Genomic DNA, 72,089 nt, shown 5'->3' on the forward strand with positions numbered 1-72,089 from the left:
TTGGATATAAATTCATCTTTAAGAAGAATTTGTTTCCATAATCAGTATTTGAAAAGCATAGACAAAATTATGTACAACACTAGAACCAACACAATCTTTTGAAGCCATTGCATCTTTTAAAGAAAAGTAGAAATTTCTATTAAAATCCAGTTTGATTTGATTCAGACAAACTTAAAATTATAGCAAGTATTTCACTGCTTTGCAGAATGCTACTTAACTTCAGCACTGCTTAATGTTTGGAAGAAAAATTGCAGAAAGCACAAGAAAATGTGCTTGCACTGAAGAAATATTGTTGCTATATGTGTGTAGGCACATGTGTGTGCATATACATAAATACAAAGTGAAATCAGTCTTATTTCCATGACAGTCTTCTATCTTCCAGTGACAATATGCATCTTATATATGTTGTCAGTTGGGCTTTGAAATACAACTGTTTAAAAGATCTGCTTTTCTTCATATTCAAAAACCTACCTCAGTAAGAAAGGACCAAATATTAAAAGCTTTTGATTCTACTGCATGGTCCTTTAGCAAACAGCCTTTCCACAGAGTAAATTTATGTCTAATATAATTCCAATTAAACTAATAGGCCATAGTTAAGACCAATTTAATTCTATTTTTTCTGTAGCTAAACTAGTATATTTTGTAGATAAACCGTATATCTTTTGAATTAAATATGTTTTCCACCAGTGAAATAAATCAACTTCACACAACAAAACACATCACAAAAGTCACAAATCAGAATACATTGCTTATTTCTGTTTCTGCAGGCTAATCCCTACAGTTCCTCAGAAGTCTTTGTACGGGTCCCTGAATAGGATCATGATTCTGAAAACAAACCATCCAACCAACCAAAAAAACCAGTCTGCAGAAGGTGCTTAAGACATCTTTACAGAACTTTTAGGCACAAATTCAGCAGAGCTTTCAATAGTGGTATATCAGAATAACAGGATTCTTCAATTAAAAAAAATTAAATTTGTGTGATCTATAATTAATATGTGCTTAAGAACAGTGTTTCTAGGGCAATATTTCACTATCTAGCTCAAGTAATGTAAAAGCAAATACAAAGACATAAAACAACTAGTGGATTTTATAAATCCTGCAGTTGTTCACATAGGTCTAAGATTTTTAAAAATATTTTTTCATTCTCACTTTTTAAATTATCCTGAATAAATGAAATATGCCTACAACACAATTAGAACATTGAATCCTAGTTTCAGTTCATGCCAGTATTAGAGAAGCCTGAATGTAGTATTTTCAAAGATGTTACCTCTAAGTCTTTCTAATTTTTTTAATTACCTTAAAATACTTTTCTAAGATTGAAACATTTTTCTCCCATCTGTCAAAATATTGTCAGCAGAATAAAGCTGGTAGTAATTTGTCAAAATATTTAATTGCAAAAATGATCTTAAAATCAAGCCCAACTCCTTCAGCTACTTAGAATAAGCTGTCAAAGACATAAAAAGTTTTCAGAGGAGTTTGAAGGATTTTGCTGTATTCGTGATAAAAGCGCTTAAGCAAAAGAGTAATGCAAGTTAGTAAAATATATAGACAGTGAAAACTGAGTTTCCATTTTTTGCCTAAAGCTACAGTTTACCATATATAACTTAGATAATGAAAACAACAATAGGTGCTCCAGGGAAACTATATATACCACTAGGCAGGCTTCCTCTCCTCATTTACATCTCCTTAGGAAAAAAAAATACTAACACCAAAAAAGCAATTAAAAAAGTAAACAACAACAACAAAACACAAAAAAAAAAACCCAACAAAACAAACAAAAAATCCCCAGAAAACAAAACAAATAAAAACACTTATCCATTAAGATTTTCAACAGCTATCTACCAGGAAAAAGCAAAAATCAGAAATACACTGTTTCATTACTCTGTTTTCATGCTTTTGATATACATATTTTACAAACATAAATCTCTTAAAGAATATTAAGGCCACAAAGTTAAGCACCTTGAAATTACAAAGCTTTGGATTAGGGTTGTCTTTGACATTTTAAGTTGGCTGCTGTTCTTATATGCAGAACGGCAAAAGTTTTAATTAAGTGTTCATATGCTACTTAGGATCCTTATACCAGGGATAAATGTTACTTATTTAACAAAAAGCTTTTATGACATTTTTCCCCCTATTCAGTGATTAAGGTTCCAAACACAGTTTATAGAACATTATCTACAGCCTCCTTTGAAAACAAAATTATTCACTTCTTCAATGAGCTCCCTAAAATGTTCAAGAAAATCACTTTGAAACCCATTTTACCTTTTCAATGTCCCTCCAGTACAAGAGAATCCTCTACACTACAGATGTTGAGTGCAGTCACCGGCTTCCTTTGCAGACCAGTTTTCTCCCACTCTGGCCTTTTGCACATAAGCTCCCCTCACCCCAGCCCCGGTTTCACCACACTGCTCCCCTGCACCAATCTCCTTGCCTAGCCAGCACCTCTACCAGTCCAACTCCCAGACCTAACACCCCTAATAATAATCTGTCCAGTACTGCTTCAGTTCCCTGTGGATGCTCTATTAGCGTGTCTAGTTAATACACTGTGTCTTTACCTGCCAGTCTTTCAACAAACATTTTAGTCAACCTCGACTTTGCTTCTCCAAATAGTGAGTCATTTCCGAGCTGGGAAATATTATCCATTACAAAAAAGAAAAACAAAAGCTCTAAAACTAGGACGTGTCTCATCACCATGATATTGCCTTATGAACTCTTGGTTGGATCTCACCCCCACCTCGGACCCTGCCCAGCTTGCGTAAGGCGGGCGCTCTGTGGGCCCTAGGGTCCTGCAGGAACTTTCCACTTCTGCACAGCACTGCAGAGTTGAGAGTTATTCCATGCAATTTAAAGGAGTCTCAAGAGCCTTTCCAAGCTGTAGAAACATCCTCAGCTTGTTTCATATATCTTAGAATTGTATGAAAGTCCTGTATCAGATCCTCTCAAAACACTTTCCCATCTGTATGCCTCATCTGAGTTCACCTCAGAACTAAATCAGAGCTTGAAAAAGTCCTTGAAGAACTGCTTTTTTGCTTTGTAAAAGACAAAGAAATCCTCAGCCATTCCTTTAAGTCCGGGCTTTGCAAAAGCTTCTGCTGTGTGTCAAGAGGGGCAGGGCAGGGTAGATGTAAATGTCATTCCCACTACCTTCACGCAAAGGGCTCCCAGCCATTTCATACAATATGAGATTTCCCATATAATCTTTTTCTTCTTTTTGAAAGCACAGGGTTTTTTTAACTTTCCCTGTATCTTCCTGCTATAGTTACATACTGAGATTCTCTAGCAAGCTCCTGTGAAAGCACCTGAAGGGTAAAGAAATATCTGCCAACAAAAAAGGCTGGACTCTCAGGTCTGGCTGTAAGAAACACTAGTGAGAAGAAATTCTCTCTTCAATGGCACTATCAAAAAAAGCTCCTAGGATGATAAAACTTATGCACTACCCTTCTTCGTAAATACATCTAATGATGTATGACTCCACATGTGCTGTTCCATAAAATCTGTGTGCGAGGGGTGTGTTGTATTTTATTTTATTTTTTAATTGGGGGGTGGGGGGGTGGCGAGGGAAGTATGTTACGACAGCCAAAACAAGGCTTAGGTTATTCACGTGAAATAGGTACTCCGAGAGCCCCAGAGTGAAAGCAGTACATGCCCAACAGTGTTTTCATTTGCAATAGCTGTAGAAAGACAGTATCTGTAGTATACACCATAAGGTCCATGGAAGCAGGATTTGACCTTGGAGCTATGGAAGTGATATTTCAGATGAGCCTTTTGCCAATATATCGCTATAGTAAACAATAAAAGAAATGACAGGAGTTTTGCTACTGAACTGTAACTTGTCTAGTACAGCAGGTTTTGAAAGACACGCTTAATAAAGCTAATCTGTTTTTGCAACCTCCAACAAATACTGTTTTTCTGTTAAACCGATTCATTCTTGCACAGTAATTTCTGAGAATCATATTTGAGGGAGAAAGAGAAATGGGAAATAAAACTGACTGAATCAAAAAGCTTAATTTCCCTGAAAGCGGTCAGATTTTTAAGCTCTTGCAAAAGCTGCTTATAGCATTATATTTCATTTAAATAAAATAAATTTTTAAAAAAATAGCTAAGGGGACTAAAACAACATACAGGCCAGAATGTTTGTGTCTCAGCTGTATTTTCAAGAAGATCTACTTATGTAGATATTTAAATATTCTCCAAAATGCCATATATTAAAATCTTCTCAAAACGGAGCCATATATCTGAACAGTGAACTGTCTAATTCAGCCTAAAATGCTGTTGGCCTTCCTTACTCCAAGGGCACACTGCTGGCTCCTGTTCAGCTTGTTCACCAGGACTCCCAGGTCCTTTTCTGCAAAGCTGCTCTCCAGCCAGTTGGCCGGCAACCAGTATTGGTACATGTGGTTATTCCTCCCCAAGTTGAATTTCAACAAAAAGAAATGCAAAGTCCTGTGTGAGATTCCTGTTGGTCTATTTCTCCAACCTATCGAGGTCCTTAATGAATCCTTTAAGCAGTACTGGCACCAGTTATCAACCCTTGGGGCACTCTACTAGTTACCGGCCTCCAGCTGGACCTTGGGCTGCAGATTACAACCCTTTGATCCTGGCAGCTCAGCCAGTTTTCAGTCCACCTCCCTGTTCACTTATCTATCCATACTTCCATCAGTTCATCCATGTTATAGGAGACAGTGCTGAAAGTCTTACTGAAACAGAGATAAACAACATCCACTACTCTCCACTCATCCATTTTGCAAGTCATTTCCTTTCAGAAGGCTAGTCAAGATGAAGGAGAGTCATGCTTGACCAACCTTCAATCCATGCTGACTACTCCCTTCTTTTCCTTCATATGTTTAGAAGTTATCTCCAGGATTATTTGCTCCATCACCTTCCCAGGGATCAAGTTGAAGATGACCAGTCTGCAGTTCTTTATATTCTCCTCCTTGCCCTTTGTGAAGACAGGAATGATGTTTGCTTTCTCCCAGTCCTCAGGAACCTCTCCCAAATACCACAACCTTTCAAGGATAACCAAGAATGGCCTTCACAATGACATTGGCCAGTCCCTTAACACTCATGGGTGCAGCCCTTCAGCTCCCATGGACTTGTAAGTGTCCAGTTTGTTCAGGTTTTCCTCGATCCTCCTCTACTGAGGGTCAGTCTTCAGTGCTCCAGACCTTCCTACTGGTCTCATGGGCCTGGGATTCCTGAACGTCAGTCTTATCAATAAAGACAGAGGTGAAGAAGGTATTGAGTATCTCAGACTCTTCCATGTTCCCTGTCACCAGATTCCCTGCGCCATTCACTAGCGGGCTCACATATTCCCTAGTCTTCCTTTTGCAGCTGATACACCTGCAGAAGCCCTTCTCATTGCTCTTGTTCATAACGTCCCTTGCCAGCTTCAACTCCAAGAGAGCTTTGGCTTTCCTAATCTGGTATCTCCCTATTCCTCCAGAGTCATCTGTCTCTGCCTCGACCTCTTGTTTGCTTCCTTTTTATGTCTGATTTTTGTTAGGAGCTCCTTGTTCATCCATGTAGGCCTCTCAGCACTCTTGCTTAACTGTCTAGACATCAGGATGGATGGTTGCTGAGGCTGGAGGAGATGATCCTTGAAAAATCAAACAGCTTTTCTTGTCCCCTGTTCTCTCCAGAACTGTATCTATTTTAATTGTGGTGTAGCTTGGTATCAGGGTTGTGCCTCTGTGCACACCCAGTGCACGTAAGTTGTTAATTCCCTGGGTGTCCCAGGAACTCCCCAGGTAGTTTTCTATGGAGGTGCAATAAAAGGACTTATTTGCAACTCTAGCTGCAAATACTTAAGTATTTGACTAATTGCTAAAGGAGCTTGCCATGTGGGAATTTTGGACAGTTCTAATGATTCCCTCAGGCAGGTCCTGCTGTGTCCTGACAAACTCATCTGCTTCAATGTGCTGATTAACATTTTGAATGGAGTCTCTGGCCATTCCAGAGACACACTCGGGCAGTTTCTGCAGCAGAATTAACCAAATTGTACAGATTAGACACTTGCAAATAGTAAACTGTTCCTCTGGATGCAGAAATGGTCACATACAACAGTCTTTGTAGTTAAGATTACTTAGAGATGATTTGTACATCGCTGAAGATATTGATATAGCCACTTGATATAGGAACTGTTATTGCTAGCATATGCTACAGGTGCAGTCAGTAAGCCAGACCAAAGAATTAACATGATCAAAATTTGCATGTATAACGACTGAATTGCATTCCTGCTTCTAAAGTAATATTTCTCCCCGCATTACGCACTTATACGACTACGCTATTATGATGATCTGAAAAATTAATATGACAAGATATGCGTACAAAATACTTTAAGCATACACTGAAAATGCATACACTTACAGTCAAATACTTCAAATCTCGTTTTGCATTTAAGGGACATAAGCAAATCATTGCCTTTATTAAAAAAAAAAAAACCCTCACAGATATCCACCATTTTGGCACTTGTGTTGAGACAGGAATAACAACTTGATAGGTATGTGACTACATGAAGAAAGTAACTAATTAGAAGAACACGGTAATCATTACACAAATGTGTACCTAAAACGTACATAGTTCTGCAAACAATGCCCTTTCTTTTATGAATGCATCTTTTCAGCCTTTTCCTTTCTCTACTCCCAACAATGCTGACACAAAAAAAAAGTTGTGTAACAAATAATTCTGTAAACATTCCACATGTATTTTTAAAAGACAGCAGAGCACATACAGAAATTTGAACACGGGTTGCCATAGGTGGTCATTTAGACTTTCCTGGTTGGTTTATTTCACTTTCAGTAAGTTTTAAGTTATTGAAAAGCCCTCCATACAAAGTTCAAGTCTCCATTTCTGACAAATAAATACCTCAGTAACAAATTAATTTACAAAACAACTGAGGAGAGTGTTATTGTAGCAGTCTATTTTTTTATAATGTTAGTATATTCATTGAAATAATTTAGTATCAATTTAACATTTATTTTACAAGTCTGAACTCAAAAGAAATTATAGGAAAAAAAACTATGTAAAAAAGTAAGACTATATTATGAAATACTGTAGTGAATAAAAATGACTGTTCACACACACTGAACCCAGAGACACATGAACTTGAAACAGTCAATGTAAAGAAAATCTTTATGTAAATTCCAGTTCCTTTACCTGCTTCCACCATCATCTGTATCTTGTACTATATAACCCCAATAAATCAAAAATAAGTGTGTTTGGCAGCACTGAGATGGTTCTTACAATATTTCAGCTTTTCTTCAGTTGTGCGAATTGTTTTATGAAACTGCAATTCTGAATGTTGAAATGGCATTTACAATAAATAGTTATGGGATCTGTATGCTAATTCGTTGTTGTTGGTTTGTTTCTTTGTTTTGGTTTGTTTGGTTTTTTTTGTTTTTTTTTTTTAAACAAATCACTGCAATAGCTGCATGGATCCACATTTAGAAAAATCTCTACCTACAGCATGAAAACAAAAATTTTCTCTGATAAAGTCTGACACTTAGACATTTATTACTCAAGATTTAATTAGCTAGTCCTTCAGATGTACTTTGAGGCCTGGACACCAATTAATGTATTTCATTGCTGTTGGCTCAGACTGAGTTAATCATTAAGGAAAATGCACGATTTTACTAAATGACAAATTATTTTGCCCAAGTAACCATCTTGGAAAATCCAGGAAATAGTTGCATTGTTCAGAATATTTTTGTAATATAAATACGAAGCAAGTAATATTATTTTAAATGCTTTGGCATTGTGCTCATTTACTTCTCCAAATCAGATAAGATTTTTTTTTTGTTGCTCACCGTCAAGTTTATGAACAAATGAGAGTCATTTACAATATCTATTCACATTAAAGGCAATTAGATTGGGGAAGAAAACATAAGTAGTTATGCCCAAAGTGGTATGGTAAAAATTATTAAGACAAACTGAAATGACAGAATGGCCCTATTCAGGAAAGAGCTTGAATAGGTCTGTGGTGTGAATGACTGAATTTGCAATACTGTTCTGGGATTTCAGAGCAGATAAAATGCAGTGCAGACAAGTATTTGTCAAACACAGATGTCACCTATTAGGATGTATGAATAACTGTAATCCAGTATTGCATTCCTTATCTACATTAATACATGAAGAGGAATGAGGGAGAAAGAGGGCAAACAAAAAATAAAAACCCTTCTCGGCAGGCTTCTAGTCATTAGGTCTAATTAAGACAGCTCTCATAAGGACTGATGGTATGCATCCCAAACATTTGCCATCTGACTCCGGTCACAGTAGTGCAAGAAGCATCTTTGAAGGAAAAAATGCAAAATATATCTATGTATGATTGGTATCAACCATCATTAAAAAAACTGAAAGATAGCACTCTTAGAATCATCATATAGGGAGCATGATCTAGAAACCTTTAAAAGTATTTCTTCATCACACACAAATATACAGCTATACCAAAAGTACAAATAAATCAACTTGGAATTTCCTGACTCAATAATAAAAAATCTGTTGCACGCAACACTGGAAAATACTTTTCTAACTGTTACAAATCAGAATTAATGTCTCATTAAAAAGGTATTTCTTATCATTAAAATATTTATGGAAAAAGTTTGTAGGCACTGCACTGGATATGTAAGAAAATATATTTAAGCTGATGCTTCAAAGAAAAGAAACAGAGCTCAGTCAGCGGGACACAAACCCAAACCCTGCCGGTGCCCAGGGCAAATGGCAAAGTTACACACCGGTTTAACACAGCGCGCAAGGCACGGGGCTGCCTGCAATGCTTTATTCATTCAGAACTGTTACTCACGATTCAGTGAAAACTGGGAACCATTACTCTAAATAGACCAAAGACTGAAGTGATAGTATTGTTCTAAGAGGACAGCATTTTATTTTTACTTCATTAACTTTGCTTTATTCCACTTTGCCAAGCCTTCAGTCTAACTTTGGTATTAAACACGTTCATCATTTACTACCCTTTACCTCACATTGCTATAAGCAAATCTGGCACCTGAATTCAGAAAGGGGTTGGGCAGAATCCCAAACCATTACAAATTAGTTTGTGCTTTTGTAGCTTCATAAGCCTCTAAAGCCATAACGCTGAAGGTTACTTTTAATTACAAAAGGCACCTTCAAGAATTTATTACATAAATCTTTATGACTCTTTATATGATCTACCCACCAACTGGGATTTATCCATCATCATCTCAGGCAAGTTATGGTGGTAATAGACAGGTCTCACCCACCAATGCCAGCCTGTAAGTCCCAGCTGAAGCAGTGCAGAAGACTTTTTTTTTTTTTTTTTAAAGACATTAGTTATTCCTCTTGTCAGCCCTGAAATTCAAGGCAAGAAATGGAAAAACTGCCAATTCTTGCTGCTAAAATTTATCTTCAGGGAAGCACTGTCTTTCCTGCAGCTATTGACTACTTGGAATGAGACATATTTAGGAAGTCCCTCAACAATTCCCAGATGAATGCATACTATCCCATTCTGTCCATCCCATTAACAAATGCTCCGCTTCATGGGAAGGCAGGTAAAGAAAGAACTGGGAACTATGGAATTCTTCCCACCAAACTATCCTGCTCCCACTGCAGTCTAGATGGAAGGCTACCCTCTAATTTGTGTTCCACTTGCCCAGAGGATTTTCCCTAACTAGAAGCATCACCTACAGTAATCAGTCACCTTTGCCTTTTGGGGACACAGTTGTTTATGCCCTGCTAACTACAAAGTGCTTTACAGAACACAGAAAATGAGTAATAAACAAAAGCTTAATTTTGTAACAAACAACTTGTTAGGCTCTGTTCGTGCCACCTGACTTCAAAGGGAGGGATTCTTTTTAATCAGCCAAGGAAGAAAAGAATTTGTATGCAAACAGAATTAAGCTATCGGTAAAGCATGCCAGTTGAATGTGGATTCATTAAACAGGGCTGTATCTGAGGCATAGGGAATAGAAGGAAAAAAAAAAAAAAAAATCTGTATCTTAAAATGCGATAGGGTCCATTTACACTCCTAGATGAGATTACTTTTCTCTACAATACATTACCCAAAGGCACTTCCAAAACTGAGGGAGTATATCACGTGGCACTAATCAGAACTTTTTTTCTAAGTAGGTCAAATGTTGAAACAAAATCTTGAAATCTTATGCACTGTTAAAAAAAAAAAAATCTCCTGAAAGCAGAACAGCCAAGGTGCTAATCGTTTTCTAAAATATAAAAACCTTCTGCATAAACATTAAATGTAGCACTTTAAAATGCACAGTCATACACCTGAGGCTGTTCTTTCACTGTCATTTTAATTCAGTTTTTAATAACCAACTGAATTTTAATTAGATGAACGACTTTATTTGCATATATAGTTGTTTAACTTCACAAAGATTGACTTGTTTAACATCTAATTTTTTCTGACATCAAAACATCCCCAGTTCCAAATGGTCAGGCATATTTAGACTCTAGGAATATGTTCTTTGTTTAGAAGAAAATAAATAAGGCAAGATGGGGTTTTCTTCCGTTTTTATTTACAATAGGCGTATTATATCTTTGAATAGCTGTGACTGAGAATGAGGCATCATGGGGAAAGACAGTGAAGGTACTAACAAAACTGAAGGTGAAATAGCTTTGCTGCCAATCTTTAGAAGAGACAATTCTGACTTCAGTTTCCAGGCAAACACCACTTACATACTGTCCTACATGTACTGTCCTGTACTGCACGTAACCTTGCAAATTCACAAACTAAAAATCTCTTGAGTATGTTTTCTAGCTGTTATTCTAAAGCCTAATTGAAGATTATCCATTATTACCTTCATGCCTTCTTTCAAAACTCAGAAACAAAGTACATAGATGTTCATGGATGGGTACAGAAGGGAGGAGCTGCCATGGACTTAAGTGGAAATACCATTAACCTCTCTGAAGGCATATGCAATAAAGCTCTGCCTGCCTCCCGGGCTAACTGAAAGCTGTTTAACTGCAACTAGGACAGCACTGAACCCGTGCTGCTAAGAAATAGGCTTTATTAGCTTGGGCATAGTACCAACACAGCTTTCTGTAATCTCAGGATGCAGACAGAATCGTCTTCCAGCTGTTTGCAGCATGGAAACCACAAACTCGCATCTGTCTAAAAAGGGCATACCGACTTGCTGATGCGACAGCTGTGTGCAGAATGAGGATTATGAACTTTGCTTAAGTATAACTGATCAGGGAATGATGACTGGAAGCAGCTGTATCAAATCTGAAAACAGATAAAATACGTGAAATATGACTTATTTTCATTAAAATGGGATGGAAAGAAGCGGGTAACTTGCTGGGGAGTACAGTACCGTACTTTGGTCTTGAAAATAGAACCAAAATAGCTTCCTGAGCCAGGTGAGATTTAGAAAGGCCCAAGGGGAAGTTGCAGCTTAGCAATGCACTATATCCAAACTGCTGCAAACTGTGCTTCAGCAAAAGCTTCACATAAATGAAAGATATTTTTTTAATTGTTCATGGGTTTGGAGGGGTTTTTTGGTCTATAATTTGGAGGTTTGGTCTCTAATGATGGAGGGGGTTTTGTTGGTTTATATGAGAATAAAGAAAAATTCTGGACAAGAAAATAGGTTGTCACGAGAAGCTGCTGTGTCTTATGCAAAACATAGTAAAATACTATACTTGCATGCATATAGCCAGCATCTCTGTTAATGTAATTCCTTGTAAATAAGCCAGTAGATAACCAAGATCCTCATATAATCACATAAAACCAGAGTGTCCAGGATGCTATCTTGCAGAAGGAACTGATTATCACAGTGAAGCCTGGAAGGGAGAGGGTTCTTCGACGACGAGAGGATCCTACCTACATACACAACACAACATTACTGTCCAAGTGCAGCTTTGGTTTGTTTATTTTCTTTGCATACATAACCTGTAGGCTATACATGACTATTGGCTATGTGACTCTTGGACACATAGTAATAACATAAAATGTCATTTTTAAGCCTAAGTCAACTTCTGGGACAATTCTGTATTTCCCCCCTCAAGTGAACTTATTGTGAGTTAATTCAAGGCACCAAACATGTTTTTGTAAAATAGTATATAGGCTTCCACACATTTGTTCTGGTCTACAAATATGTGTTCAAGCATGAAAAATAACCTAAGTTAATTAGCAAATAACTAACTTAAGAAAGAATAGTCCTCAGCAGACATACTCCAAGTTTTGTCATGCCTTCATGGAAAATAAAGTAGCTCTCCCAATTCAATCTCCACACTAACTACTCTTTGCAGACATGCATGACATTAAAGAAAGAAGATTTTGGTTATAAACCATAAATATTCACTAAGGAACTATTGCATGGCCTTTTCAGACAAATACATGTCTGAGAAAAGATTATATACTTTAGAATTTTTGCTAATTTATTATTAAACAGCATTCAACTGTATGTAACATTTCTAAATGCAACAGTTCAGAGTGAGTGAGTACATGAAAGCATAAATCTGGTTCACACAGTCTAAAATCTTCTTCGCAGTCTGGGAAAACACTACAACAGGGAAAAAAATGCATAAGAAAAATCTTTATCTGTCAGTCAAAAGATTCTCCTGGCATAACTTCAAAACTTTACTCCCACTTTGCTATACGTTTTGATATAAAAGTTCATCCTTTCAAATCATCATGTTAGACTAAGCTAGTAATCTTGCTAGAATATCTGCAAACAGAAATCTGTGAGAGAGTAAAAAATGGTTGTGATCTCCAAAACATGCTTATGACCTCAGATCTTAAAATTCACTATTTTGTTTATTCTTAAATACTGTGTTCATCTGCCTAAAATAGTTTGGTTATGGACCTCTCTTCTTCACTCCTCTCTCTATGAAGACAGATATGAAAGAAACTGGAATCATAATACCAAACATGGAATCAATAATGCTGTTCACAGTTATTCAACAAATTGTACTATTTACTTCCAGATTATTTATTCAGTGAATATTTTCTGCTGCATGAAAACAATGTATTAAGTCCTGCAATCTTTGTGTCTTATTTGTACAAAATGTGTAGAATTTGCAAATAGATCTAGAAAAAAAAAAAAACAAACTCCTGAGTAATACAACAATTTTTTAAATAAACAGCAGCAATAACAACCTTTTGCATGACAAAGATTTGACAATAAGAAATTAATGAAAATCTACAATTACCAGGATTATAAATTGCAGAATCAACAGCAGGATTGTTTTCATTTACGAAGCCAAAAGTAATTATAAATAATGAAATAAGAGAGCTCTAGGAACAGCCTTGGTTAAGGGTATCAAATTAGCAAGCTGAGCGTAATTTAACAAAATGTAACAGCACTAAAGAGCAGTCAGATTGATAATAATTGTCAGCATCTGCTATTTCACTGCAATAGTATATTGAATCCAATTGTAAATATAGGGGTTTTTACGCTTTCTCACCAAGTTGTACACTCTCCTGCTTCCTCTGCTTTCAAATATGAATGTGCAATGATCATATCCCATACAAGAATATTTGATGAAAAAATTACAATAAAATTAATTACCAATATTTATGACACAAGAGGTGCTATTCTAGACAGAAACTCAAATAGGACAAATGTTTTCCAGCCTCCATTAAACTATTCTCATTATTTGACAAGTTTAACTCTGTTCCTACAGAACTCCTGTATACTATTCAAACTGTTTCTGTTCCACTTCATCTTCCACCAACCCTGGGTGGAAAATAGGATCGAGAAAATCTTTCAGTCAATATGACTACTCCCTCACCATTCCTCCCTCTGACCTCCTCCCACCTACAGAAGTACTATGCGATCAGATTTTAGAAACATTATTTAAAATATCCCAGGTGCCCTCCCACTCAGAGGAGCGGTCATATACAGTATGTTGACTTGCATTACATTTAATGTATAAAAACCAGTAACTGAAGACTAATTTCAGTGCTATATATTTGCTCTTCGGAAGTTTGACTTTAAGACCTGACCTGCCTTTTTGTAACATTATTTATTTCGCCTTATGTTAAGGATACAGAAACAGTACTGTTTTAAACTGGAAAAAAAGAATATTTGAGAGTGTGTGTGTGTGTGTATGTGTGTGTGTTGGGTTCTGAGCAAAGTTCCGCAGACAGCAAGCAGAATATCTTTGAGCAACCTTTTCTGTACCAGTAACGCTGCACAGCGCCTAACAAGGAAACAGCGCAGAAAAAGGCACCCTGGAATTATTTTACATTTGTTTGCACACCCTTTCACTTACAACTAGCTGCAAGGGAAAAAAAAAATGAACTAGAGGAGGAAAACTGTCTAACAGCAAGCTGTGCTTGGAGACAGATCTCAAAAAGTAGGTTTCTTGGCTTGAAAGAATTTCCCACCTCCCAGTACTCGGAATGCAATGAAGTTCAGTAATTTCAGTGACAGTCAATTGAACAGTTAATGCGAACAGTAAGTCTACGCTTGTTAATGGCTATTAAAACCACAAATACTGGAATGGACAATGTAACAATTGCTTCGAGATTAAATACTGGATTGGGAACACTGATCTGAAACACTGGACAGTTTTGGGGTCCCAGAGGTTAGGCTCTGGTAACACAGATAATTAAATTTTAAGACTTCTAAGCCATGATAGCTGTTTCTAAGACCAAAAAGAGATGGCCTCAGGAACAGCACTAAGCATATCTGAGTGCTAGAGAGAAGAAGAAAAAGAATTGACAACCCAATACCTTAAAAATTTAACAAACAGGACCCTCACAGTATTTGGCTAAAATGTCATATTTTTAAAATGATCACTTTTTGCCTCCCATTTTGCAACAGATTTGGTACTAACATTGAAAAAAAAATTCCTCTGCACACAGAAGAGCTAAAAACTTATTTTTAGCCTCGTTTCCTAAGGAAATGAAACTTATCCGTTAGGCCCTCATCACAATAACTTTTAAATTCATAGAATGATTTCTGCCAGGTCTGACAGGGTGTAAAACATGTTAGGTTCCCAAAAATGGCAGCTGGGAAAGGAAGGAGAATTTAACTAGTGCTCCCACTACGGAGTTGCCTTCACTAGGCATCAGGGAGAACACCCGGGAGCTTCTCCCTGCCACCTCTGAGACCAGGCTGCTGTAGTTGTGTTGCTCAAGGGTCTAGGTGGAGGGGAGGAAAGGATAAGGCTGCTCTTGTTTCATTGGCTTATTTGCTTTAAGGAAAGCTGGGATGATCGTATATTTGCATAAGGGCAGTTCAGGTGCAAATGAAAGCACCATTGACCAAATCCCTCACTCCTTTCACAGGTCCACCAAAACTTTTAAGAACAGTGTAGATTTGCTGAGGATCCAGCATCAGACACTGCAATGCAGTGAAGACTGAAGTGGTGGAATTTGTCGGTGACGTGAATGAGGGAAAAATTTGAAGAATTCCAAAAAGATCTCCTGTAGCTGGAAAACTGCTAAGAGAATAATAATAATAAACTTCAGTGTAAAGAAGCAGAGTGTAATATTAAGGGTTAAGATATCTGCAAAACAAGCTTATTTTGTCACTTCAGTAAGAACAAATTACTTGCCAATTACCTTCATGTTGCTCAGATAGGGGATATGGATGGCCTCAAAAAGCAACACATTCTGCAGCTATTATTACTCTGCAACTTATTCGCTACTGTTAAGATTCCCCTGCCCCTTACAGGACTTACTGGATGTTTTCCTTGATGGCTCTCCAAAACCATCAGTGTTAAAGATAAGTTATGCAAAAGCCTTTTCATTACAGTACATCCATATTTTAGGGCAAGAGTGGCTGGCAGGCACAAGGCCTCTCCTAGCTGAACCTTCCACAGTCCACCATGTTTTCTTGTACCAGATTCAAGTGGAATTACTTCTACTGTTTTTCAGAATGAGCATATCAGTATAGTAATTTCAAAACCTTATTTTTATCAACTTCATGAAACTCCCAAAACATTTGGCATAATGTTTTTGTCTTTCAAAAAGTGAATATCAGAAATGTGAGCAGAAAACATAGAAGACACTTTGCAAATCCATGTTGTAGAAACTATGAAGTATCAATGTGAATAGAGAGCTCGCAATAAAATCATGTGAATTAAAGTTTTGAAATTGTGTCTTAAATGAAGATCCTAAAATGTATTATCAGCTTTTTAATTATGCCCTCCCTAGGAAAAACATCCATTACTGGGATTTTTTGTTTGTTTTGTGTTTGGGTTGGTTTTTTTGCTAGGAAAAGTATAATTAAAAAGCTGCTAATACATTTCAAGTAAAGCTGTTAAGCAAAGGAATATACTGACAACCCAAGTTAGTGCATCCCACTAAATGAACAATGCTATAAAACAGATTCTGAACTGATATACCCAAAAAACAGGGAAGGGCACATTTAGCCACATCACAGACACATTATAGATAAGACAAAAAGAAATAGCTGTTAACAGCTGAAACCCTTATCACAACTTTTGGCTGCATACTGGGAATCCAATCTAACTCCCATTCAGACCAGTAAAAATGGGCTAGAGTCCTCAGTTGTACTGCTGCCGAAACACCAGGCTTGAACTTCCTACAGACTTTAGGGTTGATTGATAGTTTTGTAAGCACAGCAAGTGTAAAACAAGCTTCTTTTAGCCTTAACTGTATGTCTCCACTGTAAGACTGCTTCACTTCAGGTAATCTAGTGTATTTAGAAGTGAAAATACTTAAAAGTATTTGCTTGTTTATTTAGCCTGTTCTTTAGGATTTCTAACTATAATAATTATTACTAATAGGACCTGCAACAGAAACCATGAAACACGAATTTTCCAATCACCAAGTAGTAACAGCAACCAGCATAGATGGCTTTAACTTGTGAAGCACAGCACAGCATAAGATACAGTACTTGAGAGAGACATGGAAGTTCATTTTTCAACTCATTCAAAAAACATCAAACACCTTTCATACCCTATGGGCTTGCATTGGTTTTTCAACTGTTGTTATTATTATTTTGGTAGGTAGCTTCTAACTTATCAAGGGAATATACCCTTCTGACCCTGCATGAAGTTTGCTGCTATGGCAGGAATGTGTCTAGATTTGTTTACTATAAACAACACAGGATCATATTTTTTATTATTATGAAAAACTAACATAAAGCATTCTATGCCACATAATACATCCTATTCAAATTTTAATCACTGAGGATCATTTCCAATTTAATTTTCAATTTAGAACTTAAATGAAAGGAACTTACCAGTGAGAGCGTACATGGTCTCGTTTATGTAACTCATGGTGGTTAGAAAGCTAGCAGGGCTGTTCTGATATTAAAAGCAACAATGAAGGGAAGTGGTTAGTCAACTAGCTGGTTCTGTTATTCCCTCCCACTTCTTACAGCAGTACCTAACTCTGTGGGCTCGTAGTTCAGCTTACCATCCCAGTTCTTCCTTTTGTTTGTTTAAAAAAAAAAAAAATTAAAACACCACCACACCAGTTTTGCAGAATTATTAGTATTTCAAACCAGATGTTCAATACCTAGAGCAATAATAAGATACTAGATACAACATCCAAGCAGTAATAACCTCTGCTTACTTGGAGAAAATAAATAAATTAATTTAAAAAAAAAAAACTAAAAAACTACCTAAGAGTTTTTCTCATTCCTGCTTTGAACTGAAGCAAATAAAATGCAAACCATTCTGCATTAGTGGGGATGGAAGAATAAATTAGCTGTATATATCATTAGTCAAGTTACCTAAAAGACTTGATGTAGCTGACTTTGGAGTCAACAGACAGCAATTTTTATGCAGGCATTTATGCATGCATACATGAATAGGGGGTGATATCTAACAAAATATTAGTATTTTATAATCACTTCATACAAGTGAAAGTGGCCAAGGGCAATGAGAGACAGAAAAGAACTAAAAATGACATAATTGTTTTTTAATTAATATGTTTAATTTTTGCCTTAAAGCCACATTTGTAAACGCATTTTCATACACGCACTGTATGCTTCTTCGTTTCAGGTAACAAGCTGGTTCTCTGGAATTTATTTCAAATTACAGTTTTACTGCCGAGCCACAATTTTTTTCTAATACACAACGTTGTTTAACACAAATGTAAAAGGAACTCTGAAAGAATTAACACAAATCTCAGTGTCCTGATTTAGTAAGCTCCTTTAAACACAAAGAATTTCCACTTTTAGCAACAGTATTTGGAAAAAAAACAAGACATCTCCCTTTGTTTTTCTGCATTAAAATAATATAAAACAGATTAAGACAAGTTGGTTAAAGCTAAGCCACAGAAATAGCCCAAGTTTATCTTTACATTTGTGGTCTCATGGTTTAGTCAATGCTTTCCTTTGGCATTTATAAAATGCATCAAAGATGTCTTGCCTAAACAATCCAGGGGTTTGGGTGTGTTGAGTACTTGAAATAAATCATGAACTACATCAATGCTCAAATTCTCTCCCTACCAAAAAAACCCTCACACCAAAAAACCAACACTTGAGTGAAGCAGAAGGCACCGCACTCTCTCTGTCCGTCCTCCGCAACACAGGCACTGCCCAAGCCAGCCGCCCACAAAAGCTCTCTTCCCTTCTTGGAAGAATGACCTTGCCACCACCCGGCAGAGACCCTGTCGTACTTCACTTCTCTCTCACATTTGTTTCTTCCTTTCTTCCACTCATAGGGATTGCCCATTAACACAATGGAGAAGCTACATTTTGTAAGAATTTTCAACGTATCCAACAGCAGTCTATCACGCGTACATCACAATCCTCTTTCACGGCAGGACAATTCTAATAGCATTCTTGTTGCGTCTTCCCACTAACTCAGCATTCAGCTGGATATTGCCAAGCCCCATTTGCTGTTGCTTGACAGGGCAAAAGACCTTACAATAGTACTATTAATTTCTTAAATATTTACTTAACTAAACAGCCTCTGTGGAATCATTTCCCCTCTCCTAGAAGGAAAAGGAGACAGGATCTGGAGAGAAAGAGACCCTCCAGAACCTGCTGAAAACTTAACTTGTGGAGGTTATGAAAAAGGACTTTGCTCAGTCAGAGTAAAAATGTGGACTAGGTGATGCGACCTGTTTTTGAAGCAATTTCCGCGTATAGTAAGCAAATATTTCATGTTCACAAACACATGACACTATAACTGCTGTGCGTTCCCCCTATCTCCCTATTAAAATACTGTCCCATAGTTTCATTTCCCTGATGGTTAAAACATTTATGGGCTTTCCAACATATATGTACTCATAGCTGGTCTGTCACCATTGCTTCTTAACACTAAAGCTGTCTAACACTGGCTTAAGGACAGCTTTTCCCTCCCTTGTAATGACTGCACTGGTGCAAAGAAATCTGAGCCTGACAGATGTGCAGCAGTTTTGACGACTTTCCACCACACACATTCAGGGAAACTGGGGGTGGGTAGGTGAGTGTGTCTTTAGCCATGTTGCACGTGACAAGACAATGTGTACTTTTAAGGCTTTTTAATTATTCCTTTTCACTTCTGAATGAATTACTACACTGGCTCATCCAAAGTCAATGTTATTCTCGTATTTTTAGCATGTACTGCAGTATCTATGTGCCACGCACACTTTGAGAAATTACCATTATCCATGCAAATAATTGTCTCCTTTATGCCCTAAGGTATTTATAATTTTTGCATGTCCACTGAAGAGGAGAATTTTCCTCTCTTTCTCCACACTTTACAGAATTTCTGTCAACCTAGTTCTTTAAAATACATAAATATATATTTGAATTACTAAAGTTACTGAATGAAAGTAATTCCTAATGTAGGAGATTTTCATCATCATTTAAAACCTCATCATTTAAAAGTACACTCAATTTTTAGTGCCTTGCTATGCGCAACATCATATTCTGCTTATTATTTGTGAAATGAATGGCACATTATTTATGTTATTCCAATAAAGAATTACATTGTTTCCTTTTTGTATCTATGTCCTCTATCCAGGATGCATTGCCTTGTTATTTTCCAAGTGTTTGCCATGCTCACTGCACAGACACTTGTCGTCAAGTCAAATATTCCAACAACGATGCTTCATTTACCTCAAAGGCTTCAAAAGCAAGAAAATCATTGTGCAAGGTGACAGCTGGACAAGCAGGTGTTTAACATATAGTTAAAAAAAAAAGGTGAAGGTAACCAAGCACTAGATGTGATAGCACAGCCCCAAAAATTCTACACTTGGATTTTCTACTACTGGCTAAATCGTGGTGCCGTGCTACTAGTAACATTATATATGGAAGAAGGGAAGAAAAAAGAAAAGAAAAAAAAAAAAAAAGAGTCAAGAAAATCAGAAATCAGAAGTTTTCTACTTCAAAAGATCATCTGGGCATCTTTACAGTCTTCCCTGGATTTCCAGCTGTGGATGATCCAGAAGTTTCAGCTGTAATGTATCACAGAAATTCATCTATAGTAAAACCTGGAACAGAATTCAGTTTAACGAAAGGATAAGACGCTTAGCTGGGGCAGATGCGTGCTCCTCTACTGACTTCAGTAGAACCACGCTGATTCAGCCGTATCGATGAAGGACAGGGAAGATGACCTCTTACAGTACTTTCACCTACTCACTAGCGAGTATAATATTCTTTAGCTTTTAGAACCAGACATTAACCCATCCAATTTAAGTCAAAATAGATGTGTTAGGTGGAGAAAACTGAGGAATCATCACAGAAGTCCACATAAGTGCTTACCTACGTTATCATCATCACTACCTGCACACTTTCAAGATACATTTATTCAAACAAATCAAAGAGTCGACTGAAACATTGCCATAAACACAAAAGGCGAGCAGTGCTTTATGCATGCTAACAATATCCCAAAAGAAAAAAACTACACGAGAACTGTCCTCCAAAGAGTAGCTCTCAGATTATATCTAGTTACTGAATAAACAAACTATTATTCAAACCTCCATGAAAAGCTTTCAACATTTTTCCTGAAGATCCACAAATTTGGGGTCTCTGGAACTCATCAGAGAAACAAAGCTGGAGATCCTATTAGTACGCCCTGAGTGTGCCTTCCCTTTCTATCCGCTTGTGCCTTTCTACACATTATGAGACAGCATGAGATGGAGCAGTTACTTAAATAATCAGAACAGAGCTAAATTACCAATGCTAGGGATTGCATCATATAAAAAAGGTACTATCTTCTTCTCTAGAGGACACAATTAAAAAATCCTTTCAATATCTGCTGAAATCTCAGCATTCATTTGTAAAGTGGCTTATCAAGAAATAATAAACTTTAAAAATTGATAGCAGATATAAATTACTGTACTGGAGATAGTGCAGGAGCATAAAGCTTTCTTCATTAGTCACGATATCCATAACTGATATGTATGCCACATGGCAAACATGCCAGACATCAGTGCACCCCACACGTTTTGGTATAGTTAACTATAGCGTCTACTACTCCAATTCTACTTCTACATGTGCAAACGCTGCTGTGTTTGCTCAGTTTCTACTAGGTTACCCCCACCACAGCAGAAAAAAATAGCTACATGTTTCATTTTGAAAGACAAAACATGATAAAGTAGGAAAAGTTTTGGTTTATATATTAAGTATCTATTTTTCTTCCAGCTTAACTGTTAACTACGCAAGTATCAAGCCAATTTCTAAAAATCATCCTTGCTCTCTTGAGAAATCATTGCAGTTCTTATTTAAAATAAAAACAAATAAAAATATCTAAACTGTTCCAATCCCCACTCCGACCAGTTGTTATGCATTACTGAAATTCCTTGAGGAAGTGCAACTTTTACAAATTTGGACAGCTTGTTTCATTTCCCTAAGCTATTTCTTTATAATATCTTTGCCTAAAGGGCAGGGGAAAACCCCCCAGCAGAATCTAAAAAAGTGTTTATATGGACAAAACAGAAACGGTGTCTTTTTAAAATTGACCTTTTATTACTAAAAGTTTTGGTCCATTCAATGGACTGAAAAATCTCCTAATTAATTTTACAATGCCAGGGCTGCACATCCCAACGTGTGTAGCACGTCCTACAGCGTCGCCCTCGGCTAGTCAGAGGGCTGTGGTTGTCTGGGAAGTTTTTTTGAACAGCAAAACTCTTCCAGTCTTCCTGTTGCCGCAGTCCAGGCAGCACTGCCTGGGGTAGCCCTTCCCGAGGCCGAGAGCTCCTCCGGAGGAGGAGGAAAGCGTGAGCATTATTCACATTGCAGCAGAATCAGCCCCAGCTGTTCTTTTTAGGACCACCTTGAGGCTTCTCTAACACCCAGAGACTCTGAGACTAAATATGCACTAAATTAAATGAGAACACTCTTTATTCTGTTTCAGGTTATGCAAGAGCAAATTTACTTTAGAAAGAGTATTTTCAGAGTCTAGAAGACAAATGTAATTTGTGTCTGGATCACTGTTGGTACAGATCCCCTCAAGCTGTTCCTGGATGGAGTCACTCCAAGAAGGTTCAGCACTGCCTCCTCCATGAACGATAGTCACAAACCAGCATCTCTCTCTGTTCTTATGTCACTCATGTTCCACAGCCAGAAAAGAAACCATATTTTGTAGGTATTTGTTCTTATACCATGGATTCTCATGGTGTGAAGAGACCCTGAGCATGCTGGAACTTCCAAACCTATTTTAGTTCATTTTCCTAGATCATATTTTCTCTTGTGCTCCGATATCCCATTACCTTTGATTATGTGATCTGGGCCATTGTTCACCGTTGGACTTAAGAAAACAGACAACCAAAGTGTCATATATCAAGCTGTCACAAAGGATTGCACATTTGAAGTAAAACTCTTGAAGTAAGCTTTACTATTCACTTTAAAACATACCTTTTTGCATATTTTCTTACATACAGCCATCAAAACACAGAGATCAGCACCTTATGCACAAGACCAAACAACTGATAACAAAAGCATAATGATTTTCTGTCTACATGCAGCAGTATTTCATTTGCAAAATGGTTATGTAGTTAAAATCATGAGTTTCACATCTGTCCACAGGTATTTCTGTGTGAAATGATAGTATCATGATAATAACATATCATGTTACCTTTTGTAACATTTCTTCTAACAGCTCTTCTTTCTCCATGCTTACACACATGTTGTACTTAATAATACATTCTAGACAGTGCCTTTACTCTCAGTGTGAAAGACGACAAATCAAGCATTAAAGGCTGTTTATGATCTCACTGCTAAAAATGACTGTCACAGGATGCTAAGAGTGAAAAAAACTTTAAACAAGATTAGATCAGACAGGATGAGATCAGTTGCCCTCTCACTCTGCACATTTCAGAGTACGCAGCAACTATGGACATAAGCCAAAATACTAGCATGTACAAGTCAAATTGGACATAATTTCTCATTGAAGACTACACATTTCAAACGAGGTCAAAAATAAAGTTTGCTTCCAAGATCCTTTTAAAATCTCCTCTAACTTCTAGATGACATACTGAAAATATGAAAAATGGCAAAAAACGTGTTACAGATTTGGAACATAAAGTACTTGCAGCAGTACTTCAAAAAACTCAGAGTGATTTCTTGCATTCACCTTTAGTCACTTTTAAGGTTTCAATTTTTAGCTTATGTATTCCAGATATAGCAGTCCAGTGTTTTAAAGAACCTAAAAATAGACCCTTGAACTGTGAGTCAGAAAAATTTTAAAAAAATATATAAAATCCCTGGTCAATTTGAAGAACGTTGACCTGATATAGCTGGAAAATTTACATTTGCAGGAGGGAAAAACAGTGCAGAGGATAACAGACTTCAAGTCTGTTATTTCAGTGTGGGTGGGGAGGGAGATAAAGGACAAGTGTTGCTGCATAGATTCTACAACTACTTTTCATCGTGTTTTTAACATATGGCATGGATGCACAAAGCTCCAAACGAGGAGCATTTTGGATGTAGCTTTTTTTAAAATCACAAGAATAAACAAGTAAAATAGAGTACTAGGAGCATCTCTACAGAGGGAACACCACATAAAACACTTTGCTCCCCCTTATCAAAGAAAAGTATCTTCCACTTTCTCTCCAAACCCGGTACCAAAACGGTCAGAGAACATACTCCAACTGTTGATTTCGGCCAGAAAACCTCAACAGGATTACCCCCAAACTGCCCAGATTTCACAGCTATAAAGGCTAGCGATATTTTTGTATTCTCCTGCCTTTTTGCCAATAATTTACCTATCATTTAAGTTTCCAGGCTGCATCAGAAATCTCTATTAGGATGAGATCTGGACATGTGTCAGCTATTCCTCTGCATGCTTATTTTCACAGAAAATAAATCTGGCTATGTAGCCCAGCCAGGAACTGCAGCACGTACCAGTAAGTACCCATGGAACAGATCCCAGATATTCAGGAAGATCCTTAAATTCACTAGGATTTTCTTTTTTACTTTATCTTTTATTACTAGAAGACAACTCCAAACACCAAATACACACTTGTTCCTTAAAATTTTAACAGTAGAAAGACTGTCTTACCTCCTATACTTCCCTTTTTTGGCACTACTTTAGATACAGAGATGACTGCTGGCTCAGAGGAAAGTGACCTCCCTTTTTCAGGGAATCATAAATGCAAGAGCTAAAGTTACTATATTTACTTTGTCTCATACTTTCAGCATTACAGAGAAAACATCTGAAAAGAACAGAGGAAAACTCCATAACGATTCTTTTTCTCCTCTTTTCTCCTAATTTCCTATCTCATTTTTGGAACCTTTCCTTAGTTCTTCTTTCTCCCCAGCAATAGCAACACAGGTAGCTTTTACAGACACTAATCAGATCAGGCTGACTACTCAATGATTAAGAGAGAGGGAGAGAGAAAGAAAGAGAAATAGCATATATATATATATATATATATATATATATATATATATATATGTATTTAGTGATTTTAGTGATTATATGCCTAAGGCCAGCTGAATTCTTTAACTTTCCCTCAGCTTTTCCTCTTAAATTCTCTATGTCTCTCCTTTCCCCATATTTCTTCCCCTTCAGAAAGAAAAGTCCTGCATGATCACATCTTTCTTACAGACAGCAAATGACAGCAAGTGGCACGTAGATTTTTGAAGTGCAAGTAATTCAGAAAACAAGAAAAAGTTTTACTCACAAATCAAATGAAAACTGATTTTTGCTTTGCCAAGACTGTCCTAAGGTCTAATATTTTCAAACTGGTACCTCCTGGAAAGTAAAATTTTAACAATAAAGATTTTATTTTACATAATTACTCTTGAAGCTTTCAAAGCTCAGTCAGCTCAGTCTACTCAGTGAGCTTTACACTTGATGTACAGCTTGATGAACAGCGCAGCTCTATGTGGATTGTAATTGGTAATGCCTTAGGTTCTAGTTATTCCAAATCTAACTGCAGCTTAATCTTCTAATCTCTTCTTCTGCTCATTAGTATGACTTAGAGAATCATAGAATCATAGTTTCACGTATGCCCATCTCCAATTGTTTAAGAAGAAGCTTAAAAATGAAAAAAAAGCAGAAGGAGAAACATTGTAAGGTACAGATTTTGAGAGACTTGGTGCCAGCTTGCACTCTTAACTTTTTTGTAAAGAAACTAATCTCTTCCATGAAATAGAGTGACTTCTATGGAGGGAAGTTTTAATCCTCAAAGCAGTACTTCATAGCAAATAAACTTTGCTATTATCTGCTGAAGCATGGAGAGTTTTGAATCATATTTCACAAGTGATTGTACTGGAATTGTTTTTGAGCGTCTAAGCACCTGTATCTAACCGCTTTCTTAAGTAACCTGAGAATCTGCTCCAGTGGTGTCTTCGTTTTGAATTCTAACAGGAGATAGCTGCATTTGGTTGTCAGTGTCTTTAAATAGTAAGCAAATAGTACGGCTCTGCAATGTACCTTTCTTGTAAGAAAAAAAAAAAAAGCCTGCAATTATCACTGTATGGTACCCTGTGTATCAGTGTGCACTCCAATATAAAAAGTGCCTATTATCTGTACTGTTAGACTGCAAAATGTGCACCTTTAAGGCAGTACAGTAATTTATCAATGATGGTGCTTCTTTAATTAACTATGTTAGAAGAAGGAGCATTAAACAACTTTTAATGGCTGTGTCTGCAGAAGACTTTGTGGCACTAAGCCACGGATCTTTCTCGTATGAAATTTATATTTAGATCCATAATTTCTTTTATCTGTATACCAATTTCTCATTGTTACAGAACATATGCTCTTCCTCAAAATAACTTGCTATTTTTGTACTATTACTCAGCCACATACTTCCACAAAGCTGCAAGTGTTACTTCAGATAAACTTAGCAGCTTTTTGGCTAGTTTCCATGTTACTTTAATGACAGAAAAAAGACTACCTAATGAAGTGTGCTCCTGTACCCCCTCCACCAAACATGAGTTTGCTTTAAGTGAGGGCAACAAAATCAGTTGTTTATCAGTCCCCAGTCGACTGGTGGGGATGGAGGGGAGGAAAAAGGACAAGTTCTTGCACATTTCCCCTCTGGTAGAATTCCTTCGGACAGGAATGGTATCATATCCTATCTCTTAGGAACTCTGATGACTTTTTCTGCTATTATAAGTGTTTCTGAATGGAAAATAGTAGCAGTCCAAATTGTAAGATTATCTCATTAAAGGGTGGATGACAGCGAATGTTAAACATCCACAAGATTTAACGAAACTGTTCACAAATCTGATAAGCATCTTTCTAAATCTTTGGTTTGATACATTCAGCTACAGCAACTTACAATTTCAAATGCTTTAGATAAATTACCATTGCCTCACTAATTGCTATTCAGATGTTACACAACCTCTGAATTGAACAGCCATGCTACATACTACCTCTTCCAGGACACTTTTGCATCAGCTGTCATCATTAGCACACCAATGCCATTTCCCCCCCCAGTCACAAATATGACTGTGTAAGACATATTTCAGCAACAAAAAGTCTTATTTTATCTCTAGAAGTAATTTATTGCAGTCATAGAAATATGTGCTTTTTGCTCTGTATTTTTTAAAATATAGATACCCCCCACACTTCATATAGAAATAAAGTATTTCAGTATTCTTCAAAAGGAAGTAGCAGCTTGTTTCCTACAGGATTTTAAAAACAAATTGATAGTCTCCCTCTTCATTTTGATCATCTTTGATCATCGTGACAGATTCAAATTTGTACAGATATGGAAAAAAATAGGAATTTATCATGACACAATACTCCTAGCGAAAACATGTTTGTCTTCTATTCTAAGTATGCATACGTTTCTTACCAACTATATGCTTTCTTTTCTGTCTTACGTAACTATTTTAGACCCCATTATGTGGAGTTTAATCATATAAAGTAATACATCCTCATGCAAAAAATCTCATTTGTTCAACCACATCATTCGTACATATTCTACCCAATACCACTAAAGTCTTTAGAACCAGAAACTTATTATACAGGCATATAAATAGTTTCTAATATAAAAAAAGATATTCTATAACTTAAATTAATTTTGACCCAAGTAACTTACTGAATCCTGATTTTATAATGTTAAGCCTAAAAAGGCCTTGCTAAATTTAGTGACTTTGGGTCACTGACCTTCCTCTGTAGCTCCTCCCTGAGGAAGCTATTAAATCTCTGTCCTGATAGATCTTCAACGTGTTTTGAAGAACTAGCATTTAAATAACCAGAAAGTTTCCATTTGTTTGGGGACATTCTGAGAGGAAACACAGTGCTTTCTAAAATTGCTCAAAGCTACAGCAAAAAATGATTCGGACACAAGAATTCTGAAAATCGGTTGCAAATTGCTTCATCACACACTGATTGCTTCATATGCTGGTTGCACAGCTCCAGTCCAGTAGAGCCCTAGTTCATTGGGTAGTTTCTGCACATCCAACATGAATAATCTACAAAATTTTCTGAACTTACTTTTCCTTACATGCTTCTTATCTCTTTTTAATTTCAGTGTTTTTTAATCTATTTTCCCTACAGTCCTCAGAGCTGACAATTATTACCCTAGAAAAAATTATCCTAAGCTGTTTGTGATCGTAAGTAAAACTGCCAGGACACAAATGAGTTGTGAGGGAAGCAACCTCCAGCTGGAGAGCACTGAAAGAACTGAGAAGGGGAATGCACCTTCAACTGCTCCAGGCAGAACCAAAAGAGGTGGTCTGACCAGTTCAGGGTTAGCCCCACATTTAGCTAACAGAAACATAACTATTCTTTTACAAATACATTTCTATTAGCATGGCCCTATCAACATTAACTATCCTGTAAGCTGCTCTTGCAGAGTTTTCCGTATTTGCTACACAACTCCTGCTAAGGACCATTCCACGTTACACAACTCAGCAGGATGCAAAAAGCTCCACGGAGGAAGTTGAGGCTGTTCACTGAGAGGCAGGGAGGGGACATCTGTAACGCACTGACCTTCTGTTTTCCCTTTTCCATATTCTACTGCATTCCATGTGCTACTGGTAAGTAAATTACTCTGCTTATTTACAACTAGCAGAACAAAAGCAAAAAGTGTAATTGTCATGCTGGTTTAGTCATCAGAAATCCACCGTCTCTTACCAAGTTATCCCCATAGTTTATCTGCTTCGAAGTCAGATAACTGCCTCACAGCACAGCACAGCAGGGCCACTATCGCATTAACTCACCTCCAGCCACACAGGCGTGGCTAATCTGGAGTATTCTTTGCCCCTCTGTACCACTCTATCTCCTGTTGGGAAAGTAGCATGTTCTGTTTTCACAGAAGTGTAATATAATCACAAACTGCAAACTAAAGTCAAGTCTACACAAGATGGTTTTGCTGCTATAGGACTGTTGGCTAACAGAATCATTCTTTTCAATATTAGACATTAATGGATAGTTAAGAAAAATTTCTTTAACACTGTAGTGTCTTTGCCGGGCATATTCTGATGAAGAAATACTTTACCAACCAAAAGGCAACTCCAACAAAAATACAATTAGTGGCACAATGTTTGTCTACATGTACATGAATGATCTTGTAGCCTGAAATGGGTCCAACTGTAAATTAATAAATAATAGGGGAAAAAAAAAAACCCATAAGCAGGAAAACAATTAAGCAATCTGACCTCTGTATACATCAGACATGCTTGAATCAAAGCTCAGTTTGAATTTATGCATTTGATTTAAAAAAATTTAAAACATAATCAACAAATTCTGGACTGAAATTTCAGACTGCATGTGGTTTACAAGTGTCCTCGTCCACAGTTTGAAAGAGCTAACATTCAGTTATTGAAACTATTCATTATTCAAAAGTAATACAGCTGTACATCTAAGAAAGCCTTCAAATTTCTCAATACTGATTTATCAGTTTCTCTCCATAAAGTGATGATGAGCTGAGCTCAGATTATAATTTTTTTTTCTTTTTAAACAGGAATGAACTACAAAATCTCTTAATTTAAGAATTGGGAAGTCAACAGAGGTAACATGCGACAACTTCAATTGATTGTTAGATGAAGTATAAGACAAGACCAATATCTTGTCTTCATCAATATTCACAAGCAGATGTCCAGGGAAAAGTATGAATAGGACATACATGATACTCCCCCGAATACTCTTCCAGACTCCAAACCCTTTCCACTCAAGGAACTTTCTGAGGCAGATAAGATTGCTGTATACAAAGAAACTTTCACGCATTTCTCCCCATGTACTTGTCCAGACTCCCCTTAGACCCAGATTAAAAAAAAATAGCACCAGCAATATCCTTAGCAAGGCTTTCCACCACTTTTACTAGGAAGATGAAACCTTTCTTTGTTTTGAACCTGTCTCGTACTAGCTTCATTTGATACCCTTTAGCTCTTCCAGAAGAGACAGAACAATTAATCCATTTCAACCTTCTCCCATGCTATTTATGATTTTGCAGACTTCTACCAAGTCCTACGAAATTCTCCCTTCCCTGATAGAGAAGCTCTTCCACAACACAGATCACAGTCTTGCCCTGCTTAAATTCTTCCAATTTTTACTAAAGCATTTCTGAGATTTCAGAATTCTTTCTGAAAGAAACAAAGCTGCACACTGTATCTAGGTGTAAGAAAACCTTAGATTTATATACTGACATAATAATGTCTTCAGGTTTGTTCTTTATTTCTTTTCTAATAATTCCACACACTTGACTCACTGCACTGAGTGCTAGTCATTAGGTATTTGCATGAGAGTATTAAAAACTCAAGATCTCACTCTTGAGTGATTACAGTATTTTTGGAGCCCAGCACAACCTCTATGAAGTTACAACTGCTGTTTTTCATGGGCATCACTTCACATCTACCTGTGCTGAATTTTATTTGCCACTTTATTGCTCAAAGTCAAAAGGTTTTTGTCTAATTCTTTACAGCTGTCTCTCATCCTTACTAACCTAAACAGCTTAGTATTACCTGCAAACTTTCCTACCTTAGAGCTCATCCTCTTCCAGGGTTAATTATAAAATGCTGAGCAGCATAGGTCCCACCAGAGCTCCCTGCAGGACTCTCCTTCTGACCTTCGACATCTACTACAGCTGACCAGTTCTATCTGCCTATTTCCTACCTTTATCCAATTCTTTCCCTAGCCATCTCACTCACAGAGTTTTCGCTTCTATACCACTTCAGGCCTAGTTTCCTTAAAAACCTTCACTGTTGCCTTTCACAAACAGACCACGGTGGCCAAACTACTCCCCTCCACATCACTGTTGAACCCTTCAAAAGGGCTTAAGCCTTTATTAAGGTCATGCTATTTTTTCCCCCGACAACATCTTTTTTAGCTAGGTGTCCTCTATTCTGCTCTTCATTACAGGCTCTGCTGACCTGTCCAGTAGAGGGAGGATTTTTTCCTACTGGTTTCCACAGGATCTGTTTCTTCACTGAGCTGAAGCTGCACCCTTCTGTTGGTGAACAACATGGCTATGCTTACACGTGCCAGTCGAAAACCTGACGTCTACCACCTGAAACTTCCGTTTGGCCAACACCATGCTGCAAAATACCTCCAGAGCTAACTAACTCCATGCATTTGAATTATCAAAAAGAACCCCCTATGAGAATATTTGAATCACTATTCAACTTAAATGTCTGAGACTGTGCTCTCCTGGTTTCCTAGATTCCCACTGAATATGTTGTCCAGCTCTGCTGGATCTTTAAAATTCAGAAAAACATCTGGATTTTTATAAAACACCACTTTGGGCTCATTGAGTTTACTTAGACTCACTATGAAAAGGAACCATCCTTTGAATGAGAACCTTATATAGTTACTGGTCTAAAATATGTGCTGTTCAATTCCCATGTCACATGTTGTTGTGATTCATCTTTTATACTGTAAAAAAAAAACAAAAAAAAAACCAAACCCAGCATACATTACATTACTTGCATATATTTTAAAAGAGCATATAATTTAAAAGAAATGCTTCAGGAAATTAATGCTGCCTGTTAAGGAAAGCATCTTTCTCACAGTCCTACATTCACATTGAAATAACCCAAGAATTTGTCAATCACAAACTATTCAGCAGATACCAGAAAGATAGTTTGAAATGCAAAGATGTATTTGGAGTTTGTATGACACATTTATTGGTAAAATGTGAATATTTTTAAGTGCATATTTCTACATCACAAACCAGATTTAGTTTTCCAGCTACAAGAAAAGTAACTTTTTGTAAATTCATACTCAGCCTACTGTTATATAACCCTGATCAATATTGTTAAGTCCCGCAAGTCTTGCGTTTTTTGGTAGAAGAAATCTTCTCTCAATAAAAATAAAGTATGGTAGTGAACGAAAATTCATAATTTTGAGCTTTGATTGGGAATATTATTAAGTTCAAAGAAGTTACTAAGTAGTTTTATCTCTTCAAGCATCCAGGAGACATGCTGAATGCATGTATAAGAAGTATTTGCATTTCTTTTACCTTTACATTGTTAGCTTTTCCAATAGATTAGAATATAAGTATGCAGGAATTGAAAGATATGGAAACTCAAGCCCTGTGAAGCCATTTTCAACAAGATTATTTTAATTTATTCAGGATAAAAATGCAAATAAATCTTTTGAATTTGTGCATACTGAGCACAGAAGATTGCAATGAGACTTCAATATAATTATTATAACATGGGGGCAATGGAAAGTAGTATTAGTGTGGCAGCTTGGAAAAGAGACCTTCTAAGGATACAGCCATCAGATAAGCACTAACAGGGTTCACACTGCCTTTCAATCAATGAGTAGCAACAACAATATTCAGACTAAATTCAGAAAATCCAGCAAAATAATACAACTCTTTCATCAAAAAGCCCAATATACAATAGCATAGGTTAGTTAAAAAAAGATACAATATTTTTAATGTAAGAAAGATGAGAGCAGCTACTATGTCTTATTGTTACTTGAGGCTGAGAAGGATTTTTGTTGGGTACAACTGTCTGACCTCTCTCTCACTCCCTCCTTTTGCCTCTTTGTCCTTCCTCCTAAAGATATTTTATGTAAATATAGGAAAGAGTTCTATCAGATGCATCAAGCTTTTCACTCCTGTCTGGGAGGAAACGTGACAACAAATACTTATTTATTCAAACATGTTAACCTTTATATACATATATGGACGGTGGAAGAGCACACTTATAATCAGATATAGCACTAAAAACTATTGCAGAATACACACACAAGGAGTATGTTCACACAGATCATTACGGTTACTGAAATTACCTAGATATCTACCAAAATAAAACTACTGAAAATTTAATTATTTAGCATGTATAAAAAAAGACTGGCAAAGAGATGACAGTTTCCTCCTCCATTTCTGTTGTCATTACAATCCCGTGATTCTCAGAGGTAAAAATAGTCTGCACTTACTTCTTTTGGCATTTTGTTATTTAAAGTATTTAAGACTATTAAAGAAGTATGAAGAAAATTATTTTTGTATTCCTAAAAAGTGTGTATTTGAAGAAAACTCAAATTACATTAAAAATTGATTCCAATACTGATTACTTTGGATAATAATTAATAGCTACACATCCACCCTAATTAATATTAAAATGGTTTCATCCACTGAACCTCACAGACTTTTTTTTTCTTTTCCTTAATTTTAATTTATTGTGGCAAATGATATGGAAATCCCTCATCAAACTCTTCTCTAAGATCAACATCCTTTCAAATATAAAAAGCGACAGGTATCACTTTAAAGGTTGTGGGGAAGGCAACCAGAGCAACCAGATAACAGTATATTTCAAAAGATACACTGCACAGGAGGGAATATATTACCAAATAGCACAAAATTCCATCTCTCTTCTAAGAACCAGCCTGAGACCAACTCATTTCATCTGGCTTCTGGTCACTAACCATGAACAGATATAATGGGTCCTCTCCCTTACAAATACTGACATACTTTAAATCAGAAAAGCATACCAAAGAGAACACCATACCTGATTTTTACCATCTTCTAAAGCCAAAATGGCTTTGAGTTGTGTTTACGTTAAAATGCAGTATGATTGGGTGTGACATGACAGTACTCTTTTTTGAAAGGCTTAATGTGGCAGTCGCCATGAAAAGAACCTAAGGGAACATGTTAAAATTGCATCATGATATTCTTCTGCTTGTACAATAGACATATGGAATGTAAATCCTGTCAGTCGCTCCTGATTAAATCTGTAGGAAAAGACTAAAGTTCAAATTTACTATTCCATCAATGGTAGATCTGATGAGAAAGCTACACTTCTCCCCACCATTCCCAGCAACTTGTTGTTCCCCCAGCCACCATTAGACACTTCTGCTCCCTCAGCTGTTCCGGCTCATCCAGCCTCCTCACGGGCATTGAAATGATCAGGGGTTGGGAAACTGTTTGACAGAAGTGTTGGCATTTGTCAAACACAAACAAACCAACCCAACATATCTCACAATTCTAGTTTAAAATACAGCTACCCAGAAAACTAAATATATCTAAGAGGGGACAACTTCCCAGAGGGGAAGATCCTCTTCTGCCACATCCTCTTCTTTTGGACCTTCTACCACATCTACTACCAAAAGGAATAGTAATGTGGAAGACCTGCAACGCCTACACCTTTCGAGGCAGGAATGGCACAAACTACTCAAGTAACCATAAAACATAGCTGACATTCAGGAAGAGAGTGGTATACAAGGTCTGAGAGTGATTTTCAAATTGAACAATCAGCTTTAAGAGAGGTATGAAACCGCTCTGTGTTCAGCTACAAGGGTAGGGGAAAAACAAGAGGATCCGCCTCTTCGGCGTTTCACAAATGTCACGGTTGCAATCTACCTTGCAAAGATACATCTCCAAGGAAAATGCAAATTGTTTTAAAGGAACCGGAAAACCATGTTCAATAAAAGCACATAGGGGAAGACTATGCAATTCACATGAGGCCCTTTTTGGGAAGTTGAAAAGGAGCCAGGTTTCACATAGCCCCAGTGAAACAAGCACCTCAGGCAAGCCCTCACATTCCCAGTGCTCTGCCATGTCTATTAAGACAGTGAAAAATGGGGGTTTTTTGGAGCACTTCGGCTTAACTATCTATTTCCAAATCTTGGCAGCTCTTAATTGTACTTACAGACTGTTCTACAATTTATTCAGATTATGAATTACAAATAATCAGTTCAAGTGGCTTAGGATGATTTTGCAGTGATGCTATGACAAAGTAATTTTACTGGTTTCAGTTAGCACGGATTTCCTGAGACATGAGTAAGAGCCAAACTTAGGTGAGCAAATGGTTTTGCTTACGGTAACATAGTGAGTTTAAAACAATCAAAAAAATCCAAAAAATTCAAATGCCAAAATCCCATGTATAATAGCATTTTTAGAAATTTCATCTTAAATGAAGAAGAAATTCAGCAGAAAATCAAAATATATGAAAACAATCCAGATTTACTTTTAAAGAAGAGTGGTTAAACTACTTCAACTCTATTGTGGATACTCATTCAGGACTAAATTAATTCCATGAAGCTTAGTTCACTTCCAAAATAAATTAATATAAATTGAATTAAGGAAACTAATTTCGAAAGCATTTTGAACAAGGATTTAATGCAATTTGACTAATCCACTTCCAGTCTAGTTAGTGCAGATTAATTTTTTGAGTGTCCTTGCGTAAAAAAGCCCAAAGATCTTGGAAATGCTATCATGCAGAAAAACCTGGAAAGATTTAAGAGCACACACTACAATGCATGTACAACCCTCTATAAAAAGTATTAGCCTTTATTACAGCTTTCTCCTCTTTCCTGCTTAATTTTGTTTTAAAAGGGGACATTTGCATTTAAATTATTAAATTGGGATTTTTTTTTTTTTACTTTAATAAATCAATTTTTCTTTTCTGGTGGTGGCGTTAAAATGGGGACAAGGATGTACTTTTAGACTAATACTAAAGTAATCACAGAGGGAGATTTCCAGCTAAGTCTAGAAACAGTCATAATAAACAGGCATTTCCGCATATGTGTATATTTATTTTTATATAAGAAAGAAATTTAGCATTTTCCAGAACATAGGTTTTTATTCTTAAAATCTAAAAAGAAGTAGTGCACTATGTGAAACCTGTGGTCATTTTGCTATTTTCAATGTTTAACCCTTATTTATATATAGGCATAAACATTACAAAGTAGTATGTTCATTTACTTTCATGTACAAATTCAAGCAGGTAGTAAAATATTCTAAAATTATCCATTGCTTACAGGAAACACCAGAACTACTTTGCTTACAATAATTCTCAGGCTGCACATAGCAAGAAGGAAAGGAGAAACAGAAGTCTGATCTACACACAGAGGTCTACGGACACGACCTGACTGCTGGACAACTAAGGCCCAGCTCCCTCAGCTTCAGCTGCCTTTACTCTGTTGAAGCCATGTCTGAAAAACACCAAGAAAGGTTGGGCTCTGCTACCAACAGGAAGAATCCTGAATGGATAACTAAATACTTGGAGATATTGAGTATTTCTCAGTAAGGAAATCCTTAATTTCTTAAATTTGGTAATGAGCTCTTTCCATTCAGTTAACAAGAAATCCTGAAAGCTAGAGCAGCGCTGCCTCCTCCTAGCCTGTCTTCACTTGTGCATCAGCATGACCTTTCACAACTTCCATCCCCTAGAAGGCTGCCCATTGAGCTGCTCCCGAAAATGCTTCCAAGGGTATTTCAGTCAAAATGTACCGGATTAGCAGAGCCCTAATATTTAAACTATTGATAGTAATCCGATTGCTGTAATGGACCAGGGTGCATTCAGAGAAAGCTCTTTAGGTACCACTCTGCTCAGAGATCTCTGGCAAAGAGAAATGAACATTGAGTTGAAGACCGGTGAGAGCAACCTCTTCTAGCACAGCTTCCTGCTGAATGCACCTCAGGCTACATCAGCGTCTACATGATCAGTATTAGACCTGGATTTACACAAAAACTAAACAGGTTTCAAACAACTGAGAACCAGTTCAACCAAAAACTATTTCTGAACTTTCATGAAATTAAGTTGTTCCAGCAAAATGCATGCTAAAAACACTGGAATGAGAAATTCTTTCTTGTGATGCCTTTTAAGTTAAATATTTAGATACTTCATGTGGCATTTGAGAAGATATTTACTTGAATTTTTGAAAGTTAGAGTACAATCACTAAAATCAGAAGTCAATTATTTGCTCTAAATCTGGTTAAAATCATCCCTTCTTGCTCTTCCTTCCCCTAGAAGTAACCAGCTCCTGTGGCACCAATAATTTACGGCACAGCATACTTTGCTTGTACCCATTCAGATCTGCTGACCAGCACAATCAACATACAGCTAATTCTATGTCTAATCTTCATCTCCTCATCAGATAAGTGGGAAAGGGAGATAAGTAGTAGATATGTAATGCATTATTTCTCTCCTCTACCAGATTCTTAATAAAGGAAATCCTGAAATCTCAACCAAGGAGCTCAAGGGATCTCATTTCCCCTTCCTTTCTTGCTCTCCTGTTTAGGAGTGGGTCATAATTATCCTATGGTAAATAGACTGGGAACCATTTTTAGGTCACTGACAAAATATTTAAGTGAGAAAGCCTAGAGCAATCAAATCATCACAGAGCTTTTCCTACAGCTGGGATGATCTAAATCCAGACACTCATCAGTTTAAGACTGCATGTCATGTATACAGCTACTTAAAAATTCATCTGCACAGCTTTATCACTTCTGCTGTCAAAAACTAGTAAATTCCTATAATTTGATTTCAACCTAAAACATCTTAGAACCTGACTACAAGTGTTACTATTTTAAGATCCACTTGTAAGCTGAACCTGCAATCATGTTCAGGCAAGGACAGATTCGCAAGTTCTTAAATCACTAGTTGTTTCAGCCAATGATCAAACAGACCAAAACAAGTGCAATTAAAAAAAAAAAATGTAAATTAATGCATTTTCAAAGCACTTTTGGAAGTTATTTTCATACTGAAATGCTTCCAAAAAAGCTTGTAACCTAAAACTCTGGCATCAATTAGTATAAAAAATTACAGGCCACAAAAAGACTGATTAATCTACTTCCTGCAGTTCAAAAAAAAAAAAAAAATCTCATGACTCATGAGCATGACAGGTGCAAAAGAATTAAAAGTCGAGGAGAGAATGCCACACTACCAATTTCAGACAGCTTTGCATTGTAGATACATTTAAATATAATCATTTAGGGGAAAAAAAAAAATTATCTTACCCACCCATCACTGAGCTAGTTCAGATAGCTAGTGCTACCTTCAGAGACAGGCTGGAATTTTTGTGCGGTTTCTCATAGGAGGCTTACATTTATGAGATGATGACAATTTGCATGGTAGACATTGAAGCTGAGGAATTCTGGGAGATTGAATGAAGCAGAGAAAGAAAAATTCTTATTGAACATAAAGAAAAATTTATGGAGAGAAAGTAATTTCATTCAGAAAATGTAATTATTCATTTAATTAAAGCAGATAGTGCTAAAGCTAAAAAAAAAGCTAAAACATCAATAGAACATCAAGATCTTAACAAAATCCAGTTATCATAGAAAATGCAAAACACTGATGGGAGAAGGATGTGGAGACATTTAATCATTCAATATGACTGCTTCGTGCCAGCTGTATGTAATTTGTATCATCTGTCTGTAAAGTAGGAATCTTAATCAATCCTGGTTTTCAAAAGCCTTTGCTTAAACCAAGACTCATTTCTGCATCTTCTGCACAACAGTCTTCATCTGACATCATTTCTTAAAAACCTGATCACTGCTTTTCGCGTTTGTACAGCTTGGCTTTTGTTACGACAATTCCTAAAAGAGGCTACTTCCTCAGCTGCATTCCACCTCCTTCCCCCAGGTTTGCATACAATCATAACACGAGTGTAGTTAGGCAAGTACTAGATTGAATAGCGATTTATACGCACGCAGCTAGAATGGTCTGGAGGCTGTGCAATTTCACACTACGCTCCCTCAGATGCGGATCAGTAGGCCTCATAAATAGAGTTAGGATGATGCTGCAGGTTGAGATATTCACCTTTAAGCCTCTCAGTCAAAGCGGAATTCCCTGTCCCAGGTCGTCCCAAATCAAATAAAGTAGACTTGAGCTTCAGCTTCCCACTTCCAAGACTAGTCACCGAGACTCCTAAACACAGTCTGAACACAGGTCGCCAACAGCAGGCTGGTGAAATGTGGAAACTGCCAAGCCTCAGAATAGGTTTTGGTTTTAATACTGTCAGTTAAGCAAAAATGCTGCAAGGAACCCTTCCTGAAATCCTATGGGCTGTTGTTTTGATGTACACTTGCCGGGTATCATTCCGACACACTTCCTATATTTTGTGTAATGCTTTACCTCTACAAACTTAATCCACACAAGCCCCACGGATCATTATGCCATTAATTTCACTTAAATCATTCCTCCCTTGCTTTCAATGGGATCGTTCCCAGAGTAAGAGCCCTGTTGTACAAAGATGCATAGTCACAATCTCAGTCCTGCCGAATCCAGCTGTGAGCGGTTATTGTGCGTGCCTTTGCGTTTCGTATTATGTAGCCTTCCTTCGGCTTACCCACGTGGAGAAATATTAAAATAAATTAACATTTTACTGGTTCTCTAATTGGAAGTGTCTGTTTGAAACAAATATGTTTATCAAACAGTTTGACTGGGAAAATACATTACTGTAGCTGTAGTTACCCAAATTACATGCTGTCTAAAGCAAAAAGGGCAAAAGCCATCTGGCTCCATATAACTTACATTTTCTAGACAGCTTGCAGCTGGTTCTGATTAAGCAGCATCTCAGTACTCCCAGAGATCTATTTTTAACTCTGCAAGTTTATTTTTAGGGCTTACACATCCAAGGCACATGGTGTTTACATTAATAAATGAACAACCGCCTACAGTTAAGAAAAGCTTTGTGCAATTCCTGTGGCACAGTCACTGTGCAACAGAGATGGATGGTTAAATAAAATATCACGTGTGCTAATGAGAGAGACCTTGCCCACCTCCTGGCTCTTTACAGGACTGCAAAACGCATCTCTGGAGAGCTTGAACAGCAAGGAGGAGAAGGTGCTAGACAACAGGATGATTTACTTCAGAAGTAACATTGGGTTCCACGTCCCAGGAAAAAAGTACAATCTCCTGGCCCAACCCCTCCCCAGAAAAGTGTCTTTTTTTTTTTTTTTTTTTCATATGGAATCTATAGATTGCCCAGACAGCTTCTCTCTGTATGTTATGCAGCCACATGTATAAGGTAGTGGAAATACTGTCCTTGCCATCTAAGAACATTAATGCTAAACAGGAAAACAACGTACAATTTACAATGACTGAAAGCTGCTACTAAAGCTCTGCAACTGTCAGAACAGGGGCTGTTGCAAGCCCAGGAAGCGTCAGCAGACCTATCTGCAGGTTAGTTTTTTGGGGGGGGGGGTTTGTGTGTTTGGTTGGTTAAGATAGACACACACATACACAGTGTTTTCACATGATTTTTGATTGTAAAATACCAGCACATTCCTGTACCATCAAAACACCCCTTTCACAAGGATATTAAATACAAGAACCAGAAAGGTTTAAGGTAGGACATCTCTCGGGGGGCACTGGGGGGGGTGGGGGTGGTTGCTTTGTTTGAAAGTCTGTATTTCTTCATTCCATGGTACAACTAAACTGCATCATCGGGGGGGGGGGGGGGGAACACGGACACACGACACGGGACACACCAGTAACCAGCTATAATGACGTTAAACATAGTTAAGCTAAAAGTAATCCATGCTACAATTTTATAATACTAATTCCATTTCGCATGGACTTACAACCTCTTCTGTTGCATAGACTACTGTGCACAGTACATGCAACCTCCTCCACCTCTGATCCCTTACTCTTCCAAACCAAAGCAGGCAGCTGCACCTGGCAGCGTGAGCTGGCCAAGGCAGCTGCTAGCGCTCTGAGAGAGGGTGTGCTCCCAGGGCTTGGTTCCAGATAAAGTTATACGGAAAGAACTATTAATCCTGAAAGTAAAAGTTTTTTACTGCTTTCAGAAACACTTCCCAGAGGTAAGAAAACACAAAACTAACAAAAGTAATCCAGGTATCCCTATAACAAGCAATTAAAGGAATTTGCTCTTCCAGTCCATATCCACTAAGCTATCTCAATAACATAACAGACTTTGAAACTAGTGGCTGCTAAATACCTTAGAATCCCATCAGTGGGAATGTTTTCAGCACCATAAAGTACTGACTAGCTGTAAAGTGTTAGTCAACTTTGAAACAAATCTCCATTTCAGCAGCTAGGCATGCAGAGCACCAGAGAAGCTGGTCCCAGTTCCCTCGTGATATTGAGGAGCAGTGCCAAGCGGAAGGGAGGCTATTTCCCCAGGAAGTTCTTTTAAAAAATTTCTTTTCCTTACTCACACTTTAGGACACACTTATTCTCACGTATTCTTATGTTTCTGCATAAGTCTTCTCTCCATACTTTTTGTCCTATGTCCTTGTTCCTTTTTCTTTTAAGCCAAGTCCAGCGTTTACCTCTCCCCGCCTCCACAGCTTTTAAGGTCTCCATTCAATATCTCATTTTCCTTTCTCTGTGTTACTTTCAAGTCACTGTGTCAGCGTCTTTCTTCCTAATCCTCCTCTACACGCAAATGCTGGCTTTGTTTCATTATTCAGTTGATTGGTTGGGGAGTTTCTCACTATTACTGAAAGAACTATACTATTAAAAATTCCCATGTGTAGACAGGTCTGCACCCCAAAGACAGCTACTGCAGTCATTTGTTAGTGTCTCCCTGCTAGAGAAATGAATGGTGCCTCTGCAAGTCTATAAGTACTCCTAATCAGCTAATCAAAATCAAAAATTATTTGTCATCTGTCACAGAGTCCTTGGATGGTAATGGATTAAGGAGTGCTCACAGGAGCAACCTTTTTTGCATGTTTGGTGAGGGAGGGCAAGTAGACCCCTCAAGTGCATCCAAGGATACAGCGTGAAAGGCATGTTTTAATATACCAGTTTGGAAAGGTAAAACATTGATGAAGCCACAGAAGTAACACAGGGAAAACATGATGTAGTATTTCATATAGCAGCACTATGTTTTGAGTTCCTCTCTCTTCTACTCTTTACAAAATAGATGAGCAGAAAAGATAAAGCACTGAGTGGCTATTTCAGGATTTTCCTGTCTTAGCTTACACTTACTTGTGAATCTGTCCACAAAAAATTGTCTAGGGCAACTGCTGAATGTTTCAATACAGAAAAAGGATTTTCGTCAGGATCTGAGGCAGCTTTTGAGCAACGTCAGAATGCTCTCTGCACCCACAGCAACTACTGAAAGCTGAGTTGGGGATATCTAAATGAGCTGTATTCACTTTAAGTCACTAAAGATATACTTCAAGGCTAGAGGAACAGCTGCAAACACCTTAGGGGAAGCTGTGAAAGATATCTGATGTCTGTTTTCTTCATGCAGCTTAAAGTGTGTGTATTGTGCACTGGCCTTTATTGCAGGGTACTGCCTCAAAATAGTACTGTCTCAGAATACGGAGTAGCTGCATTTTTTTATACTGGTTTATGCTTCTTTTTTGCTTTTTGCTTTTTTTTTAAGCAGGGGTTCTGTTATGCTTCTTCCTATTAATTACCTTCTCTAGAAATGCAGTGCTGGCATCACTACTGAGACTCGACTCCCTCTATCCGTAACAAGGAGATCTGGTTAAATGCAGACAGCATACGGGCTGCATGTTCTCGCAAGACAAAGGATTGCTAGTGCTGTCCCCGAGTCAGAGCTGACCGTTTCCTGAAACGGTTAACATACCGTTTTCCCCCGCTCTGATTAGCAAGTGATGCGAGTCACACAACACAGAGCATACACAGTAACTCACAGGTCTCCATACTTAGAGAAAACATCTTTTTCCTCTACCGTGTCCCAGATCAGTAATCCTTCGTGAATTTCCCACTCATGTCAGATCTTTCTCCATTACCCAATGCAGGAAGAATCAAGAATACAGACAACATGGAGCTTCTATAAATAGATAACATGGACATTCCATTTTGAAAAACCCATAAACTCATTTCTGCACAGCACGGATGCAGCCTTAAACAGCAGTACATAGAGGAAGCCACGCGTGAGCAATTGTCATCTACATCACTCATGCCATGGCAATGTCCTACAGTCAAGTACTGAGGGGCACAGCACCTGGGTAATCGATGCACTTGAGAGTGACTATGTCTGCAAATTGGGGGTTATTAAGCAATGAGAGAGTAATAAACAATAATTACTTGCACAATTTTACTTTTATACAACAGAAATTTTCCTGTCACTTCTAGATGATACCTTAAGAATCTAAGAGAAAACTAAAAATATGAAGAGATTTAAAAGTGTGATCTATGAGATAATGTTGAAGAAATGGATTTTTACTATCTAGTCAAGAGAAGACTGGAAAGAAACACTACCAAACACCACCCTAGGAGAAGAACATTGAACAAGTGAGGGAGGAAAATAGGATGGCAGAGGTCACTAGTCCTCATGTCCTCAGATCAAACAGCTGTTAACTACAATTGGTAACAAAGGGCACTTTGGATAGGAATTCAGAAATACTAAAACAGGTCAGTGCTTTGTTTTGGCAGAAACTGACAAATCAAAAACTTTAAACTCAAAATATCCCATGTTTAATGAATGGGAGTTTTGTCAAACCGTCTCAGGTCACCTTCCTTTCTGCCAGAATTCCCAGCCAGAGGCCAGCACTTGTAGGAGACTCAATTCTGGAACAGACATTGAGGTTGACAACACCAGCACCACACATCACAGCCCCAAGAACTGCAGTCCTCACCAAAATTAGGCATTACCCCAAGACCCCTGACACCTGCTCAGCTGTATAACAACTAAGAAAATTGAAAAACAGGAAGAAAGAGAAGAGAGAAAAGAGAGGAGAGAAAAGAGAGGAGAGAAAAGAGAGGAGAGAAAAGAGAGGAGAGAAAAGAGAGGAGAGGAGAAAGCATTATCTAGGTATTATAGGAATTCAAAATCCTCCCCCACACTGAGCAACAGTCCAAAATAAGATCTTTTGTTTTAATCTGTTCCAGACATTGAACTTTGGAAAAAATTCTCAGAGTTTACAAATCTTGCACATCTAAACTGCAGCGTTAAACAGAAATAGATATAACTGGTAGAAATATAAATAGAAAGAATGTTTCTAAGTATAATCATACATGGAAACAGGTCATCAAAGGGGACTGTGGAACTCATTGTGGTGTTAGCTTTTAAAAACAGACATTTATCTAGTCTTCTCAGAGGTGATCAATTTTTTTTAAGAATATGCCCGGAGGCAGGTTCAAACCATGAGCTTCATTGGTTCGGCAGAACTTGGATACGCCCCACAATGTGCACATCATTGCCTGAAGTAAAGTCTGCCCCCCTCCCCCTGATTTAAATCATACCTTGAGGTCCCTTTAGACCTTCATTTGCTAAATGCTACAAAGCAGTACTTAATTTCTAGATTAAGATATTCCACACACTACAACATTTCAGACTTTGTAATGAAGTTTTGAAATCATCACCAACTTCAAAATTAAGCTGCTACAACATAGTCCTGCTTTTTGTGAGTTACCCAATCTGCAAATTACCTGTTGCAAGTGTTGTAGTTATCACTTCAGAAACACTTATTCTGCAGAAACACATCTGGGCTGCTAGAGACAAAATTAGGAGGTATTGTGTGGGTGGGAAAAAATTAAAAGTTGGCAAACACACCTTTTTTTAGGGTATTCAATATAATCAACATTCATGCATCTAACCTAATGAATGAAGAAACTAAAAGAAAGTTTTTATTCATAGTGTCTTAGCAAATGTAACATTTTAGAAACAGATCATTACAAAAAAAAGTAGATGTTATAAATTCACATAGAAAAATATTAATTGCATGATGTTTCAACAAAGCATATTTCACATACTTCTAACTGCTTTGTGTTGCATATATCTTAGAGAATATGAAAGAATGCCTGGTGGTCAGTTGCTGAAATATCACTTTAAAAGTGGTATGCTGTATGGCAGATGATGTGATCTTGTTGGTCATTTCTTTCAGCTATAGAGCTGAAAAACAAAAATGTCCACTGAACCTCCAAATTCTGCATGGACAGAACTGGGAACTCTTAACATCTGGAAAAGAGAAATGACTGGTAAAGTGAAGATGTGTGAAGAAGTCCTTAGTATTTCTCTCCAGCTTTACCGAGGACTCGGTAATCCCACAGTTCTGGAGGCTGACCATGCTTCTCCTGCTCAAGGATCACTCGTGACTGTTTCTTTCAAAGGTAGTACATGAGTTAAACACTCTTTTCTCTTCCCTCTTCCTTCCTCACCTTGCCAATACCATTGATTGTGTGGCTATGTAGTGAACCACAATGAGGAACCAATCCACGCCAAAAACAACCCTTTTTTTCTTGGGAACCTGGATCAGTTCCCAAATCTGTTTCATCCTGTGGCCACACAAATAAATATACCTGGCATGACTGAGCAGTCAATGAGAAGAGTGAGAACAAGAGGCAGGCAGTCACTAGAGCTGCTTATTCTGGCACTGCCATTGAAAAAGTAATTTCTCAAAATGTAACCTCCCCTTGGTGGCTTTTTGAATCATGTAGTTGCCCTGCTCACAGTCTCCCACCTGCTCTCCCACACTACAAGTGACTCTGTCCTGTCTTCTCCCCCTACTAACACAGGCACACAGCAATGAGTCTTCACACCAAATCATTTAGTAAGTGATTGACGTGAAACAGCTATCTGATGAGTAAAATCACTCAGGAGGTAAAGTGAGTTTGCAGCAGTGCAGGGAACCACAAGCAACACTACTTGTGTTTTCACGTAAAGAACCCTGCTAATAATGACATCAGAAAATGATTTTTTTTGTTGTCCGTCTGGATGCCGCAAAAGCAATTCTCTAAATCGAAATGTGAGGATTGACAGAGACAGAAATTAGGAAAGCAACTGACCTGCCAAATAGAATACAGCAATGAAGCACCCGGAGAGACCAAACTTTACTTCATAGCCTCTGAGAGATATTAATTAGGTCTTTTTAAAAAAGCGACACTCCAAACTCCCCCCTAAACAACATGCTAGACAGTACATTGAAGCAAACAATGTTTATAGAATATCAAACAGATTATTGGGTATGCCAAGACTAAGAATGAAATTCAGATGCTGGTGGGGAGGGGGAGAAGGAAAAAAAAAAAAAAAAAAAAGCAACGTCAGGAGTAGATGCGCTTATCCAGGATTTGTCCCATCCACCAAGGCATTAGGATTTCTCATACTTGGCACAGTCCAAGGAATACTCTGTATACGTGACAGTCCTGCTGCACAGGTAGGAAGTGCAAAGATGGTAGTGAGCCCCCTCCTTCCCCCAAATATAAAAATCTAGGCCCTGGGCCGTGCGGAATTGGAGCACAGGATGATGCATGGCAACTGCTGAAATTCGATGGGGCAGGGACATTTCTTTAGTGGAGCTGCTTCAGATCCTGACTTGATTTGGAATTACACAATATTTTTGTTCCCAGAGCAAATCTGTATACTTAGGGAAGGCTTTACAGGTTACGCTAAAGAGTTTGCACCAAGTGAAGCCAAGTTTTTGTAAGGCAACGCAGGATGCCCCCGCTGTGTAAGCTTCCAGCAAGCACAATGACTTTAGGATTACAGGCAGCAAAGTAGTAGAAGCAGAGTTGGTTAAATATTTCCTGGGAGACCGGAATCCAAACTTCTAAGTTTGGAGGCTTTCCAAACTCACTTAGAGTGATGGCAGACTTCTATTCAGTAAAAACACATGAATATTTTGTCATGCATTTAGTGACAATCGAAGCAACTTCTAGGTGGCTGTTGGGACTTACAGCTTGTAAGGATGAGGCACATGAGGAATTACCCCCCCCCATCATTATCCAGCATATTCCAATGGTTAATTACCAACACTGTTGAAAAAAGGAGCCCCATTTCTAATCTGAATTTGTCTAGCTTGAGCTTCCAGCCACAAGGTATCATTAAATCTTCCTGTTAGGAGTAAGCATCTTATGTACCAGAAATCTTTTTGCACATTGGCACTCATATATATATATATATATATATATATATATATATATATATATATATATATATATATATATATAAAGAATCATCAATCACACTGGCTCTTAACCTTCAGCAAAAGAAAACACAGTGAATGACTGAATTCTTGAAGCTTCTTTCAATAAGGTATATTTTCCAGACCTTGTATTATTTCTGTAAACTCTTCTTCAAAGCTCTTTCTGAAGTGTTGCTATCAGAATTAGAACCAGCACTCCAAGAACAGTTTTGTTCACTTAGTCTAAATGAAGACTGAAGGAAAAGTTTTGCTTGACCCCAACCATGTCTCTTTTCTGTGTTGAAAAGGAAACGAAGACATATTCATTCCTGACTAATCCAAAGCTTCTCTCCACTCCACTCCCCACACTGGATCTGGCCACCGAAGCAGAAGCATTACTTACTCTCAGCATTCAGCTCCCCTGTCATAACGAAGCCCATGTGGTTATTAGCTACCACAGGGCACGAGCTTCCCTCTTCATGATTCAGGGCGTTTATCATGACTTACAAGTCCCAGTCAAGCATTCCTGTGTACAGATAGACAGTGAAAAACTGACAGTGGAGAGCTATCAAGAGAGGACTATCAAGCCAGGGCCCTAGAGCACAGGACCTACGAGGAGAAGCTGAGGAAGCAGAGCTTGTTTAGTTCACCAAGAAGGTGACTAAGGTGGTTTAAGAGCAGCCCGTAACTACCTGGAAAGGAGTTACAAACATCATACAGGCATATTTTTCTTAACAGTGTTAGATGACAGGGAAAGGCTAAACGGCCACAAATTCTGCCTTGGAGGCTCAGGCTTCTCACCAGGAAGACAGCATGGTACTCCAGCAAGATGCCCAGGGAAGCTCTGCAAATTTCGAGCCCTCGAGGGTTTCAAGACTCGCCTAGAGACCACCACGCCTGACTTGTTCTGGTGTTGGCAATAGCCCTATGGGACCTCTAGAGGTCTCTTCTAATCAATATTCTATGATTCTTCTCAAGTGCTACATTCTTTGTTACTTTTATTTGATGAAAATGCATATTTTTCAAAAGAATTGACTTTATCAAGTGGGATTATATAACCTTATATAACCAAATTTATTCCAGTATAACTGATCTTAGCATTAGCAGAATTAATATTTCTTTTCTTCTAGATAACTGATAAAAATACTGAGTAATGTTAAACTAATAATAAATTCCTACAGATATCTACTAGGAAAACCTTCAGGGGATAACAATTTTCCCTATGTACAATGCTTTCTGAAACCTGTTAGCCAGCTTTTATTTTATTTAACGCCATAATGATTTTGGATAGTGTTATTTTTAACAGATTGTCACATACCACAGAAGTCTAATTATATTCCTCAACAATTATCTTTATCAAGCAAGCCTTCTATCATCAAAAACATTAACCATTTGTCTGAAAACTTTTTTCTTAGAACCGTGTTAGCCGACATGAGTTCTAACACCATATTTTCACTCTACAGAGAATGCAGTCTTCTGATTTGCCTTTCCTAAGGTCACTTAAAACATATATATTTACCTATTTAAAGTATACGCATACTTATGTAAAACCTAAAATAAGGCCTTAGCTTTATTTTATAGCATTCTGAAATCTGGTTTAGAACATTTAAAAATCTGTTTCGTCAGTTATATTAATATTCTTGTATGCAAGTTATCCATGTCTATGTTTAGCATTACACCCGATGTTTAGTATTTAGTAAGGTTTTAATAAACACCTGATGTTTAATATTTGAGTATTGGCCAAGTACAACTTTTTTTTGGGTGTTGCTCTGAGATGCAAAACCAAAAACCTAACCTTTCCAACAGCTAACAGAGAAGCATTTATTATCCCTTCCACACTGTTAACACCTTTATGCACACTAACCACCACCACAGGCCAATGCCATTGAAAAAGATACAATGGGAATAAATTATATTTCATTGAGGATGATTCTTTCAATCTGGAATTGTCTTTTTTGTACCGTTTGTCTCGCACCCATGAGGAATCAGATGCTTACCCAGAGCCAGTTATATCCTGATACCTAGCAAAATTCAGCAGAGTCTCAGTTTACATACACTGAAAACACAGCCTTTGGCAAGCAGCAAAAATTAAGGCACGGAAAATGATTTACAGAATACTTCTGCATCTAAAGCCCAGATCTCTCATAATAAGAGAGCTGTTCAGAGTTTTGTTCTGTGAGTGAATTCAATTTTTTTTTCAGGATATACCAAAGCATACTAGCTGGGGAGCCAAAAGCCATTTAAGTAATTTATTCAATTTATATTGCCACATTGACTTATATTAAATTTAGGTGGGCTTGTTCACTTGACTCGAGTGAAAGTGTAACTGTGCCATCTTGGTTTAATGAACTAATCAGAGTAAAAATTCTGATCGCTCTGAAAGGACACTGAAGTACTGTATTTTGTCAATGGACAGTAAATTTGATAGCTATTTCTAGAGGTATGTGTTTTAAGTGTCTGAGTGAACACTGTGGATAAATTATATACTTGAAATGAGGAAAAGTTTGCACCTCTAATTAAAAAAAAAAGCCATTCTGAAGAATCTTTACAAGCTTTATGAACCATATTGAAATAAAAAAATCTTTCAAGATTTATTCCCCGAGAACTAATTTAGCTGTTAAAGTGCTGCTGCTCAAAAAGTAAGATCTGTGCTTTGGCTACACAGATCAACTAAACATTATTTTGAAAGACAAATTCCCAGACAAAAACATCTGGTGGCCAATATGAACAGTCATTCCTGAAAGGAAAAAGCAATACGATTGTAATTTTCAAGAACAGTATCTGTTTGAAGAGATAGGAATTTTTTTATGTATGCATAGGTTAAAGTTTGTGTGCATATATCATGTTAAAGCACCACAAAGTTATATCAAAAAAACCCACTCTACAGACTTGTTTTCTTCAGTTAACCTGAATCTGCAGAAAGTAGTAACCAATCCCACAACACGCTGGCTAGGTGACTTGTGTTGTCATTATTTATTTACTTAAAACTTGAAGAGTTAGCACACAAAGTGATAGACCTCCATGAACATATGCAAGTGTAAACGCACAGATGAGAGCAGGACCATGACACTTTAATGCTTTGCTTATCAATTTGAATGGTAAATGGTGTAAATTACTTCTAAGAGGAAAAATAAAAGAACATAGGAAGTAGCTCAATGCATTTACAAACTTTAATTACCAGCAAGTGAACAAGATGATGCTTTCTTATCTAATGCATACACAGAGAATTTAATTCAATTATTTGGTTGTCTTGTATATTAAATCCCCAATGCCAGAACACATTTTGGATCCAAATTTTTCATTCATGCTTGTGAATTATTGGGATTTTACCTAGAAACACAGAAAGAAAGCCTATAAACAGCAACTTCTTTTACATTTCCTAAGGGCAAAACTAAGATTTATATCAGACTGAGACTATTTTGGACTTCTGTAAGGAGATTCAAGAGGTCAAAATCTGAGCTGCACATCTGAGTCATGCTTTGCATTGAAAGTTAAAAAAATGCAGGGGGTGCAGTGGGGGAAGAATCCTTCTTTTACACATTTCATTAAGGCTGAGCTTATAGATTTTATTTTTTCCTTTTCGGCATCTTAAAGAGCTGTGGTACTCTGTCACACATAGATAAATAGATAATATATCTATTAATAGATAACAGATCTATTAATCCTGAAAGTTACTGGGCCATATTCAGTGAATTCACCAAACATGTATCTAATCCAGCCTTTATGTAAGTGATGTGTTTGGGTTTTTTTTTTTTTAAATCACAGGAAAAGTCATCACAAAGTCATCACAAGGAACAAATGCATTTGATTCCTTCAGTCTACAGTCAAGAGGTCCAAAAGCTGTCCATGCACTCTGCTTCAATGGAACTTAAACACCTGCCGAAACACACCTATTTCTGTATGAGGAAGAGGTTTTAGCCTTCTGGTATTTCATTTACTAATTTGTTTTAGACTCAAAGTTCTCTTAAATCTTTTTACAAAAAGACTGACAAAATATATTTTAGAGTAACTACATACACAATCATTCATCAAAATATTCCTATGTTCACAGCATCTACTGCTGGTGCAGAGATGGCTACTGGACTGCAACGTAACATTTCACTGCATTTTAATTTTAAAACAGTAGTGGAAATACCATTTTGGAGCATTTTCTATACTTAGTCTTTACTAATATAAGGAAAATGATTTATGAAAAAGCTGAGCAAAGCAGAACAAGAAAACAGGGGGAGTCAGCTTTGCAGAGAGGAAGAACAAGCTATTCCTCAAGAGGAACAAACAAACGCCTATTAAAGAAATTCAGAATCAAGATGACAGAAAAGTGATCCAAAAGTAGAAACTGGCAGAATTCAGCACATGGCTCCTCTCTCTTCCCACTCAGTTTATTAGGGAAAGAAAAAATCACTTTCCGATTGACTACAGCAACAGGCAGCTCTTACAAGATACTTAAGACCTGGAAAAATAAGCAATGTTTTTGAAGAGCAGAAAGAAGTTTGAACAGGGATTTCCAAAATATTATATATCAGAGCAGGATTTTGATTCAGTAATTACAGATAAATGAAAGAGCTGATTTCACCTAGGTTCAAGTAAGTAAACTGTACACATTTTGAATTTGTTCTCAGCAGCAGGCACACGTTGTTATGCTTTTGAAAACCAGCATGATCCCCAGGATGCTGAAAAGCTCTCTAATCAATGACCAGCTTTCTACAGCAGCATTTCACCCTTTTGCAACAGTAAAAGGAAGAAATTGGATAAACTGGATATATGCTTTAACACTGGGGGACTGTGATACTAAACGATGCCCATTTACCAATAGTTTGTAGCATCTAGAAACTGGCTGGACAGTTTAGAGTTCCAGGTATCTTCTTCCTTTCTTCATCATCTATTAGTATCATCTATTAATATTACTTGCCCCTCTTCCCTAACAGAAATTATTCTACTCAAGTGATTCCATGAACAACTTCAGGGGTTCTGATGTCTTGGGTTTTTTTGTTTGTTTGTTTGTTTGTTTTTTAATATAATTTACTTAATTTAACTATTCCAATGTTACTTCTAATTTCAAGGTGAAAAGCAAAGCACAAAATCTGAAAGATCTGGGTGACAGGAGAGGGAAGCAGAAGAAGGAAGACCTCTCTGGACTTACTCGCCTTCTCAGTGTACAAAATGAGAACGTAGGGTTACCATGCCTCCATGATCTTTATCTTTACAGAAATATTTATAATCCACCCTTCCCCATAGGTGCTGTTTTTCTTTGAAAAAAATCTGGGTAAGAAATACTGTATTAAATCAACACATGCTTTAAATGAAGTGATCTCCTGTTCAGAGGAGTAACAGCCTTTGCAAGGGTTGGAATCCGTGGAAACTGAGCTGGTAGGCACACAACAAACACAATCCACAACCACACCACCACATTAACAGAAGATATATTTCAAAGTATTAGACTGTTAGAACCAAATAACTCCAAAATACATCTGTGAGCATTAATTCACCATTGGGTATTATTTAGTATTAAAAAAAAAAAAAAAAGTCTCTCTCAAAACAATAAGTTAACTATTCCCTATAAGAGCAAATAAATATTTTCTTTTTCTGTCCAGTGCTTTTTATGCACACAGATCAGTTCAGACCCGCAGTGGCAACAGGATGTAAACATTTCCTTAATGATCTTACAATTTATAACAAGCAAAGCAAACAACCAAACATCAGCACCTTCCCCTGTTGGGACTCAACATTTACTTTACAGCTGTACAGATTAGCAAGAGCCTGATCCCTTAGGGTTCAAAGGGATGAGATCAATTTAATAGGTTACAGTGTTGTTGCAAGTAGATGTTGCCACACTGGAGACCTGTTCATTGCATCGTACAACGTAGGGAAATACTTATGTGCATGGGTGCTGCGAACAAATCCTATCCAAAGAGGTTCCTCAGATAATATTTGAATAAAACATGCATAATTCCCGCTTGTTCCACATTGGGTCTTCCAATGGACTTTCTGACAATTTAGGTATGAAGGGAAAGCAATTCTAAACAAATAAGTATTTCCTCCACTTAGCATATCACATTGTAAAAATACAGAGAAAATTAGCATAGCACACAATACTTGAAGCTTTCTACAGCATTTCAGAATTTTTTCATTGACAAAAGAAGCCATCCATGAAGTGGGCTGGCCTATACCATTCATCTACAGAGCTGCACTGCTTTACCAGTTTGCCTCTTGCTTTTTTTCTTCCTTTTTTTTTTTAAAGTACACTTATCTTCTGTGTAAACAGCATGTAAGAATGTACATACAGAAGCTATCTATATATCTATCTATATCTGGGCTAGATAACTTGTAAAAATGAAAAAATACAACTACCATTCTGTTGTAACCTACAACCACGACCTGAAATATTGATGTTTACAATATCTTATGGAAATTTTCACGGGTCTTATGTATAAGACACACAGATTGGTATTCAAATGAGGTAGCATCCCTGTATTACACAATAGAAAACGAGTGGTTTTAAATACTGTCTGTATTAAATGGGAATGTTTAAAGTTTCCTGGTTAGAAATTATTTTAAACTGCCCTAACCACTGACTGTGACTGAATATAGCAACCTATTCCCTAAAGAAGCACATGATTCTCAGGAGTAAAAGAGCAAGAGCACAAAACGCCCTACTCAACGATATTAGGCACATCTCCAGCAGGCTTCTGTCATTTAAAATATGTGCCATAAATGCAAGAACTGCCTTCCACAGGCTAACCATCACAGGAACAAGCTGCTCGTGTCAGTGCCAATCCAATTAATTTTTCTTTTGGAATACTAGAGATACTTCCCCAACTATTGTAGTGTCTTACAAGTGAAACAAGTACATCTTAGTATATATTTCTAACCTCAAGTTAGAAGCTGGATGGAACTGTCCTTCTATCTCATCATCTCACAAAGTTCACCTTCATAAACACAAACTCCAGGAGAAAGAAAAAGAAGCAATAAAAATGCAATGGGACAAAGACATATTGGCCACATATGAATAAATATGCATGTTTGAAAAGGACTGGGAAGGGGGAACTCAGTTACTATGGATGCAATATGAAAATTCAGCAATTTTTATCTTCTAGAAAATTCTAATAATCAAGTGTTAATTGCTCACAGAAATGGGAGGCCTTTCCTATCACTCTATTCCCGACCAGTCTATTACAGTGACTCCATGGAAAGTAGAAATTTGAGTGACTGCCAAAAGGTGACAGAACACTACACAAAACACATCTTGATTCCCTCGATCAGGGGGCAGAAGAGATGCCACAAGGAGACACTCATCCTCCTTTAGTCCACAGCATTTACTTCAAGCAGGATGCGAGACTGAAGTCCAAATAAATCCTGCCTCATTTCCCTTTCACTGGGGGGGGGGGGGGGGAGAGTATCCCATGGGTGATGTTGCCCTTGAATACTGCAACACTGCATGTGCCACAGAGGTGTTTTGACATGGTTGGTGAAGCAGCTCAGAGTTTTCACAGGCAAACTCTAATGATGGGGGACACTAAGTACTAGATTTAAAGATATTTAGGCACCTAACGCCTACTGAAAGCAATGTTTCTAAAGTGTCTAAATACCTTTACAGGTAATCTGATTATATTGAATGTTTCTCATTTATTGGATTTGGAAAGACAGCAAACATGAATACATATTTACAATATGTTTCTTCATAGCCATAAGGGTATTGGAAATTTTACTTTCTTTTTCTGAGAGCCAATTTCATTTTCGGCTATTTCCACAGACTATATCTAATGCAAGATAAGAAACATGAGAAAGACACTCAATCAGCTGGAATATTGTGGAATTTGAACTGCATGTTTAGGAAAGTACAAGATTATTTCATGTTAGTCACCACTGGGATACAGATAAAACAAAGACGTGTCTTTCTGCTGAATGCCCCGTCATGCTTTGTATGGATAATTCACTGCATGCACTAAATTGCACCATAAGAAAAAGAGGCCAAGTATGAAACTATGCTTGACTCCATTTAATGTAAAAGCAGTTATTGCCAGTTTTCAGCACTACAATCAACAATTCTCCAAAAATCCTCACTGAATTACATTTCTATGAGATAGGGCATCTAGCAGATAAATACAGCTCACTAACTATTACAGTGTTTTCCCTGATGCTTTTATAGGCTGTTTGCGCAAAACCAAAGCAGTCATAAAATAAGCTACCTGTAAAGGGTTATTTTACCAACAGTACTAGAAATAGATACTTCAAGTGTGGGTGAACAAAGTGCGAACCATATGGGATGGCTGCACAGATTTGAATTGGGGACTCTCACTCCTCAAAAGAACTGAAGTCAAGGCATGTTCCATATGCAGCATTCTGTTTCTTTGAAAGTTTGAGCACTGGGTACAGCTACTAATAATTGACTTTCTATTAGGTGAACCTTCAGTGACTCATTTTGCAGGTATCGGATAAAGCAGGTTGAGAGACTGTTGTTAATTACACATCCGTAAAGGAGGAAGCTCTATAGAGAATGCCCAATGTGGGCAAATATGACTTTAGACCTAAAAAGAAAAATAACAGAATACCATTTGCACTTTCTTTAAACAAGGCAATTGTGCAAAGGTACACAATAATTTAATGACTAAATACAAATATTAAAAATTAAAATGTTTTAAGATGCCTATTCATGTCCAATCATGATTATACAGTTTCTTAATAAATTCTACAAAAATGTTTTAAAAGCACTGTAGGATTATACCGGCTTTATAATTCAGCTGAGACAAGGTATCCCCAAAATAGCCTTTTTTGCCTGTGTAGCCTTTATCCTGTTTTATAAGACAGTCATATCTTATGAAGTGCAGCTGGTGTATCAGTCACTTGCCAAATCCATTGCATCAACACAAAGAATTCTGTACATCCTAATAGAGGAGAGTGTTCTGCAGGAGTGAGGTATAAAAATAAACAAACTGACCTGGTGTTGTGGAGCTCATCGCTCTTGATGGAATGGTAATTTGTTGACAGCGTAAAGCCAAAATGTGGTAGAAGTTGTTCAGACTTTGAGGTTCTTCCAGAAGGGGGGAGAATCTAAATAAAATAAAGAAAAAACACCTTTGACCTATACAGCAACAACATACTATTTTTTTAAGAGATGATAGTTATGTCAACCACACTTAAACAGAAGAACATCTGAAATCTTTCTCAAACTAAAGGTTCTTTCTTTCATGCACATTTTTGCTGTAAATTCAAGAGCTGACGACCACTGAAAACACGACTAAAACTAAAAATCCTCAAGCTTCAGGGCAGTCCGGACTCAGATACAAATTTGCATTACAGCCCATCTATAGTCACATAACAATATTAGAAAGTAAAGGATTAACTGGTCCTTTCTCTTTCCACTAAGATCAGGGAATTACATAAACTAGAGTTTGAAAGACTTGAGGAAGAAATAGCTGGATTATACCCTTATGGCTAAGCAGGGGCCAATTCATAGTTTTACTCTTGCTGTAGACATATGCAGTCAGCGTTGAAACATGAATGTGCAGAAACAGATCTGCATTCAAAAGCCTTTCTGGAATATCTACTACTTCCTTAATCTCCAATGTTTACATAATTCAGAATAGAACTTGTTGAAATAACGAGCATAGTTGAATGGATCTCCCACTACTAGCTAATGACATTTCTGACACCACCAAGATAGCTGGTAATAGCGCAGGCTGCTCGAGAGCAGGGCAAGGCAGGTTCTGCAATTTGGCTGAATCCTTTCACAGTCTTGTGGCATTCTCAGTTCAATGCAGAAGCAGAGGCAAAAGTGTTCCTCTAATATTCCCATGTGCTCAAAGTTTAAAGCTGCAGAGAAGAGGCTTTCAGGGAACTAAAATATATTTTCATTCAAGCATGATATAAACAGCATAATGGGAAAGAGGAGAAGGTTGTAGTGCATTACAATGACTGTGACTATCCTATTCAGCCACTGCTCCTGAAGCATCTAAGTAGTCAAAGATATTCTTAGTGCTGAATATTTTAGCAGCTTTTGTCACTTTTTTTAAACCACCAACTGCACATTTAGTTTCAAGCTGAGCTCAGCCAAATTTCAGATAGTAAATTACATTTTAACCAAGCATAATCATTTAAGTTTAGCATCGTTATCGTTCAAGAAAGGGAAATCACACATGTAGATAAGTAACTTGTGCTTTTATGCCCACTAAAGTAGCTTGCTCAAATGGGCATGGTATTTGGACCCATCCAATACTCCAGCAGACAGGATCTGTACAACCAAAATTCATGATACTTCATGAAAATCCTAATTACTTTCCCTTGCTTACCTCATGCATCACTTTTCATCAAATATCAGATGGAACTGTTATTAAACTGAACAGCCTCTACTGTTAATCTAATCCAAAACCTCTATTTGGGCACATCTTGACCTTGATTGAGGCAGGCAAATTATTTCCCCATATAACTCCAAGATTTGTCAATACAACAAATGCACAATTCAGGCTAGCCAAGCTCCAAGATTATTATTTAATTCCAGAGAGCTCATTATTATCTTAGCAGCTACAGAGATAATGAAAAGCATTTTCTAGTGAATCCAGCATCCGTTCATTCAGTATCCAGCCTCAGCTGTGACTATGTGGTATCTCACAAAGTAATGGATATTAATGCTTAACTATGGACTTTACTGGAGTGAATTTTCAGTAGCGATTTAAACTAAACATAATAAAATATTGTCAAATCCTAATGTCCAGACTTTTCTAAGGAAAACACTTCTATAATCACCATAACTAAAACTACCATTTTGTCGCATTTCACTTCACGTAGACTCTCCCATCTAAGTGGATATTTGAAGCTAGTATGACCAGAGAATATGCAGTCAGTTTAGACTGCACTCAAATGGCTAAGCTTTCACCTCACATAAATAAACGTCCACTTTTTTCCCCAATAAAAATAACTGCAAGTGATTTGGGATAGTTGTGTGAGATAGGAAGAAATCAGTAGATATGCTTGGCATGCTCCTGTCAGTGCAAATACTGACATTCCACACTCCATCAGTACAATGGTCCCACCCACCCTGAACCACTGGGTTATGGATACCAGCCTTGCTGAAACTCTGTAGAAAGAAGCTGCTTCATAGCTCTTCCATGCTTTTCCGGAGCAAGGAACACTTACCCTTGGAGAAGAATCAAGTTAGGGAAGACTTAAACAAGCCAGGCATACATAAGTCCACGTGACCTGATGGAACAGATGCCCCCATGAGCGCTAAGGAGGCTGGCCAATATCACTGCAAGGCCACTCTCAGATTACCTTTGAAAGGTCACGACCATCAAGGGAGGTTCACAAAGACTTTAAGAAAGCAAACGTTACTCCTGTCTTCAGGAAGGACAAGAAGAAGAATACAGAGAACTACAGGCCAGTCAGCCTCACCTCAATTTCCAAGAAGGTGATGGAGCAAGTAATCCTTGAAACAACTTCCAACTATGCGAAGGACAGGAAGGTGACAGGAAACAGTCAGCATTTATTCATGAAGGAGAATCATGCTTGGCCAACCTGACAGCCTTCGACAATGAAATGACTAGCAACGCAGACGAGGAGAAACCAGTGGATGTTGTTTATCTCGACTTTAGCAAGGCTTTTAGCACTGTCTCCCATAACATCCTCACAGACAAATTGTGAAATACAGATAGATAAGTAGACAGAGGGGTGGCTGAAAACTGGCTGAGCTGCCAGGCTGAAAGGGTTGTGATCTGCAGCCCAAAGTCCAGCTGGAGGCCAGTCACTTTAATGGAGCACCCAGGGTCAATACTGATGCCAGTACTGCTTTTCATTAAAGACCTGGCTGATGGTACAGAGCATACCCTCAGCACTTCTACAGATGATTCAAAATTGGGAGGAGTGGTTGACAGAGCAGATGGTTGTGCTGCCATTCCGAGGGACTTCAACAGGCTAGAGAAAATGCATCTACTGAATGTATGTGGCAAGGTTTGGAAGGAGTGTGGGGGCTGCACAGGTGGACTCTGTGGGAGAAGGTCAGGGGCTGCCATGTGCCAGTCACAGCTGGTCCAGCCAGCCCTGCAACAGCCCCACCGCAGGCCAAAGCTTTGCCCATCACCAAAGTTTGTGAAGCCTCTGTGAAAACATGCTTAAGGGCAGAAAACACCAGACAGAGAAAGAAGAGGGGAAGAAAAGTGAGAAACAAAGAAAAACAAGGTCAGAGGAAAGGAAGGTGCTCCATCGCAGAGCAGTTATGTAAAGAGCAGTGAAGAAGAGAGCCAGACTCTTCTCAGTGATGCCTAGTGACAGAATAAGAGGCAATGTGCACAAACCCAGAAATATGGGAAATTCCATTTAAACATTAGAAGGTACTTTTTGCACTGTTAGTGAGGCCAGACACCTCACAGACAGGCTGTCCAGCGAGTTTGTTGAGTCTCTATCCTTGGAGATTGTACACCATCTTGGGCAACCTGCTGCAGTTGACCCAGCCTTGAGGAAGGGGTGGACTAGGTATCTCCAGAGATCTCCTCCAACCTCAGCTGCTCTGTGATTCCATGATGTGGAAGTTAGGGATATTTCCCTTTCAAGATCACCATAGACAGCATCAGCACTGAATATTCATTGCTGTTAAACCTACCGAGAATAACTCCCATATAAGAAAGCATTCTGCTGGGATCCCCATAAAAAGATTTCTGTTAAGGAGTTTTGTAAATTCAACTGCACTGGTAGTCTTATATTTTATGAAGTGGCAGTTGGCATCCTGCCTGATACTCTATTTCCATATATTTCTTGTAAATGCAAAGCTTTCACTAGCTGAATGTTGTTGTTCAGGTTCAGTTTTAACAACTCCTTGCAAATACGATACAAGGCTCATATTGTCAAAACTCGCATTTAGAACCATGAAAAATTCCACATCATCATATACAGAATTATATCCACAACACAGACGCTCTCATTCAAACAGACTTCTACTGATAAGCTGACATGCTTCATTTCTTTCCCTTTACTGAAGGAATGTCATAGTGTAAATTAGACAGTATGAACTGCAGTGCCACCTATTTTTTTAATGTCAGCAGTGAACCAAAGGAAAAAAGCATAGTGCTGGCCGCAGTACACTATAATTTTATGCAGGGTACTATGGTCCTTGGGAGATGCACTTATACTCCACCTCCACCCATGGAAAACCAGCACACAGCTCCTGATCAGTCAAATCTTGAAGATACTAAGGTACAGCAAGTGGTTCCAGGACTCAGTATAGACTATCCACATTTCCTAAGGCAATCCACTTTAACTGGATAATAACTCATTAACCAAGTTATCAACTTGGCATATTATGCTATAGCACAATATACAGCAAGTTAGCATCCACCTTCAGATATATCACTGGCAGTGATGCTGCTCATCAGTGACTTGCATTTGCTCACCCAGTAACAATGAACCTGCTCCTTTTTCTTCAACGGGAATTCAGTAGTTCATGTGCTCCAAGGATTGATGCAGCTTTGAAACTGCTACAGAAGAACAGCACAAGACGGAAGGTAGGTCTTCATGCTCAGTGGCCACCATAAAGCTTATGTTTCTCATTACTATAAATAGGTACAACACTTTCAAACAAAACTAAGCATTTCAAGTTAATACCATTCCTTTAAACTGTCATCTCTCACTGTGCTGTCCCAAGACTATATTCACTGACTACCTTTTTTCTATCTTGTGCCTATACATCAAAATTATTTTGGGAATTGGGTTTCTGAAATAGGATGCAGTGAATACAAATTAACAGAATTCAAATGAAATAGATATTTCTACTTCTATTTCCCCCTTCTCCAAGATGAATTTTTCATGAGCACTTTTGAAATGAATCCATAAGCACACGTTTTTCAAAACTACATCCTGGAGGCATCTTCCAGATCTTTCTCTTCCAGGAGGATTTTTTACCCAACTCCAAAATATCTCTATTTGTAAAGGGGTTTAGAAAATCATTACGCAAAGATTTCGTGGATAAAAATACAGAATGCTACACTTCATTAAATTTTGAACACGACAGGTTGGCACCCCTAATAACACATCTAGTTGATTCTCTGCTGGATATGTTGTGTTAAAATACCTTTCAGTTACTTATCAACAAAGTTGTTGTCTTGTACTTGAGATCAAAATCCTGTAGGCCATTCACCTCAAGTGTCACCAGAAAGGAACAGTAATCCCTTCTCCTCACAACAGCTTGTATGTTAAAAAAACAGGCATCTAAGCCGGCAGAATTAGTACAATTCTGTTGTCCAACAAGCAGTTTGGTAAAAAACACAGTTAAAACAAATCTGAAAGGTTAAAACAATAAAAAAAAAAAAATAAATAAACCCAACAACAACAGTTCTTCTCTACAGGGCATGAAAAACTTGATGGTTAAAAAAACCTTCTTCCAAATTACTGATATTTTACACAAAAATCTTGAATAAATATTAATACTGTATATAATGAAAATCAGAGGGGAAAAAAAAAAGAGATCAAACTGAAGATCTTTTAAAAAAAAGGCATGGCAATATAAAGACTGGAAGACAAATTACAGTGAACTTTTACTAAAATGAATTTCACCCACATAAGCCAAACTCAGAGTGCCAAATCCAACCCTTCTAACCTTATATGACCCTTCAAATTTTGATTAGGAAGTGAGCTGGCATATGGAAAAGGAAAAAAACAAGATCACATGTTAAGGAATGTCAGGATGAAATACATAAATAAATAAATATATATATTTATATATAAAAATATTTATTATATATATAAATATATAGATATATAAGTGCAGGATTAAATATTTTTACAATAACATGTTCAGGTACCTTATTCTTAATTAGGTAGCTACTTAACAACTTTTTGAAGTCTGTAACAATTTTGCAGCATATATCCTTGCAGGTTCAGTATTAAAGAACTACTCTAGCAGTGAGTTCTGGACTATCGTGCTCTCTGTACTTCCCCACCAAAGTAACTTTTGACACATGGTGCCTAACAAAAAAGTATGTCTTACAGAGTCTGTAAGGAATCCTCAGCTATCCTACTAACATATAGCTAGTTATAAATCACAAATATTGAAGTATACTGGGTGGCAGGAGATGCACAAGGTTGTGCAGAAAGGCGATTAGGTCAATAGAGTCCCTTCATTTCTCCCCAGTGTGTTACTGGCTGGATCGTGCTGTGTCTCAGTATCAGCTGCATAACTGCAAAGCCACCAACCACTTTTCCTACCCATTTGAACTGGGCTGCCTTTGCTGGATGCAGAAATTAAAGAGTCAAGAAATTCATGTTATTTCTTTTGATGAGTAAGTTACATCAATGTACTTTTTCAATTACTCATATGCAATATTAAGCAGTTTTATACCTCATGCATACTGTGAGCACACTACTTAACTCAGCTGTAAGTGGGAAGGCTCAGACTTCTGCCTAGTAAGACAAATCCTCCTTTCTGAAGCTCTCTTAAGCAAGCAAAAGAGCCATACAGCCATTTGGTCAATCTCTTTTACGCTAACCATCTACTACAGAGATGAAGCAAATAAGATTTCTAAAAAGCAAGACGAGATGACGCCTTCCATTAAAAATAAGTCTTAGGCCTCAATCATCAGGATTAAATAATGTGCTGCTAAGCAGCTGGCCAGACTTCTGCTATGCCAATTACAACAAATTGGCACAAGCTTCTGCGTCGTTTCTCCGTGAAGCCAGTTGGAAATATGATCTAGCTAAAAACAACCATTTTTTTCAGCCTCATCAGGTTTTCTGAACTTGTTCATCATGCAGCTGCAGAAATACTTCTACTGCAGCTTAAGTTGTGCTGTCTCCCTCCTCCACGCTAGCCCCTTGGCTGGGCCAAGAGGAGTGCACATCAAGCTGTGCCCTCACAAAGCAGAAGCGAGGTTCCAAGATTCATCCTGCATCAAGTACTACCAGGCAGTAGCAGGGACCTCACCAGGTGAGGGACTGGCCTGCACGATGCTTTCACAGGAGAAAGAAAATATGAGACAGGCTAGCCTCTTTATGTCCACATTTTGATTTTTTTTTTTTTAATTGTGCCAGATTTTAATCAGCATTGCTTAAAAATATTTTAGAAACAAAAAGAACTTCTGCTAGGGAAAAACAAATCACAGAAGTAGGAGGTCACTGAAGCACAAATTTTACTTCTATCACTTCTGCCACTTGAAGCATTGTAAAACATAACTACAGCCAAGACTGTTATCACTAATCAACATACACAGGCACTTCCAGAGAGGAAGAGTTCTCTTCTGCATTCCCAGAGTCCTGCCAATGGACCCTGCTGGAGCCAGGGAAACATAACAGACTCCTCAGATTCTTCACAAAGCTTGATGGAGAGAGGGATGGCAGTGTCAGATGTTAATGCTTCTCTAAGCCCTAAGGGTAGCTCACAAGGGAAGACACTACTTCTAAACTGAAGTTTGGTGGCTAGCAACAAAGAAAAACAAAAAAAAACCAAAAAAAAAACCAAAAAACAAACAAAACATCAGAGACCTGAAGAAATCCAGTTATAAATAAGGAAAGAAAGAAAGAAACAAAAACCTTTTTCACTGGAACAGGTTGCCCAGGGTGGCTGTGTAGTCTCCATCCTTGGAGATACTCAAAACCCAAGTGGACATGGCCTTGACCAGCCTGCTCTACCTGACTGTCTAATTCAATCCCAATGCACAAATTACTATCTCTAGAGATGCTTTCCAGCCTCAGCCATTCTGCAAGCAGCTCCAAGACACACAAAGAACAGCCCTTGTAGGCAGTTCAAAAGTGGGTATAGTCCTCTCCCCACATGCAAGGGTGTGGAGAAATTTCCACCAGATGAATATAACTGAAGGAAAGCAGTTGTCTCCATTTATGAATTTTTCTTTTTCTTAAAAACTGGACAAGGTGAGCCACTACAAGAAATTACAGAGCCCAGATTATTTTGAAGGAAATCTCAAATTCTAAATTTCTCTTATTCTGCCCCTCTTCCCCAGCACTGCCAAAACTAATTATCCAGGCTCCTGGGAAGGAAGCCTCAGACAGAACTCAAGTACCTAATTTAGAAATGCTTTATACCAGACCATAAGAACATTCTTAAATTTGCCTTTGAAAAATTTTAAGCACACTTCTGTGGAGAGGAAAGGCAAATTTAAATGATAGCAGGAGTACAGAGACTTACATGAGCACTGTGAGCTCTGCAGTACTGACTAAACTATGCTTAATTCAGGGGATATTTGAGGGAGGTGAGACTTCGTTAATCAATAATTTATTACCAATCATCATTGATATAACTAATATTCACCAATAATTAAAAAAAAAACACACAAAAAACCCTTTAGAGTTATGTGAAAGGAAAAAAATCTGCTGAAACCAGAAGAGTATACTCTTACCCATCTCTGCCTGCTGTGCATCCAAGAACATGTGTTTCTCTAAAAATGCATGAGATTAAATGTAATTTTAACCCATAAAAATGATTAACAACTGGTTACAGAGGGAAGGAGTGGACTGTTTATTCTACACATGCATACACATAGAATAAAAAACTACCACTCCAACACACATGCTTAATAAATGGTCTGACACAAGAAGAAGAAAGTAAACATGTAGACTTTTACCATTCATGTCATTAAAATATGACTTTTCCCTTGGGTTCAAGTAATCCAAGCTAGTTCAGAGCACTAGAACTAGAAACACTCTTTCAAAAGAACAAGAAATAGACAGTAAATAGAGCACTTCTGAAACCCTTTGAGCCTGTAATATGTAGTCCACAGTATTTCAGCTTTGGTTTATATGTCTTTTCACCAGTTGAAAACTGAATTTCTCTCAACCATTCCCCCTTTTTTTTTTTTCCAAAACTGAATCATATTTCAGCTGCTATGGAACCTTGTTGCGCAGTGTGGTAACTAACATATAGCTACCAATAAAGAACTTTAGGTAGTGACACAATTTCCCCCTATTCCTTATTTATTCTATCTTTTCAAGTAAAGGGCAGTGTAACGACTAGTTTATTATGTTTTAAATTTAACCTGAGATGCACAGCACTTGAATATTCACAGCATGGGGACTCTGTAATTAGAGTGCATCAGAACACCCAAGCTTCATATAGAAATGCACTTTCGTAGTTCTGCAACATCATGCTTACTTAGAATAACAGAATCCATCTCATGAAACAACGAGAATTATTAGCCTCCCTATGGGAGTCTCTCTGTCTTAGACAGACTCTACAGGAAGAGACTACTTATCTAGAAGAGAAAACCTCCAAAGGGAATCTCAGACAGCTGACCTGGGTTCTGAATTGCCCTCTGAAGGAATCAGTCTTGCTTTCCATCTCAGCACTTAAAGGAAGCATGAAGGTATGTGCTGGTTAAGTTCAAAGGAGAAAAAAAAAAAAAAAAAAAAAAAAAATTTAGAAGAGCAGCTTCATGTATAAACTTCCTCAGACATTATAAAAATTTTCTTTGGAACCACCAAAAATTTACTTTCAGTATAATTGTTTGGATTCACTTAGACATATTGCAATAAAGTTTTTCTGGTTTTAAGACAAAAGGACATTCTCTCCCTCACTGAAACCTTCCTCAATATGTAACAATTAAACACTTTGATGTGATCATAAAGATAAACACTTGGGATTATCACCACTGCCTTCAAAAAGGCTAGAGTGAAGTTACAGCTAAATACCCTTGAAAAATCCATACTCATGTCAGATATGTTTATGTATAGATATTAGCACAGATAATCTTATTCAACAGAACCCGATTTGCAAACAGTTCGTATTTTTAGAGCACAATATGTCTCTCTAAGCTTTGCTTTGACACTTGGTTTTGATGAATCCAGACAAACCTCCAGGTGAATTACCATAATATTCTGCTGCTCTCCAGCCCTTCCACAGAGGCTACAAAGCCGTCCATGGTTTTTCCAGGACCACTGTTGCTTCTTCCATTAAATTAGGACCTAGATATCCCTTCAAGGATTCAAACCACTTAGTAAGACATTCAGTACTCTGTTATTTCATGGACGTTTAAAAGTTATCAAAACCTTTCTGAAATGTCAAGAGATGGAAAAGAGCTCTTACACCGTGCCTCAACGGTCTTGCATTAGTACAGTCACGTGGACTGTGGAACATAGGTCTCCAGTGTCACCTTCAGATGTCTCATGTGTACTGCCTTCCCCCCTAAACAAACAGTATCCAGTCTTAGACGCATTCCCTCAGTGACACAGGCACATTCAAAAAGCTGTGCAAGTGTTAACTCATTTACAGGTAAATTATTGTCCTCTTCTATACTTACAGGTATTTCTGATTTTGAGAAAGTCTAAGCTACGATGGAAGATACCGAGGGGTAGGGGGGAAGAATGGTTTCTGAATGTTATCGCTTATCAGGCTTAAAATATTAACCTGAGAAATGAGTATTTGAAAAAAAATATAAAGCAGAGAACTTTAAATCCACAGGCGTATTTGGATCTTTGGTAGTTCTGACTTCCACTAGACAGAAAATTTTCCAGAAGAATAAACATGACACAAACATAAGGCATGCAAAACACAAACTCAGGACAACTTCATTGTAGGTCAAGAGTCCCAAAAATATAAAGAAAGAAAAGCATCTACAAATAGGTAAAACACAAGCCAAGAACCATGGCAATCACCTAGAGAAAGCAGTCAACTACTGCCATTAAGTAGCACACAGAGGCCCCGGGTGAGAAGAACACAAGCACAGTACAGGCACCAAGCACAATGATGAGTGGCGATTGACACCTTTACTCTAAGAAAGATTTTTTATGAAGTGATAAAGTCAGACTAACAAGCGAATCAACATAGGAGAGGAGCTATAGGTACCTGAAAGTTGTTCGCAAGCTTAGCAGGAAGCAGAAGCAACCTCTACATGGAATTTTTTCATAGTTGTGACACATTACATGAGATGTTGTCCAATGTTATTTCATGCGTTAAAAGCAGCTGAGTCAAAATTTTCCATTTAAATCTATGATGGAAAAGCAGGTTGACCTGCTTAGCAGCAAAAGGATGTTTGTTGTTTTTACCAAGAAGAATCCTTCAGCTTTTGTTGCCTAATTAACAGCCAAGTATTTTCCTGTTCATTGAAAACAAGTTTCAGTGAAATTTTCCTCGGAAAAAGCGTATAGATGGCCAGAGAACATATAAGCTGAGTTTTTGTATATATACTTATCATTAAAAAATTCTATATTTGCTGTCATTGAATTTTATAAAAGCTTGGACAAATTTTTTTTACACTAGCTTCTACATATAATTTTGGCTTTTCCATGTCTAAAGAACTATTACCACAGAGTCTTTAATTGTCTAAGCAGTTATTTGCATTGTTCAAAAAAATTGTTTCAAGAAATTTTGTAAAGCTTGTATAAAAAAAAAACCACAAAAACTTTCACTAAAGCTGATGCTTTGAAGAACATTTACATTGAATGTCCTTTGACAGTGGATTTCTTTACAGTAGAGCTTTACTTGTCTTCACAAGACAAGTTTAGGATTAAAACTGACATTTGTTAAGAGTATGGTTCAGCAGGGACTAAATGATACGTGAAAGTTTGATTAATACTTTGGCATTTTCAGCAGTGGAATACAAATCAAGAACACAGACTTTCTGCATCAGGCAGTTAAGCCAGATCGCAGGTAGAAGTCTCGAAATTTTCATGTGCAATTATTTACTGTGATTTCACCAATGTCACTGGGGAAAAAAATAAACAAATATTATCTTTGATAATTTATAAGTTAGTATTATAACACACCCTTCATACAGGAACTTGCCAGCCACAATACAAGAGACTTGTTAATGAACACGGCTGATGAATTGAACTCATAAGGCAGAATTTAGGAGAAAATTCTGACCTCTGCTGCAAGTGCATATTCTCATTTAGCAATAGCACTAAGGCAAAATAATGGGAGAAGCTAATGACATTCATAAAGGTCACAGAAAGTAAGTCTTGTGCAGGAGGGGGGAAAAAAAAAAAACCTAACACAACCTACATTCTAACCAAGTTCTCATCCACTCTCAGAGTCTGAGGGTTGAACAAAAAAAAAATAAAATAAAAAAAGAGATCCAACACACATCAAATCAACTGGTTGTTTTGCTGCCATCAGATACTATGGATATACAGATACTTGCAACTATTTTTAATGCAAATATTTTTGTACATCAACTTAATTACAAGGAAGCTTACACATTTGTAAATCTCAGCTTTAAATATCAACTCAGATATCAGTTTCAAGAAAAAGGTTTAAAAATTTTATCTAGCAACAAGCTACAGGTAAATCTCCTCATTTAATAAAATGAACTCTGTATCCATTCACTTTTGCATCTAGTTACATCCATACAAATAATAATGGGCTTCTTACCAAGTGACTCAGTTTCCCTTCTTGTCAGGATTACAACTGTGGCAAGTACTCTAATTTGAAAGATTTCACGTGCACAGTCATTTTGGTTTCAACTGTGTGGGCTTGTTCTTTCAACACTAGAATTCAGCAAATTTTATATATTCAAGACATCAAGAAAAATCACAGCTGAAACCACCAAGTTTCATGAAGACTTGGGAGGAAAAAAAAAAAACACGACACCACACAAAAAAAAAAAAAAAAAAAACAAAACAAACAAAAAAAAAACAACCCAAAACCATGCCTATCCACATGCAAGAAAATCCCACTTGAATCAGGTGAAAACAAAAGCAACAACAAGCAAAACCAGGGCTAAAGACGACTCAACACTTGTTCTCACTTAAACAAGCAATCCTAACTGGATGAAAAGTTTGAATTCAAACTCAATGGTTTTGGCAAACACTTCAGAAGGAGCACTGCAGAACATTGCACCTGCCATTATAAAAAAACATATAAAGATGTTGTTTAAATGCATTAAAAGCTTGATTTTTTTCTTCTTATTCTTTCATAATCAGCAACCTGAATATCCATGGACGAGACTGCATCTGTGAAGGATATGAACTTAGAGCACTCGGATGTGAAAGCAGGTTTTGGGTTTGGGGTTTTTTTGTTATTCTGTAGGAGTGAAAAGGTATGCAGATGTCAACCAGTCAAACAGAATCACAGAATTCATTTTATGCTTCAATAAGATTGTATTCCTCTTGCTGTTGCCTCTAAAATAGGTAAAAGAATAGCAAAGGCTATTTTCTTACACCAAAAAAAATGAGTATTCATCCCTGTCTTAGCTGGTAGGTAACGTAGCACTTAATCTGTGATTTATCCAAATCTATCATATGTTAATCAGAAACATTAGATAATGCAATGATTTTAGTTACTGCTGCATAAAAGAGGACAGTAGAATTTGAAAAAGGAAATACGTCATCGTTAAAAAAAGATTTTCAGGTTGCAGAAGCAATTCTAAATCAAACCATCACCTGTCAAACTAATGTAAACAAAACTAATGTCAAACAAAATAGGAGATTTCTTAAGCCTTTGGGACTCAAGGAAAAGCGCACAGATGGATTAGCAAAAGCACAGAGGCAGGAAGGGAGACAATAAACGAGGGAGGTGGAACAGAACCGGCTTTCCAGCTTACTTCTGGGGGAAGCAGTGTGACAAGCAACTTTTCTATGTAACTTTCAGCAAGACAGATCTTCCAGTAGTAAGAAAAAATCCAAAACCAGAGTTACCAATTGTAATTCCTAACGCATAGATTGGAACATTCTGAATGAACCGGAATGAAGATAAAAACACAGATGCAGGGTTTGTGAGTACACCAAAAAGGAGGGGGGTTTAGGAGTTTACAAGATATTCAATACAGAATTAACAGTCCACTTTTAGGAAAACTCAGGTTTTAAACTGATAGAAATATAATTTTCACCTTTTTTTTTCCTGTATAAAAATTACATATGTATCCAAATGAACTGTCACCTGCCATTCAAGCAAAAGTCACTTTGGTAACCGTATTTCTGTAGAAAAAGAGAAGTTAATGAAAGCAGTCCTAGATTTTTTTCCCCACAACAGGCAAGAAGCATAAGAGAAAATAATTAAAATTATAGTATTATGTTTGGATTTACTGCCAAACTCTGGTAGCAAGTAAATCCAGATGCACAGGATTAGATCTTATGTTATTTTTACTGGCAGAGTCCCAACAACCTGTCCGCAGTCCATGACAGCTCGTACAGCTGCAGATTTCCTGCTGCAGACTCCTCACAGCAGATACCCAACTCCTTTTGTTTTGTTACGACACCAACCATATTGCAAATTCAACTAGAAACAAGTTTCATCAGAATCTGCATCATTATGTTCAAGGATATTATGCATGCCATACCACAGCCTGATAAATAAACATCACACTGAAATATTTTCCAGTATATCCAGGTTTTTTCGACTTAGTATAAAGATACTACTATATTTTTTTATTTTATTTTTAAACTTTAATAGCATGGTAATTATATTCCTCTTGACTTTAGGACACATGGACAACTTCATGGTTAGAATTGTCTAAACAGTTACAGCTAAGTAAAACCTAACACAAAATTTGAAAGCAAACAGAACAGCAAAAAAAAAATATGCTCTACCTAGCAGAAAATGCCTAACCTAAGTAATTACTAAATAATTAAAATTATTTAATAAACACGGACACCTTAAATAAAGGCACAGACATTCACAATGAAAAAGTTCTTTGTTCAACTATGCTTTATTGGCAATATAAAATTCAAGCCTAAAACTAGTAATTATAGAACAACTACATTGTCCCACAGCTGGAAGAAGCTACTTTCCTCATGAACATAAACATCCCTAACCATAAACCCGTGGCTAAAATAGCCTGCGTAAAACCGGATGAGGTCTCCCGAGAAATGAGTGTAGTGACGTTGTCTCCTTTCAAAACCCACTCAAATTCCAAGTGAGCCAAATCTCAGGTCATTTCAGGCTCAAAAAACAACAACCAGGCAAATGTAGCATAAGCCTTCTTTTCAGGGATCTCTAGGCTAGAGAAAGATTAAGACTAAGAGGCAGTATCCAGGATTTGTAACTAAAGATTTTCCTCATTAATATGTCAATTATAAAATTGAAGAAAAGTGACATAGGTAACTGATTGAAAACAAAACAATAATAAAAAGTAACTTTCTGCTTGCCCACAGAAAGACAGTTTTTGAGTATTCAGCTATTTTGGCACTAGTCCACAGCCTGACTTCCCAGTAAAATGAAGAATTGGTTTCATGGAATTGATAGTATCTTGTATGAATAAGTTAAGAGAGACCTTACTGCAGCCCTTCAACATATGTAAGGGAGGCTTATAAGAAAGATGAGAAAGGCTTTTTACCAAGACCTATAGTGACAGGACAAGGGGCACTGCTTTTAAACTGAAAAAGGGTAGGTTTAAATCGCACATAAGGAAGACATTTTTTATTATGAGGGTGATGAGACACTGGAACAGGTTGCCCAGAGAAGTCGTGGGTGCCCCATCATTGGAAGCGTTCAAATTCAGGTTGCATGGGACTTTGAGCAACCTCATCTAGTGAATGATGTCCCTGCCCATGGCAGGGGGGGTAGACTAGCTGAATTTTAAAGGTCTCTTCCAACCCAAAGCATTCGATAATTCTGAATTCACGTTTACATTTTTTTTTTAATATGCTAAAATAAAGATTAGTTGATACTTCTGCTAAAAATTTAAAGTTATTACAGATGTTGGTATGAGGTTTAATACTGATGAAACAGCTACCAGTGTGAACCAAAGAAAAGCCTTACCAGTAATTTATAAAATTTCTAACACTACTACAAAAAACCCCTCCATAAATAATACAGTAAGCACACAACTGAACCTATGCTGACGGAAGTTAATAGCACACAGCCTTTTGACTCTTCAGGGCTAAGAAATAGCTCTGCAGATGCTGCAGCTACACATGTATTGCATTAGTCCATTCATGTTGTTCAGTTTAATCACCTTACAAAGCTTTTTTTTTTTTTTTTAATGCCTACAAAGATCAGAAAGATGCCTCTCTCTCATTATCACTGACAAAGCCTTATAAACCTGGCATGCTACATTTTTCAACCCCTCTTTTTTTGTTTTAGTATAACTAGGAAGAAAGCCAATTTCTTAGAGGCAGGTAAAAACACCCAGTTGCAGCCAGTCAAGAAAAAATAACCCCAAAGCTGAGAAACAGAATAGGAGAGACAAGAGGACATGGAAAAGCTTAAGAGTATTTGCTAGGCTGCCAGAAGATGATCTAAGAAACTGAGCTTTATCCCAAGATATGCCTTCAGCTAAAATAGTCAATTATTATGATAAGGAGACAAGGAAAAGAAGTAGTAAGTAAAAGTCAGAATGGTGTTCAGAAATGCAGAATTTCCATTCAGAAATAAATGGAAGTATGAGAGTGTCAGCTGGGGCAGGGCAGAACTACAGGAAAACAAAAAAAATTTAAAAAGAGATGCAAGGCAACTCATGCAGTAGGCAAATCAAAGAACCCAGAGTTTCATGTACCTTTTTGATGTTTAAATAGAGCAAGACAGTAAACATTTGCATTTCAGCAGGGGGAAAGCATTTTCAGGGGAAGTGGAAAATATAGATATTAATGCAATAACAAAAATTAGATCCTGCTGAAATATACGGCAATGTTCTGACATTCTACTACTACAGTTTCATAACACTTAAATATTTATTGACATGGTTCAAGTTCTGGACAATAAAAAGTGCTATCTATCACCTTTTTCACAGTTTAATGCTTTTTTATCCTTGCCTTAAAAAAAAAAAAAAAAAAATCTTCACATGCAGACAAAAAAGTCAATGTGTCAGGACCCAGGAAAAAGTTCTCTCCGTCTTTGCTCTTTTTCTAGTCTTATGACTAACTGTGGTAGGGAAAAGTAACAGATACTGATAACTCACCAGAAATGTGGTTTTCTTCATGATGCACTTCATATAGCAAGAGAATTAGGTAAGAGGTT

This window comes from Platalea leucorodia, assembly GCF_965183815.1.
Source record: "Platalea leucorodia genome assembly, chromosome: 1".
Classification (NCBI taxonomy): domain Eukaryota; kingdom Metazoa; phylum Chordata; class Aves; order Pelecaniformes; family Threskiornithidae; genus Platalea; species Platalea leucorodia.